The sequence below is a fragment of the Polyodon spathula genome, chromosome 7 (assembly GCF_017654505.1).
Source record: "Polyodon spathula isolate WHYD16114869_AA chromosome 7, ASM1765450v1, whole genome shotgun sequence".
In the NCBI taxonomy this organism is placed as follows: Eukaryota; Metazoa; Chordata; class Actinopteri; order Acipenseriformes; family Polyodontidae; genus Polyodon; species Polyodon spathula.
The window spans coordinates 53,406,108-53,478,196 of NC_054540.1; the positions used below are offsets into that span (position 1 = coordinate 53,406,108).

Here is a 72,089-nt window from a genome sequence, read left to right on the forward strand (position 1 = left end):
ATGTAACATGTACACCTTGAAGGACTATTTCTCTAGTAACTGATACTGATAATAAATAATATAAACCACTGCCTGTGCAGAGGCATGGCTAAGGAATGACGTTCAATAAGGGGCTACAGAGATCATAGCAATTTTATGGTTAAGGGGAAAAGGACATAACATTAACAACACACTGTTAAAAGAAAGGTGGGTGTAGAAAGTTTGGAAGTCCTGCAAAACAAGAACTTAAAAAGGCCACTCGTTTTACCCTGATATGCATCTTACATGAGCATTCAAATGACACAAGTAAAGCGCCGCTGCAGCTATCCCGTGGTCCTGCCGTGTTCCAGTGCAAGTTTCAGGAATTGCAAAATCTCTCTAGCTCCAATTTAGATTAGCAGCAATAATATGTATCAGATCTGCTAGTGTTTACAAAAATAAATAAAAATAAAATTATTTAAAAGAATGGCGTTTCTGTACTTTTCGAATACTTGTTCTATGCCGTCATCTTTGAAAAGAACGAAGATGTGTGGCGTAAGCAGTGCTATGATTGAGCACATGGAAAATTTGTAGAGTAACGAAAGAAAAAAAAAAAAGGATGACAGTCTTGATAAACACTTCCTCCATTCTTTACCACAGAAGAAAACTTAATGAAGGACATCGCTCCTGTTTCTTAAAGACTGCAAGTCAAATTATATTAAATATACTAGCTTCAAAGAATGTTCATTAACACAGACGGAATGTGGATGTTTACATTGGAAACCGAGTTACATACATAGAGTCACTGGGTAGCTGTGGAACAGACCAGACTGGCGCTGAATTCAGCTAGAATGGCCACTACAATACATGCCTTTCTCAGTGCTGTGAAAACTAAATGCAGGGAAGTTTGCCGACTTTCAGCCGCAGCTGCACTTGGCTCCTCCCTACTAGCCAATCGATCCCTCGAGTGTCGCCTCTGATTGGCTGAGCGTGGTGCGGGTCCTAAGACTCAGCGACAGGCGCTGGGCTGTGCAGCCAGCAGTTTGCACTAGAGAGGCAAGCTGAGAGCAGACGAGGGTCGGCTGTACTGAGTCGCTTTTGCATCCCATCCACAGGCTGGAATTTTATGAACCCATTTTCACAGTAAATCTGAGCTCGACCTCTGCCTCTTGTCATCGTTCCCCAGCATCCTGATTTGATTTACTTATTATTATTATTATTATTATTATATTATTATTATTATTATTATTATTATTATTATTAACTAATACTGGATTTTCTATAAAGTGTATTGAAATGCACATGAAATAAGATTCTCTGGTGTTACTCGTGTAGAGGGGACTAAAACTGCAAGTCTTAGCTCTGGGAAGCAACCTTCTGTCTTAAGGAAAATTGGATAATTCTGGACTGGACTGGACTGGAAGTACGCCTTCAACAGCAGTATCTTACTTGTTCTGCCGGATCTCATGTTGTAATTGCACGACTGGATACAGCATTATTTAAACGTGGATTTTAACAAAGATTTCAGTCAGAAAGCTCTTCGTTTTGTACCCGAACAGCTGCACAACTGCAAATCATTTTACTCTGAAAAGAAAAGATTAAAAAAAAAAAAAAAAAACTGAACCTTTTCCTATTTTTTGTTTAACTGGTTAAAAATGAACATGAACGCCTGATTTCTTGCTAGAAATACATCTGGATGCCATTGTATTTGCAGACAGAATAATGCAACATATTACACAGTAACATATCTTTTTAATGGATTTTTCAGTGTGGAAGTATCTATTTTGTTTTTAATTAAGGCTTTTTTTTTTTTTTAAAATTACTAAATAACGAAACGGCATTTGTAATGATAAAGCTTATTGTTTTTGTTTTGCAGTTATTAGAAAATACACCATATGTGAGTAAATTAATCTTCTTGTTCTTAATGTATATTTTTTGAGTATATCAGACTGAATAACATTACCCAACTGACAGTACAATGAAGTCGATGAAATGAAGATCTGTTTTACAGTAAATCAGATTAAGAAGCGTGTTATTGAAATCCGTATCACCGTGAATTTGTTTTTGTTGCCTACAATTGTCATGTTGGCATTCACTGCCTTTATTAATAATAACTTTTAAACTAAGTGCATTTTGAATATTATGCCCTTTGATAAGGGCGCTCAGATTATCAGAAATGATTAATTTAAATTATTATTTATTACAATAGTGATAACAGCAAGATCACAATCAACAAGTATAGTCTATGGAGATGGATTTACTACACATTCTACCGATTTTTCTACTGTGCTGGACCCAAGCAGGAGCTGTGATCAATCTAAAATATTCTGTGGACGAGGAGCAAAGAGCCGGCACTGTGATTGCTAATATTGCAAAGGATGCTAAAGATGCTGGATTTGTGGTCGATCTCAGGCAGCCTGCCTTTCGGGTCATCTCTAATTCCGCACCGCATTTGTTGGACATCAATCCCGCAGGTCTGCTGGTCACCAAGCAAAAAATTGACCGGGATATATTTTGCAGACAGGCCCCCAAATGCGTGGTCTCATTGGAAGTGATGTCTAACTCTATGGAAATATGTGTGATTAAAGTTGAGATAAAGGACCTAAATGACAATGCACCCAGCTTCCCCACCGACCACATAGACCTTGAGATTTCAGAAACGGCAACCCCGGGCACTAGGATCCCTCTAGAAGGCGCTAACGATCCCGATTCCGGGAGCTTTGGGGTGCAGACATATGAAATCACCCCGAATGATCTGTTTGGACTGGAGATCAAGACCAGAGGAGACGGGTCCAGGTTTGCAGAGCTAGTTGTAGAGAAAAGCTTAGACAGAGAAATGCAGTCCCATTACAGCTACATGATCACCGCATTGGACGGGGGTGACCCCCCTAATTTTGGCACAGTTGAGCTGAATATCAAAGTTATAGACTCTAATGACAATAACCCCGTTTTCGACGAGCCTGTCTTCACTGTAGACGTGTTGGAAAACTCTCCCATTAACACTATAGTGATCGACTTGAATGCAACAGATCCAGACGAAGGAACAAATGGGGAGGTGGTGTACTCATTTAACAGTTATGTGTCTGAGAAAACTAGGGACGTTTTCAAGATTGACCCCAGAAGTGGAGTGATCACGGTCAGTGGGATGTTGGACTTTGAAGACACGCAAGTTTATGAGATTGATGTTCAAGCCAAAGATCTGGGTCCAAACTCCATCCCTGCGCATTGCAAAGTGACTGTCAAGGTTCAGGATGCAAACGATAATGTTCCAGTAATTAATTTACTGTCTGTGAACAGTGAAATGGTGGAAGTAAGTGAGAATGCTCCTCTGGGGTATGTTATAGCCTTGGTTAGGGTCTCTGATAGAGACTCGGGGTCCAATGGACGAGTGCAATGCAGGCTGCTGGGAAACGTTCCTTTCAGGCTGCAGGAATATGAGAGTTTTTCCACTATTTTAGTTGACGGGAGGCTAGACAGAGAGCAGAAGGATACTTACAACTTGACCATCTTAGCCAAAGACAATGGCATCCCTTCTCTACAAAACACTAAATCATTTATCGTGAAAGTCACGGACGAGAACGATAACCACCCCCACTTTTCCAAGCCATATTACCAAGTGATTGTGCAAGAAAACAACACGCCAGGCGCTTACCTGTTGTCGGTTTCAGCCAGGGACCCAGACCTGGGATCAAACGGCAGTGTTTCTTATCAGATCCTGCAATCTCAAGTCAGAGACATGGCAGTTTTTACCTATGTGTCTATAAACCCAACGGGTGACATCTATGCTCTGAGATCTTTCAACCATGAACAGACTCGGTCCTTTGAATTCAAGGTTTTGGCCAAAGATGGGGGTAACCCTTCCCTCACCAGCAACGCCACTGTACGCGTTATAGTATTAGATGTAAATGATAATACACCAGTCATAACCGCGCCACCTTTGATAAATGGAACTGCTGAGGTGTATATCCCGAGAAATGCAGGTGTGGGCTACCTGGTGACCGTAGTAAAAGCCGATGACTATGACGAGGGCGAAAATGGAAGACTATCATATTCTATTTCCGAAGGTGACAGGAGTTTCTTTGAGATCGACCAGGTCAACGGAGAGGTCCGGACTACTAGGACCTTTGGAGAGAACGCGAAGACTGCCTATGAGTTGATTGTGGTTGCCCACGACCACGGCAAGACGTCTCTGAGTGCCTCAGCCTTGATCCTGATCTATCTCTCACCGGCGCTGGATGCACAGGAGTCTATAGGATCAGTAAACCTGTCCCTGATCTTCATCATTGCACTGGGATCCATTGCTGCTATTCTATTTGTCACTATGATTTTTGTGGCAGTCAAGTGCAAAAGGGACAACAAGGAAATCAGGACTTACAACTGCAGGTGAATAAGCACTTTTCGTTGTTTGTCAAAACAGACACGTTTCCTGTATTTACATTGTATATTTATTGTAATCTATGATTATTTTATATAATCGTTTACAGCTACACGTTAGTTGATTTTCATCATATAATAATTGATAATTGTGTGAGTTTAAAGCTGTTCGTGCCTGTGTGTGCGTGTGTGTGGAAATCTCCCCATGTATTGAAATTATCTGTAACCCTTATTACAATGCAGCTAGTGGTACAGTTAAACACATAATACAAAGAATAATTAAGGCATCTTTTCCTCAGCAATTTATCAGATTTTAATTAAACATGGGAATACGTTTATTTATTTATTTATTTTTAAAATTTTTATCGGTTGATCACACAGCATTCCATCGTTCTGTCTGATTGCTGTAGTCCTTCAGCTGCTGTCTGACTCGCTTCAGATTGATACAGCTACGCGCATAGGCTGCAGATTCAGATGCAAAGCTTTTAAGAATTTTCATTGGGTGCATTATGTTTACTGTGACATACATCTGGTTTTGAGCTTGTAAGCACGCAACAATGTGATGTGCATCAAATCAATCATACTGACAAAAGAAATGAGATATTTAATAGTCTTGCGGTTTTCTAAGGAATGTGCTTTACCAACACAAGACGTTCTGGGCTGCGAGCTGTATTTTTCACTTTTCACTTTTTTGTTTTCCTGTGTCATTTTGACGATTCGAAACGTAATTTGGACCGCAATTAACTGTTGGGACGTGGAGTTCATTAACCTGAGACACTAATAATGTTAATGTAAAAACTGTGAACAATTAAAACACTCCATTTGCAATACAAAATGTAAGCAGTGTATTCGAAATGATGGCTAATATAGGCTACAATTATTGAAATGCATATGTATCCGCAATACTTTATTCATATGTGCGAGGCATATATTAATATTCAATATTGTGAGATATATTTAAAACAAACTTGCCACAGGATTGCATTTAATGTATTCAATTGCTGTATCCCCCTGTAATTTCTCATGCAGCAGCTATGCCAAAAGAAAATAAACAATTATATCGCACAAGTCGACCGGAGACCTAGGTATTTCATTTTCGAAATGTCAATTTTTGTATGTAATAAAATATGTTAACGTGACATTGTTCACCAAGTTTCATTCGAGTTTATGAAGCAACATTGGTTTATTCTATAGGGCTATGCAAAACTGTTGGCCCTCTTAAATATTACAAAAGTGAACGCCCATTTACCGGCGGTGAGGGTGTATGTTGAAAATATGGTTTAAACCTGAATAAATTCATGACAGACATTCTGAAACAAAGGCATAATATTATAAATTCGAAGTTAGTTGAAATGGAAGAGGCGTACAGGATATTATTCAACAAAAAGTGTTTTTTTTTTTAATTCCCTGAAGCGCTAGCTTGATCAGACGATCGGAAAGTGCAATTAAGCGCAGTCGTTAGTTTATCAAGGGAATTAAATCAACGATAACCATACGATAGCCACTTTAATCATAAAATTATAACGGGGCTTGTTGATGAATTTCACTGGGTGAAGAACGGTTAAATGCAGCTGCAGTTTCATTGTAATGAAATGAAATGTTTGCGTTGGCGCACACCCATGCACAACAAAACATCAACGCCAGGTTAGAATACTCTTTCAAGAGAGGTCCTGGTGTTCAAATCAAACTAAAGAGAGAGCGAGCGAGGCAGCATGTGTTATCCGCACCAGCATGACCTACTCTCAAAAGACCGTGAGCCAGCCAGTGAAATAAATGCAGCAGAAATTGATATTGGTACCTCCTTGCTTAGCGGCTGACCGTAATGAATATATTTTCTGTGTTGTGAAACAGTTTACAATGTAGCTTCAGCGCACAGCTTTCCTGCAGCCCCTTTACAGCTTAGAGCATGGGATACCACCATACAGCAAGCCAAACGAGTCGACTGCAGCTACTACTGTAGGTAGAAGCAAGGATGATTGTTGATCCTCTTAAGTGTTTACCAGTAAAAGATCTGTGAATTCATTAAATAGCAAGCCAATAACAATAGACAACTAAACAAATGTTGCAGCTTTATAATTGGACGTTTCCCAAGCTAACTCAAACATTCAAAAGCAAACAAAACAGTTACACTCTCATCTTCTATAGGCCTGGATGCCCCTCTCCCTTATAAAAAAATCTATATGGTCTGCGAGAGAGGAAGTCCCTGAATGCATCAATATACAGGCTGCTTTAAATTGAGCTTTGTACAGTAGTTGCAGAGCCCAATGCTATTTATAGTAACAACCTCATCTGCTTTATTTTCATTGATCATCCAGGATTATCCAGATTTTACCCATCTTTGTTATCTTTTTATTGATTGATTTATTTATGATTAGGATTTATATTAGTGGATTATTTTAATTTTAATTTCAAAAAGCCAATTAGATGGCAAAACATGGTATATCAATGAATGTAGCAGCATATGGCTTTTGTAATTTCCACAATTAGCTTTTCAGTTTTTTTAAAGGATTGCTTTGGTTTGCAGCCATACTTTAATACAGTATTGAATTTTCATTTCACTTCCTTGACCGCCCCGAAACCCTCCCCCCTAAAAATGTTGATAGAACAAGCCCCCACACCAGTGAATTAGTTGTCAGTCACCCATTCATTGTATATGTAATTTATAAACTGCAAGCTCAGTAATAGGGTGCTTATGAACATGCCCTTTAATTAAGATTGTTATGAAGAAATGCATTTCAATATAACCCAGTGTACAATGAAGTATGCAATACATGCATGGGTGCACTTGCATGAGCCTGCCAAGCCTTACTAATGCGGTGCAATACGATTTCTAATCACCTGTGTAATCGACTGTGTGCTGTAGGTTTACTTATTCCAGTGCTTCTTTGCTGTGAGCTGCCTTGGGGCATTCCAAGATACTGCAAATATACTATTATTCTCATAGCTGCCAGTTTGTAAACCTGAGGCTTGTGGTGGAGAGGTATATTTAGGCTGGCTGTTTTGGGGAGAACGCCCCTATCTGTTTAGATGTCTTTCCTTTCTTATCAGGGAGTCAGCTTGGTCAGCCTAGAGTAACAGTTAAGAATGGGACAGTACCTTTCATGGTTAGTGTTCCAATTATTCAGGTTGTGTAGTTAAACAATCTAACCATTTGCATTCCTTTCATCCACATCCTTTTTATGTGAGCTACTCAAACCTCTTATACTCACCAAGGTTGTGCAGCAGGACAGATCTCTTAACACCTGAGCAAGCCAGCTGAAACAACAGAACAGACTAGAGTATGTGTAATGGGGTTTTAAAACCAGACACATGCCAGAACTGTAGGTTTGACTGAGACATCTCCTAAGTCTGTTCTTCTCTGTTTTATTGTTGTTTTTACATAAGAAACATGGGGAAAAGCCTGCTGCAGACTGCATATTACTGAACAGCAGAAACGAACAGAGAATTGTACCTCCAGGGGTTAGGGGTGTTTTCTTTATTTTTTTTTAGCTGCATGTGTGGTACGTGCATTTTCTGTTAAAAATGGTAAAATGGTGCTAGGGTCTATTTGAATGTTGTTTTAAAAAATAAAAAAAAAACTTGCTAAAACACGGTGCATGCATATATGGGACTATTTATAGTCTCCCTTATGTAATCAAGCTCTGGTGACATGTTACAAATTTGCAAAGATACTGTAGAAGGTTAAATGCAAATTATATACATGTAAAATTGCTTCTACCACGGCTTAATATATTTGACATTTGCATGTTTATGTGTGTGTGTGTGTAACACACATATTTTTTATGTAAATAAAAATAAACAGATTATTAGCAGCCATTAAAAGCCTGTTGACATTACCAGTACTACATGCACATATACATAAACAAACCCTAAATATACAAGCTCTTATGTGGGAACATTGAAGACATTGAGAAATAATTTTAGTTGTTACATTTGTCGTTGAGGTTCTGTTGGCATTTCTAAATGATCAATATTGAGTATTTTACAGTTATGGTTGAAAGCACTTCTTTAGATAAGGAAATGTCTTTTTTTTAACGTATTGTCTACTTTACATACTAACAGTTTTACCTCAGCCTTGTATTATTTCAAGTATGAAGGGTGGAGCTTGCACGTGCATTGATTCCACTTAGTTGTGTCTTTCTGCGCAGGGTGGCGGAGTACTCGTACGGCAGCCAGAAGAAATCCAACAAGAAGAAGAAGATCAGCAAGAACGACATCCGGCTGGTCCCGCGCGACGTGGAGGAGACGGACAAGATGAACGTGGTGAGTTGCTCCTCGCTGACCTCCTCGCTCAACTACTTCGACTACCACCAGCAGACCCTGCCGCTGGGGTGCCGGCGCACGGAAAGCACCTTCCTCAACGTGGAGAACCAGAATTCTCGCAACGCTGCCCCCAACCACGGCTATCATCAAACCTTCACCGGCCAGGGCCCACAGCAGCAGCCTGACCTCATCATCAACGGCATGCCACTGCCAGAGGTGAGCCGCATTAAATCGTAAGCTGTGCTACTATTGCCTGGGGAGGAAGGCCCCTTCAGGCCTCTCCTTTGCGTTTGCACACTCTGGTGGCTTACCGTGATCCAAACACCCAACAGGTTTTATTTGAAAGGGTCCTGCTAGAATGGAGCAAAGTAAGAGCAGAAAACAATTATTAGAGCAAATTAACCCCTTGGGGGTTGGGATCAGATGTAATGTTATTTTATTGTTAATGCAACTTATTATTTACAAGTAATAATAATAATAATAATAATGTTATGATTTTTGTATTTACAATATAAATAAGTTAAAAAAAAGGAAATCATCATAAAAAAAGAAAACAAAAACAAGAAACTCCAATTTAACATGACCTCCCTCATTAGTTATTATTGACATTTGGTTTTCATGGATGCCAAGTTAACATTTTCTGAACCATGGTAAGTAAGTCACTCTTCACTGAGTTCAGTTTGACTGGGCAGGGTGGAATTTAAGCAAGCCTGATTATTTTGTTTGACTTTGAAACAGTGCTATTGGATGTTTCATTTTCAGAAAATACAACTTTTCACTGCTTATCCAAATCAGACAGTGGTCACTTTAGTTTAAAAGAGTTTGTAAACCGTGCAATCCAGATACAATACAAATACAAATTCAAAATGTACTACATACTGCACAATGTTAGTGTAAAAAAAAATATATTGTATACATTCATGGGTGCTTACCCCTTCCATCTTTCTGAATTTGCAGTTTGGAGAACCAACCCCCCCCCCCCCCAAGTGTTTATTAAGAGCAAACTTGTGCTTTGCAGCATCAGACTGTCCTCGAGCCAAAGGCGTTAATGCCGAGTCTCGCTATGCTGATGTTGCCTGTATGCAGGCCAGCTGATCCTTAGCTTATGGATTGCTGTGCTTGAAGCAGGGCGAGTCAAATCAATCGGCCCTGGCCTCCAGGCTCACTGTTGTGCATTAAAGGGAGACCCTCCGAGTGAAATAAAAAAAAAAAAAACTATCGCTGTCATTATCGGCACATTGCACCACCCACAGCCAGCCTCCTGCAGGCATAAACAACATGGTCTGTCGGTCAATAAGGATCAATAGAATAGAGGAGATTTTCCGTGTGATTTAGCACATGTCCTCGGCTTGCAGAAGAAAGTGTGACAGTATGTGTGTGTGTAGAGGATTGCCAATGGAAGCTTTTTTTGTCAATAAAAAGACCTCTGCAAGGTTGGTAGCTCCCTTTGGAGGCTAGAAAACCCAGTAGTAAGGAAAAAAAACATATATATCTAGATGTGTGGTGTCTGAGCTGCAAATGAAACTAAAAAGAGCTGCAGACTGATCTTATGCAAAGTCCACCAGATATGTTTGATACCACCAGATACCACCAGAGTATGCCATGATACCAGGTGGCTGGAACCATCATATTTTCTCATTTCTGATCACTGATGTGACCCTTCTGTTCTCCACATGAATCTCTTTAACAATATTTTACATATTTTACATTATCTAACAATTTGTTATACTACTACTACACTACTACTACTACTACTACTACTACTACTAATAATAATAATAATAATAATAATAATAATAATACATGATTTACTCTGCCAGAAGCTATTTAGGCTTGACTATATGGTAACTGGTAACCTACAAGTTGTATAAATCATATAGTCATTCTACAGAATAATGTTCTTATAAAATGTTGGCTTTTCTATGGCAGTTGCTGTATGTTTAAGGCAGTAGTTTTCGTGAAAATGTATTTCCCCCTTTGCTGGTGTATTCTTTTTTTTTTTAAACACTCAATCACTCAAACAATCCTTCAAGCAAACCCAATTGACATGGCCTGTTGGGAGAGTTGAAAATGCAATGTCTACTTTTAATGGAAATTGGCACCCTTACTGTGGAAGCCCCACCTTGTGATATGTTCTGGGGTACTGTTCCCCCATGTGTCTCAGATAACCCCCCCTCCGTTAAACCTATATACTGGCCTCCCCTCCTTTTTTAAAATTAAAACAAACTCATTTAAATATTAAGGGATAAGCATAAAGAAAAAATAGTCAGGGGATTTAACGCTGTATTAAGCCCAGTGGAGCTCATAGAGACTTTGTGCTGGTGCGTGCGAGCAAAATGTCACCACAGTTAATTTTTGGGGGCTCCCAGCCCTGTTGTCTAATTCTCCCATATTGGCCACTAGAGATTAGGAACTAAAATCCTAAATTATTTTCGCGGGGAGTCTGAAGCTTTTTGAATTACACCATTCATTTGGCAGTGACAGGTATATGTCGAGGGGCAGCTTTTTAACATTCCAATACTGACTGACTGTGCTGACAGCTTCTGCGTCAGGTATGTAGAATTCCATTAGTTTAAGAAACTACCCTTGGCTCTTTTGCACCAGCCACACAGTCTATCTGCAGGGCTAGTTAGCTGCTGTTTTACAAACATGAAGGCACATGGTGGGGAAACTGCTTTGTGTAGAATCGTTTGAAAACAAAACCATTTGCATAATATATTTAAATGGCCTTTCACAATCACATCTAAACTATTCAGGCTAAGGATTTTGAGAATGAAGTACAGGTTTTCGGATTTTTGTTTTTTAAGAGTTACTGTGAGAGAAAACCTGGCACTTTTTAACAGGCAGCATCATATATTTGGATCAAATCGCTCCTCAAACAGGAAATGAACAGACTTAGTTATTTGCTTTCAACCACAAATAAATATCCAAGGAGTTGGAATGCAGATTCATTTGGAAGGAAAAGCACTAGCCATTGTTATAACTATTCATGGTTGAAATGTTTTGTTGCGTGTTAATGGGGATATTAGCATCAATTTAAGGACATTATTGAATTACTGTATATTTTCTTTACTGTGTTTGTTTTGTTTGGTTTAGTTTGAACCACTTAACAAGAGATAATTGGAACGTGAGCGCACAGGAGTCAAATGTAACTGTAGAGATTCCAAATTACAACACTTGTTCTGAGGTTTTGAGGACTCAGTTGTGGTGGATTCAGTTTGATTTACTGTATGAGGTGCAAGCCACAGGGTTTGTTTGAAACCTGGCTCTGTGGTGCAGTACAATAAACACATCTCTACTATTAGGATAGAACAGGCATTTAATAACTTAAATGCACCTTGCTTGAATTGCCAGATAAAAAATTGTCTGTTGCCAATATGTTGGCACAATTACCTGCTTACCTCACCTTGTTGCAGTAGCACTGTATATCTTACTGCATATTTTACTAACCAATACTAGCTGTTATTATTGCATAATTTTGGGATATCAGAGAAAATCACACACACACACACACACACACACACACACACACACACACACACACACACACACATATATATATATATATATATAATATATATATATATATATATATATATATATATATTATATATCCTTTTGCCCATTTACAAAAATAAAATAGTACTTTTTTTTTTATTTATTTATTTATTTATTTAACTAGACCTATCCTAAAATATAAAATACCTTTAGAAGCCTTACCTTCACATGTGTGTCACCCTTGATTGGTGAGTGTGCTGTTCAGTTGTGCAGTTTGGGATTGGCTGAGCCTGTTGCAGGTGTCTCTCCTGTGTAATGTGTTTGTCTCAGATACAAGCTTGGTAAATCGGCTAATCAAACGTGCACTTTCCCTTATTCAAGGCCTAATTATACTCTTCTGTAGTTTGCCAGATCGTTTTTCTTGACCTCACCACTTAAAACATTTTTTAGAAGTCTTGAATTTCTAAGCAATAAGTTTGATGTAGCCTTTCTGAATGCGATTAGGATCTGAGCTTTCTTTTCTTACAGTTGTGTCTTACAGCAGTTCTAATAAACAGTTTTAAGCTCTGCGTTCAGACGTTTGCTACAGACTATAATTATGTGGGCACTGTGGTGTGGAATATCATCTGTGTTTTATTTGTTGTTTACGAAGCTATTTTCATTAATTAACCATGAAGGATTTTGCACTTGCCTAAATTTCATCAAACTAATTCAATTAATCTGCCTAAATCCCATACAAGATAAAATAAAGGTCACAGTACAGTGTCTGCTTTGAGAGGCTTTATGCAAAGACTTTATTGAATTCAGACGGATTGATTAGATGAACAGATTTGAACAGTTTCAATAAAGTATCTCACTCATCCTCAGGGTTGGGGATGAAATGTTTTCCTGATAGATAACAACTTTGTTTGAGTTGTGTATCTTCATGTTCTTGTTGGTGATGAATCTCAACCCACCTGTAACTGTAGTGCTTTGAAATTAGTGAATTGCTTGAATGCATTCTAGTGCATTAGCAACACATTATTAGGTCTGATCCTAGGTCCTAGCAGGCAGGTATTAGCACTCTTTTTCAATCTGACTAAGAAATAAATGGGTAGAATTGGGCAGCTGTGCAAAGAAAAGATTTTTTCTTTTACCTTTGAGAAGCACTCCAGAAATGTCCTTGAAATTTAAATTTATGTTGCAGAAATATCACAGTCTATGCAAGTTTGCAAAAATGCAAGTTTTTTTTCTTCGTTTTCTTTTTTTTTTTTCTAATGGGAAGCATAAAGAAGTTTTCAAAGCCAACATTGAAACGTTGCATCCCGCAGGCTCCCAACCTTAGCCTGGATCAATGCATGCATTCTGAAGCAAAAGTGTCAAAAACACAGGATGACATAAGCATGTCAGTACTTCCTGCCTGTAACAAGATGTGATGTTAGCTTACTTTGTGCGCTGGGTCAGAACAACTTCATGTGGAACAGGGTTAAGAATAATGACAAGAAGAACAGAGACAGGGCAAGGCATCCTGGTCTCCAGCCTAAAGCAGATTATGAGTTCAGATCCAGGTCCCTGAGAGTCCTCATTTAAAATGTGTCCTTTCATTCGTCTATTTTCTGATTTTTTTTTTAAGCATTTATATTCCTAGCCTCCTACATTCCTTTCAGATTACATGCTGGTGTTATCTGATAAGCTGTTTTATCCCATACATTAATGTAGTCCAAGACTATGAGGAGAGACTTCACATGCATATGCATTGGTTTATATTGTACTTTTAAAGGATCTGTAGAATAGTAAATATGATTGTCATGAATATTATTTCATAAAACATACTTTACTTATGAAGCCACTGCAATCAGCAGAACTCACATAATTACATATAATATAGCAAACTTTCATAACTGCTTCTTTTTTTTAATTCTTTTTTTTTTTTGTTCCGATGTGTTATTAAGAATGATTAAAAAAATAAATAAATAAAATCTTCATCAAAATAGAAGTGTATTCAAATTATGGGTATACACGAGCAATAGGGGTAGCAAAGTGTTCCAAGAATGAAATAGGAAATACAAAGTGACTGAACTACTTTCTTGTTCACCCTTTGGCTAAAAGTTCATGTTCTGTGGTTTGGTTGGTTTACATTGTGAGGGCAAAGTCAGGGATATCATACTTCGGCTGCTGGTGCCTTATCTGCTTGGTTGGATTAAACAGATCACTCCACTCTTTGTCAATCTAGTGTTCTTCCCTTGAGATAAATACATCACAAAGCAAAGGTGGAAACATTGCAGTGCAACTTACATCATGCATTCTTCAAACACAAGAAAACAAACAACATTGACCTTTCTGGTTAAATAGAGCAGTATTTTTGCAATTGTGTTGGTCTCGAGAAATCGCGGATAATGTGGACTGCAGGAGAGCAAATAACGTGTAACATTAAAATCTCTCTTTTTTGTTGTTCCCATCTCTCATTAGTACACATTTCAGTTCCAGCTTTCAAATCGCCTGCAGTTAAATTAACAGGAAGTGAAATGTCAGCCTGGATTCTTTGACCCAAGTTAGAGCAGTTGTCTCGGAGTAACAAGGTTCTTTGGCACACTTTTGGCCCACTGTTGCGTAAAACCGTTCCCTTCATACATATTTAAGAAATTCTAGGGCTTGTGCCAATACAAACAAAAAAGAAAGTTTAGTAACAAGAACTGCCTGTGACATTTTAGTGTAGCATAATGGTACTAAAAATGAATGACCGGTGTAAATATAGCAAAATACTTTAAGGTTTTGTGCAGCACCAATTTAATTTAATTTTGCACAAATGCAAGAGTGGAAAAAGATATTAATTAAAATCAAAGATACTAAGAGATCACAAATGGGCTGAGTCCTTGATTTGTTTCTGGCAGGGCTGGTGCTAGGATTTACGGGGCCCTTGTGCAAGAGTGTGTAATCCCCCCCCCCCCCCCCCCCCCCCCCCAAAAAAAAAAAAAAAAAAAAAAAAAAAAAAATCAACATCAATTTCTTTATGTGCACAGGTTCATGTTTTAATGGTTTCAACTCTTAGCTCATAAAAAATCATATAAAGGTGCCTGACTGGGTACCTGATTTACAATACATTGATTCAGTACGTGTATTTGCTGTTTTACATTTCAAAAATCCAATGTCTCTGATTCATGTCTTTCCTCTGCCTCAACTAATGTTTATTTTTCGTGCGAGGAGGAGGTTGGCAGTAACTCTGCCGTACTATACTTCCATCTGCTGTTGTCGGACCACTTTTAAACCACTTACTGTACATTTATTTATTTATTTATTTATTTTTAGCATTTGGACTATTTCCTGCTTCTTTTTGGGACATTTCTGCATTTTCGCGTTTGAACAACCCGACTTGTGTTTTGATGGCGTATTACCACAACTGTGGAAAAGTTAGCTTACTTCCACCGAGAGCTTTTTTTGTTGTTGTTGTTTTTTTTTTAACCAGGCAGGTTCTATTATGGAAAATTGGGGTGTGATATAGGAGTTCGCACAGAGATTAAAAGTTGACTGATAGGCCTATGGGTTATTTGTGATTGTATACCTTGTTAGTAAACTGTTTGTTATAATCTTTATAAACAGCAGCTGTGAAAGAAATGCAACCCCCCCCCCCCCCCCCCCCCCCCCCGTAAATGGAACAGTCTGTTGCTTTTTAATCGACACTGACCTATTATAAAGTTTCACGCTGAGTCCTGCCTGTGTAGCTCTGATTTGGATAATGAGCGATAATGGGCTTCGAAAAAAAATAAAATAAAAAGATTGGTATGGGCGAAGATGTTATAGAATGATTCAATGGCAAAGTAGTGGAACTACAGTGGTAATGGTTATGTAAGGGTAGCTGCAATGTTATAACTATTGGTAGAATGATAACACGATGGTACCTATGGCATCACAATAGAGTTAACCCATGCACACCAGTAAACTGCAAGCACAAAAGTAATAGTTATTGTATCTAATTAAATGTCAAACAGCTCCAGTCATTACAGCAGTTGTTTGAGGTTTTGTGTAGGAACAGGAGCGAGACTTGCAGGTGTGTGACTGAGATTTGGCTCGTAAAAATTAAAATAAACAACAAAAATAATACTTTTAACCCAAAACTCTGCAAAACAACAATTGCAAGCTTTACCAGTGCCGAATTATTTCTTTATAAATGCAGTTTACAATATACAGCCATCCAAACAGGGCAACATTGGCGTGTCTAGCAATGTGGAATGATGTAAATCTCGGCAGTCTGAAATATGCAAATTTCCAAAAGAGAATGCCTATTTATAGCTGTAACTGCACTCAAAGTAGCTGCACTCAAAGTAGACAGACTTTTCAACAAATTGTCTTTTTTAATGCTGTACTTGAAAATTCACTTTTTGGCCAAGTGTCAACTTGGCTATGTTTGGGGTAGTTTTACCATGTAAGTGAGGCAGTACAGAGGATCCAGGCAGTGGCACGGTTCCTATGAAACAGCAGGACACAGTAATTATGCAGCGTTCAACTTGATAACAGGAGGCAGAGCTTGTAATGAGCTGTAGCATCCTCACATGTCGTATTTAATGGGCTATGATTGGGTACAGACCTCGCAGCACCACTTCCCTCAGTGTCAGACTGACTAATCCAGACCTGAACTGTTGTTAAGAATTTCACCCGTCTCATGGAAAGTACAGAGAAACTTTGCTCATTCAACCCATATGCAGAGTATAAACAAGTTCTTGGAGATTAATATACAAAAAAAGTGTGAGAAGAGCCAAAGAAAGTGACAAGGAACAAAATCTGAAATGTGTGATTTCCTGAGCCATTAATGTATTTTTGCATATTGTGTTTATCCAAGATGTAGGGAGCTTTTTGGAAACATGATTTTATGTCTTTGGTAAAAATATTTCACCAACAAATACAGTAGAAGATTAAAACAGATTTGTCATTTTATCCAGTTCTTGACTCACACTCAATATGCTGTTCACAGAACACCAGAATGTGTTTGTATGGCTGTTCTGTGCATACATTTTTCTTATAGGCACTCTTATTTCCCAGAGAAAGTGCAGGGATTTGATGTCTCTTAAGGGAAATTTAGTCTGGGGTATGGTTGAGTCTATTCCTCTGCTATTGTTTATCACGTGCTGAGGGATCATTAATCTCAGCACAGCAGAATAGACTTTAGCACAGCCACACACAAACACATCATGCTGAGGTGTTAACAGGTAGATTTTCTCTGGTTGAAATTCTAAAATTTCTAAAACTCTAGAACTTTTGGCCCTTCGGGTGGAGTTGTGTTGTCATCTGAGTCACCATGCAATTGCTTACCTGGTACCTGATGTTTACAGCTATGGCCGACTTTATGAAGCAAAATTAGTCCATTCTGTAGGGTAAAAACATTTGGCCATAGCTGTGGCTTAAAAAAAACTATTGCTTTGGGGCAGTTTTTTTTTTTTTTGGTTTGTTTGTAAATCTAAGCTCCAATTTGGCCAAGTCACACAGGAGGCTGATACAACAGCAAGGCTTGTGATTGGGAATTTAGTCTGGAATTAATCTGAATGGAAATCATGCCAGGTGCACGGCAAACAGGACAAAAGGCTTGACGCTTGGTGAGGCCAGCTGGCATGCTTATGAGGCTGAACTGGGTTTGGCTGCCCGTTTACCTGCGCCCTGGTTATCGGGTTAGAGAGAGGATTTCTAATTATAGCCCTTGAGCAGCGATGGGGTTAGGTTGTAGCCCAGCCAAGGTGCAGCTTGCATGAGCAACTGCAAAAAGCTGACTTTTGGTTTAATTTGGAGGGCTAATCCTGGCTAAGTCTCTTAAAGCTGCAGCTTCCCTTCTATGGGATTATGGGTGCATCTTTAAAAGGATCAGGGGTGCTTATCAGTGCCTTCCCTCAACACTTTTTAGTGACTCCAAAAATGAAAGATAAGTTGCGAGCATCAAATGTGATAAATCTTCAAACAAAATGTATTTCTTTTTGATTATCAAGTTAGAGGGCTAAAGTGATTTATTTATTGCCTGGAGTTAAAGCAGCCCACCCCCCCCCCCCCCCACCCCCCAACAAACTGTGGAACCATGAATGCTAACTGGAATCTGGATTTAGAATCCAGCTTTGGTTTTAAGATGGTATGAAGGATTTTAGAGGCGATGGTTCAGGAGTTTGATGACACTGATTCGTGAACTTACATTTCTGCAGTGGAATTTGCTGGTTTCCGTCATTATTTTTGAGCTGATTTTCTTATCAGCCTGTTCTGAGACTATAGGGATTATCTCTGGATTTCTAAATTTGGTTTGTTGTTTGAAATAGTGTGAACCAGGAGACAGTGTTTGGTTTCATTGGTAGGGAGGGGAGAAACCGCTGGTCCCTCTTGTGGGAATAGATTAAAAGCGTTGAGTAAAATCTCTGGCCTGGAGTACCTGGGGGAGTAGACAGACATAGGTATATTGATGCATGTTGATGTTATACAATGCTAATGAACACCATCCTTGTTAATAATCAGTCCTGCACACTGCAGGGATCAAAGCAGTGCATTTTTTTACGGGGGTGTAGTCATATCTATCTGTCTATGTATCTACCTGTTTGTTAACTAGTTCAACGAGGTTCACTGCTGATTCCCCATAGCATTTACATTAAAAGAAAAAAAACTGCTGATTTTACAGGGGGAAAAAAATTACTTCAGGTGGGTGGATCAACATACTATATACTGTTAGACAGATACATAAAACAAAAGTGCAACAGGATATGGATTGTATTACTTGATGAGCCTGGCAATCCCTCTTCAGTTCCCACATACTTGTCAGTAATTCAAATTTAATTGGGTCCACTTTGTAGCTCATTCTATATTTATGATCTTTTCCTTTGTTCTGGAGCCTTGTGCAAAGGAATGGAAAAAAAAAAAAAAAGAAAACAAGAAAAATGGCTGTTAAAGTCTGATGCTTCCAACCCTGCCCCCTACATCAATCGGCATGCAGGCAGCATCCTCACCAAATTGTTTAACGTGACCTTTTCGTACAGTAGGACTAATTATTACCATCACACAAGCTCTGTAAACTAGACTGGTAATTATCTCAGATTTATTGGAAGGGACAGTTATGCTATTCCAGACAGGTTGATCAAAGCTGCCGCCAGTGTTGCTATCTGAATTTGCAGCTTAGGGACAGGTTAATTAGAGTAATTAATGCATTTCTCCTGGCCCCTTTCTGCAGGAAAGTGATGTGCAGGGGTGCTGGTCTGAACCCCTCAAAGCTGAAAGCAATGTCTTTAAGCACAGCTGCAACATCGACAGTCAGTCTTCCATTATTCAGACAGTGGCATCAGTTTGACCCCTCTATGTTCCTGCACTGATTGGGTGATTAAGGGCGAAGTGGCACTTGAAACTCACATTCTGCATGCTTACACCCAGTTATTAGGTATTGAGCTCTGTTGTATAAATAGCTTAAAGTATATGGTATAGAATCTTCACTGATTAGTAATTTATAGTGTATGTTGAAGAAAATCACTGATGCAATTAAAACTATTCAGCTTAAACATTTCTCCACAATTATATTTTCATGCAGGCCAAGGATGAACAATGGAAGTCAAGTCCAAGACTATACTCCCACTGACTGATTCATTCATTGTGCAACAGTCTTATGGCAGGTGTTTATAATTTTTTGTACAACCCCTGTATGCTTTCACTAGTAAGAGAAATGTAGCAAATTCATGCTTATTTATCTTTGCCAGGGGATTTAGAATTAATTACTAGGGAATCCAGTAGACTATTATATTTTAGGGGGAATCTAATTACTTTTTTTTTTTTTTTAAAGTGCTTTTAACTTTTTTTTGTTGTTGTTGTTCAATGAAGATGTCTTGATGCTGGCTTTAAACTGCCGTGTGCTTAATGGACTTGAACTGCTTTGGTGTTCCTTACAAAACTGAAACAGGACAAGGCAATTACAGCATTCAGAAAATGTTTATTTTTATCTACTTATAATAATACTTTCCTGTGTGCATGGTACATTCTGATGGAAGTGAAAAAAAGCAGGTTAACACTGTAGCTTCCAGGCACGTAGGCTCTTGTATTTAGTCTTTTAGTCTGGGGCTGTTAAAACCATGTGACTGTTTATTTCTCTGTCATAACTTACATTGGAAAAAAAAAGGGGTTTAGTCACTGATAAAAGCATGTTATTGTTTAGTTTAGATATTTATGCACATGCATGCAAGCATTGCAAGATTGATACTGTAACAGGTGTGGGATGAATCTGAGATCAACAGACAGGGACCTGTGTAAAGACCCTATAGTGCAAGACTTCGTTCTGGGATTTGGGAGAGATCATGGCAGTTTCTCTTAAAAACTTAAAACACTATTTGATAAACTGTGGGATGTGAAGCTATCTGAAAAAGAATAACATGTTGAATTCAACAGAAAGTGTTTTAGTTCTAAGAGAGAACTCAAGACTTGCATTGTCTGCCTGCTTCAGAATAATCTTTTGCATTTTATATTTGTGTAAATGCAGACAGAAAAGTGGTGAATGATAGTGACTTTAACCTGTTATCCCTTAAGATATGTACTATGTACATAAGAGATGGAAAATATAACAGCAGTTCAGATGTCCTACTACAAAAAGGTAATACAGAGCATGTTTGCAGTAGCTTTGCAAAGCCATTAAAAGGCAACTGTTTGGGGAGCTAGTAGAACAATTATTGGTTTGCAATGTTGCCTAAAGAAGGACAGGGTTTTGTTCTAGGGGAATTAATTATATCTTTAATGTAACCAGGTGACAACAACATTGATTCAATAAGAAAAAACCCTGTTTAGAAGAAACACAGGAAGCAACATTCACTGGGTTTACCAAACTGCTTCACTTGGCTCCAGCCTTGGTCTTGCCCAGGCTTGCCCTATTTCTGCCTTTGTCTGAATGGATAACCTCTGCTTTCTGTTTTCAAACCCAATTGGCAAAAAAAGCCTAATGCAAATTAAATTAATTGAACACATTGCAGCTGATCCCTGTGTGTACTGTTGAGCTGGTGGAATCCTCGCTGAACTCTTGAGGTCAAGCCCAGTGCATCTGGCCCCAGCAGTCCACTTACGTGCTCAAGCTGCCTCTCCTTTGCAACATAGCATTGAGCAGAAGGTAGCTCTGCAGCTCTGAGGATCCCCTACTGGGTTAGGGCTAAAGGGGACTCCTGGCACCACCAGAATGGTTATCTTATTAAACCTGGTCTTGCAGTTTTTGCCAGTGGGAGGGTGGTTTGGGTTCATTTGAATATTAATCCTTGGGCAGTTTTCAGATTGGGGAGTGTTGGTGCAGTAGGTGTTGGTGGAATAATTTGGATCATAATTTGTTGAATGAGTGGCACTGAGACACCTGTACTTATCTCGATCCCAGCACAGCTAGAGACTATTTTGGCCCATGCTTAATCTGAGCTAGTCTGCCCTTTCTAGCAGCATACTGTGTAAACATAATTTATTTGAAGAAATCACCAGGGTGCTGGTATTAATAAGCAATGATGAAGTTCCCCCTTCTCTATCCCTTCTGTAGATCTCTGTTTGCCAGTGAGGCTTTAATGGGTCTTAAAACAACGACTCATCTTATGTATAATGTCAGATTAAGGAATGTCGATAGTAAAACTTTTTCAAATGAGATTATCCCCATTCAGTCTCCAGTCCATGTGGAGTCTGTAATAAGATGTAGCAAATTTCCATTAAAGTAAAATCATTTGAAAAGATATTTCATTAGGCTGTGATAGGCAGATGGGTTTTCTTAAGAACTGCGAAGCTCACACTGTTTCCAGAGCCAACTACAGGCTTACAATACTTCAGTTCCAGGACCTGGTTCTCAAGATGACTGGGGAGGTATAGTTAGAAGCTCATGTACAGTTGGGACTGGTGCCATTGCTTGAATTCATACAGTAAATTAGTGCTTAGAGTCAGGACCTTTCTGATTTGAATCGATACTTGCACTTAAGGTTTATTTTGACAATAGCTTGTCCCCTTTTGGCTTCCCTATACTTAGATTCACACATTTAAACTGCTGTCCTGCAGAATTCTCTTTTTTAAAATTATCACTGCTTCCGCCTAAGATTGAATATAAGCATTTACTAAAAATGTACTTCTTTGATTTAGCCTTTAGTACTTTGTCTCTGCAAATAATAATTTGTTGTATGTGTCAGGTACTAAGTTGTTACTGTCTGTGACAACAAAAACTACTTTGCAAACTACTAACTCATTTAGTTAGATTTTAGAATTCCCATAATAAAATGCTACTGTGAGACTCTCAAACTCATTCCATTTGTGACATCAGATTCTAACCTAACATTAGGGATAGTTCAACTGCTCCACCTGCTTCCACGGACCAACAGACACAGAGAAGAATTGTATCAGTTTCACAAGCTTTTTGCGTCACTTTGATGTTAATCCACATGGAAGGAAAAACTGAAAGGTAACAGACCTGAATGTCATGCTTATTTTTGTGAGAATCAGCCGCTTTAAAAGCAATCTGTCTACGCAGATAAAATTCCACATTTTTGCGTGGAGGATAGATTTCAGGTACATCATGGGAATTGAAATCCACATCTCTCAGGTGAATCTGAAACTGAAAATTTGGGATTTAGGCTGAAGGAGGGAGAATATTCCTCTTGACACCAGATTTAAACTGGAGTCCGTCAGGATTGCATGCGAGTGGATTTAGATTTGATAGGGTTCTGAGGGCTCTTTTAAAGAAGCAGGATAGATCATCCTTCCAGCATGACTATGCCAGGCTAGTTTGTTTACTTCTATTGCTAAAGTAAAGTGCATTCCACTTCCCCTGGCAATGTCAGACTATGTGGGTGAATGTCTAATGAGTGCAAACAGTGGGCACATTTATTAATAGGCGCACATAAATAATTGCAAATTCACAGTTAGTTAGCGTGACCATTTTAATCAAACACAGTTACATAACATTGCAAAGCTTTGACCGTGAATCCACTAGAATAAAAAAAGATGAACCCAACTGAAAAATTAAAAATGAGAATATTTTTTATCTTTGTCTGGAAATGATGGGGGTTGTCTGTTAGGCACTGACTGGATGACTTATTAATGCAATTTCTATTAATGTATGCATAATTTATCAAATCTTTACTGGAGGCTGGCTTACATAGAACATCTATATGACCATGTATAGGTATGCTCTGGTTATGGGGAAGTAGCATGCCAGACAAACTCTCTTTTATTACTGACTGTCTTTCAAAGGTAACCACCCATAAGTGTAACTATTTGATGTCATGTTATTAGATCAACACCACGAGCATGCAAAGAGAGTTTTGACTGTCTCTATTTGTCACAGGGACATCTATGTATTTTAATTGCTCCAGTATTAAGTAGAACAATAAAAAGGGTAGCAATAATAGTTGATGACAAATTTGTACGTTTGGCATGTCAAATAAACGTCTACTTTATTGAATTGCAGCTCTCATAAGGCATTGTTCTTTGTTAAATTGTATTGTATCTACAAGATTGATTCTCAATTGTCTACATTGAGTGTGGTATGAATTGACAGGTGATATAGCATCATAATACAGAGAATATGGCATGACATTACACTTTTATTGCTACAGTGATTGATTACTCATAAATTGAATCTGGGCTATATAGAAAGGTTTACAAGACATTTTATTCATCATGCTTTACCTTACAGGAAGAAAAAGAAAATCCAATATTGTGGTGAATTATTGGAGAGACAAAGGGACTGTATTAGCCAGTTTACTTTTGGGCATTATAGATCAAGTCTGAACATTTAAAGCTGTAGCGCCCAATATGTTTGCAATGCATGTGTATATGTTTGTTATCTGTATAATATCCTGGTGCTGCATTATTTGTCTCACAGAGCAATATAGTTGCACCCAAGTTTCAAGTTCAATAAAAACAGGAAATCAGGGAACAAATAAGATTACTGAAGGGGTAGTAAATGCACCTCATGGGAGGTAGTGCACCTGGTTGTGGAACAGTGCTGTGTAGCTCAAAGACAATGTGGTACAAGGATCTGTGTTTCTTCTCTGGTTGGCATAGCAGGCTAGCAGGGAACGGGTTAACCTCACACAACGGTGAGAGAAAGAGAGAGGGAGGAAGACAGAGAGATAATAAAATGCAGGGACCGCAACTTTTTTGCAGCAAATCTGCAGTGTGGTTCCCCAATAGCAATTACTGTGTGAGACAAGGTATAAACAATCTCACTTATGATTGACACCCCTGCAGTAGTGGATAACGTGCTTGGCTTTGCGAGGCTGCTCCCTGCTAAATTAGATTTTTTATTTTTTTGGAAAAGGCCACTTTAGGCACACATTGTTCCAAATTATGTACGAAAACATACAAACATTAAAGCTGTCACACAGCTTGATGGCACTTACTGGTTTATTTATATGTTTTTCTGAACATCTGTCCTTTTGTTATTTTTAACATGTTTCATCAACAACCAGCTCAATCAAGTATTAATGAATTGTTTGCTATTCTTTCCGACATTATTTTTTGCAGTGATTCTTCACTCCTACACCACTACTCCTACTCCCAAATCCTACACCACTCCTACTCCCCCACTCCTACACTCCTACTCCCCGCTCCTACACCTCCACTCCTACTCCCCCACTCCCTCACCTCCGCTCGTACACCTCTACTCCTACACCACCACTCATACACTTCCACTCATACACCTCCACTCCTACACCACCACTCATACACCTCCATTTCTACACCCCCACTCCTACTCCCCCACTCCTACACCTCTACTCCTACACCTCCATTTCTACACCTCCATTTCTATACCTCCACTCCTACTCCTCCACTCCTACACCACCACTCCTACACCTCCACTCCTACTCCTCCACTCCTACACCACCACTCATACACCTCCATTTCTACACCTCCACTCCTACTCCCCCACTCCTACACCTCTACTCCTACACCTCCATTTCAACACCTCCACTCCTACTCTCCCACTCCTACTCCCCCACTCATACACCACCACACCTACACCTCCACTCCTACTGTCCCACTCCTACACCACCACTCATGCACCTCCACTCCTACACCACCACTCATACACCTCTACTCCTACACCTCCACTCCTACACCTCCATTCTTTTTGTTGAGCAAAAGACTCCTCAAAGAGTTAGAATGCATGTCAAAACCATCCGTTTCCAATTTCTGTGTTTGCTGTTAATCCCTTATTGCACAATGTTGCTTTGAAGCAACAATCCATTGATGCTTAATTCCCTTTGGAAATATGGTAGAAATGTATGATGTATAGAGGCAAGCTAGCTCATCGCCTTAGTTACTTCCACACGGCAAGGTATCTTGCATAAAGTAATTACACCTGTATGTAATGTACTGTATGTTTCCAGGGTAATTACACCTTATGGAAAACTACACCTACCTGATTAATTGAAAAACAAATTAGGCATATCTATATCTATCTATCTATATATATATATATCTATATATATCTATATATATATATATATATATATATATATATATATGTGTGTGTGTGTGTGTGTGTGTGTGTGTGTGTGTGTGTGTGTGTGTGTGTTCTGATGATTGCCTATTAATTTCATGCTATTACAATGCCTTAAACAAGAATACTAATCACCTGCCTATAAATTAATTTATACTAATATGGGTAATGTGAGGTTAATAGCACTTAATTGCTGCTCATTTAAGTAAAACTGAATCTTTACTTGTATAAAACATTGTACTTTTTCTTTTCATTCTTTATTCAGTTAAGTTCCAGGATAGTTACTCCCAGAGGCTACATATCTCATGTAGATACAGGGGCAAGTAGCAGCAAAACAAACAAACAAACAAAAAATACAGAAATGCAAAAGCAAACATATACATGGGTTTATTTTACACCACTTGTTGAAGTATATTCTCAAATCTTGTGCTCGTCATGCTGAGATGGTTATTACTTGTGCAAGAAGTAAACTAGAATCAAAACTATGGAACAAATCACAACACTCTAGGGAAAAAAAAATAACACAGTGAATAACCAGTGCAACCAGACTCACATTTGAGATTTCATTGATAGACAAGGGATACAAATGGATTATTAACACTACCCAAGGGCATGGGATTGTAAAGGAGGTAAGTTTTGCTACAAATGTAGGGCGATCCACAGTCTGATTGAACTTAGTCTCTCAAGAGACAGTATTAGCAAACTGTTTTTCCATCTGAACCAATTAGAACCTGAATCTGGGTTGGGCTTCATTGTAAATGTGTACACTGTCCCTTTAATTAAGTTTAACCTGGTTTCTTTCTGTCACTCACATTCGTTAATTAACCCTGGGTACCTGTGCAGAACTATAATGAGGCCTCACCGGGACCAAATTGGAACACAGGTGGCATTTCAGAAAAATATACACCCTGCAAGTGTGTAAATAATTGGCAAAACCAATTACCTCAGTGTTAATGGTGTCACATTGGATGCTCCACTGTATGGGCAGACACCACAACCTCCATCACCACTGCCAGCAACCGTGAGAGTAAACAGCAGCCCTCTCAATTAAGTGCTACTAATAAAATGTTAATTAAAGCACTTTCAAAAATTACCTTGCCGATAACAATGAGTTAAGGTTTAATTAGTTCAGTAGCAGAGTCCCATGTTTACCTTCACTGCCTCCAGATCGCATCACCGCCACAAATCTCAATCACCATCCTGTTATGGTTACATAAAAGATTATCTTGTTTGTAACGTGATTAAAGACTGCCACACCTAAATAATACACATGCCCTTACTTGTTTACTTAGTTTTAAGCACACCTACCATGTTCAACCACCTGGAGTACTTCTCTAAGATTTTTTAGAGCGCTTTCCCTTTTTTAACTAAATGCTCTGGAGTAACTAAACCACTTCCAGTCTTAAGAAAACGTAGAAAGCATATACATGACAAAAACTGCACAATTGCCTGAGGAAATTATAGCATTTGTTTTAAGTTGTCAAGAAAAGTAGTATTCGGTTAAACGTAGCTGGTTCTTGAGATGTTGGTTCACACACTGTGTTTTAAATTACAATTATGTAATGTTCTGCCAAAAATCCCCACGGTGAACACATTTTGTTGGGAGCTATGTGATTTTAAATTCAGAATGAACACTACTGTTTTAGGTCAGGCTGCACTGAAAGACAGGCCGAGTTTCCATGGTGACTAATACACTTTGGTATCCTGGTATGAAAAGAGATCAGCAATGACTCAGGATTGACTTAAGTCAGTGGAAATTAACCCTGGGTCTGAGGCAATTGGAATGCATGCTTTCTAACAGGTTTCAGAGCAGCCCTGTTGCGTACCTGAAGGTTACAGGGTTTACTTCTGAAAACCAGTTACTTTTCTCTGCTGCGTGCATTGACCTGTTATTGCTGTTTTGATGTTCTGTGTGTTCTCTTGGGTCTGAATTACTATTTCAGAAAGTTGCTGGAAGAAACCGATACCTGTCAGAACTCTTTGCGGATGTAACAGGTTTTAAAATATGTAGCATTAAATAATAAAAAAATTAAATAATTAAGAAAAAAACTTCTTTGCAAGGTATTTTAGGTGTGTATTTATGTGTTTTGTTTCATAACATGTTAAGGCAATGTGTATCTTTTACTGTAATCAATAAAAATTAAATTGTCCTTGCCAATATTTGAATCTAACTGTGCATCTCCCCTATTGTGAGTCTGTTGGAGGTTAGCTACCATGTTGTGTTTTGTTTTGTGTACTTGTTAAAATATTTTGCAGATTAAAAAAAACAAATTGGAAGATGAAACAGCTCACCTTTTTTCTCATATAACACTGGGAGGAAATGTTCTTTGTTTTAGTGCCCACCTAATTACTTTTGTTTCTTTTCTTTTCCCTTTCAGACTGAAAACTATTCCATTGATTCCAGTTATGTGAACAGCAGGGCTCACCTCATTAAAAGGTATATCTTCTTTGACATATTATGCATGCTTCTATTTTAAAAAATATATAAAGTGCTTGTTTGTGCGTTAATATTCACTATGCCCAAAGTAATACAAGCAATATTTATATTGATACTAAGTGACGTGGACCAGAAATATTATTTAATAGCAGGCATGTATCTGTTTATCAATGCACCATTTTCATGTATACAGCGAGTCTGGATGTCTAATATTGATGTCTCCATTTCAAAATCGCTGCCTCAACAAAATGCATCAGGCTGTTTTGAAAATGTAAATACTATTTGACTATTTGATATTAACATAATTTGTTCTTGACTTATTTATTGATTAATTTTTTTACAGATATATTTCTGATACTAAAATGTGGTCCATTTTTGGTCCAACTGAAAAAATGAAGAAAAAAAAAACATTTTGAAATAGAGGTTGTAGTTTGTAGAGACCAGAAACTGTTTTAAAAATGTCCCCATAATATATATTTAACAACGGGGTATGCGTTTAAGTGTAAACATGATATAATTATAACATGCACCAGGAGTCTAGCAACAAGGGACTGTGAAGATGTAGAACACAGAGACTTTGTGGAGGGTCCAGGGTGATTACTGTTATGATTCTTACTTCATCTGCACAAATAGAGCATTCTTTCTTTGTCTGTGTGTGTGTGGGCTTGAGATTTTTAATCCATTAAGCCCACTCTAAAAACGGCCTTGTATTTATGGAAACAAACAGCATTTAAGTGAAGACGCTGTCGTTTGATACAAAGGAATTCCCCTTCGAGGTCTAGACTATACTGGGGGATAGGTGAAATTACACTGATCACATCAGCCTCCTATACAGCTGCTACTGCAGACTCGAAACCTGTTAATGAAATACATTAGGAAAACTGTTGGCTGTTCAATTTACAAGTGGGCTCTCCAAAATGAAAATGGTTTAGTTGACTGGGAAATAGGATGTTCTTTTGATCAGAGATAAAGATAAAATAGCCTATTTGTTACCTGAGGGTAGTCAGCCAGAAAATGTTATACCCAGCTCAGTAACTGGAAGAAATCTAGGTTATTCATAAACTGCAAAAATACAGACCCAGTTACCAGACAATGATAGAAGATAACTGTAGATCCAGGTTATCCTTCAATAGAAACAGCACACCCCCACACCTCCCCAATGCACTATGCTGGTATATGGACTATATACAGGGTTATCCCTAAACCCAATAATGCTTGTATCAGATTGAGCAGGTCCAGTTTCCACCGAAGACAAGACTGAACCAACAACCTGTTGACCATCAAAGTAGAGAAATTAGGTTTCTGAGCCACCAACACCCTACCAGTTCAGCTGCCTACCACACTGCCAGGAATGACAGACTATATTTAGTCAGGCCTGCCAAGATGAGCTTGAGATTGCTTGCTGTCCTGTTATTAATCTGATCCATCAGGACGCCTCGGCTGCAGAGAGCAGACGCGCTTCGGGCAAGAGTTAGAGAGAGACAGGGAGAGACACGTTATCTGATCGGACTTACTTGACAGTAAATCAACGTTGTTTTTTTTTTTTGCTCTACATTCTAGCACTTCAACTTTCAAGGACTTGGAAGGGAACAGTCTCAAGGACAGTGGTCATGAAGAGAGCGACCAAACTGACAGTGAACACGATGTCCAGAGAGGGCTGTATGCTGACACGGCCGTCAATGATGTACTAAATATGAGTGTGCCCTCCACTGGCTCTCAGCTCCCTGACCAAGGTAAGCTTACCTTTTCCAAGCGTGTGTGCCATAGGGAGAACTAACTGGCTTGTTAATTATCTGGAGACTTGACCTGCTGTTCTGATAGCTTTCAACAGGACACGTGAACTGGTTTCTGATGGTCGAAACCCTTTTTTGTCTTTCAGGAGCTCTGCTGTTTGACGGTAGACTCCATAGCGATAACCAGTTACCTGACACCTCACATACTTTGGCTGTTCTTCCGTGAAAGTTCAAGGTTATTGAGCCTGTTGTTTTGGGGCTATCAAAAAAGATTTAGCTTGGAAGACAGGCTGGCAGGCAAACAGACAAAAGAGAGCCATACTGATAAACAGATATGTTTTTTAATGACATTCATAAAGTTTGATGACTCAGATTTTTTAAATTTTTGTTATGAATATCCCAAAACAGATCTGTATGAATGGCAGCAATTAGTCTAATGAAGGTGGAAGGTTAAAATATGCATTTTTTTCTCTCTTAAACTCTTGCATTATTCAGCTACATCCCTTAGTGGAAATTAATGTTGTTTTTTATTGTAAAGACATCAGATACTGTTGGCAAGAGCGTAGGAGGTCATATGGGCATTCGGCACTGTCAGTCACACTGATATGTTAGGGGAGCTTTTGAAGGGAAGTATATGCCACCTGTGAAAAGAGACACAAAAGCTTGTATTTTCAGACCCTTAGGGGTGTGATGTTCTGTGTTCAGATTGTGATTTAGACATGTCAAAGCTATCTTTCTAAATTACAGCTTAAGTAGACAAAAAAAAGAGAGAGAACTCTGTTTTCAAACACACTATTGAAAAGCTCTACAGTAATAGAGTAAAAATAAAAGGTATTATCACAGAAAAATTGACAGGTATTCCGATTGAATCAATTAATGTTCTCAGAACTATCTGCAAAACTTATTTATATACCTTAACACATTCATAGGGGAATTTAGTAAGATGTGAAACTAAACATAATAGCCCTACAATGCATATCTGAAATCATAAAATTGAGACAGAAGACCCCAAGAGTTAAGGACACCTCCTAGCACTGAACCTATTGCATTTCTAAAAACAGATTAGATATACTGACATGGGAACTCTCTCTCATCCTACAAATAACTGATACAGTTGATTTATTGGAGAATGGTGCAGTGAAGGAATTCTTTCGAAGGAAGGTGGATTTCCATTTCACAGCAGAATTCATGAGTTTGTTTGTGTAATTGTAGTGTTTGCATCATGGGGAGAAGCTGAAGGTGCTGGGTAAGTGTTTGCTCTGTAGCTCACAAGCAGGAGTGAAAAAAAAGATGGAAGAGCCATGCAAGAAGAAACTGAGTGGTAGTAGTTTAACAGTTAGAGCAACACAGACCGAAGAGAAAGAGGATTAGGGATTCCAGTAGAGCTGATTGTAAAGGAACATCACGTTATGAAGATTCTCAGGCTGACAAGAGTCACATTGGCCATTTAGGGCGACAGGGACATGGTCAATATGTATTTGCTTTATTTGCTTTCATCTGAAACCCCTATCTGTCTTTGTTTATTGTTTTTGTGTGTGTGTGTGTGTGTGTGTGTGTGTGTGTGTGTGTGTGTGTGTGTGTGTGTGTGTGTTTGTATTGCAATTGGTGTTGTTAAAAGAAAATGGAAGTAAAACATTAATCAATGTTAATTAGTAACAATACATGAAAAACAAGTAATAAAACAAGACAAACATGCAACCTTTAAAGATTTGCAATGGGAATTCTTCTGAGCTGGAGTATCTGTGGGGATTACGGCAGATTTCAAACAGAGTAATTGCCAAAGGAAAAGGGGTGTTTCTTTACAAAGTCTTCCTTTTTTATTTTTTCTTCCAAACAAACACAAGCAGGGGAAGGAAGGGGGTGCTATAAAACCCATTCTATTTTCTCTGGTTCACTTTGCAATGTAAATGTTTATCATTCTCACAGTTGCTGCTGATATTTGCACAGGGAAAGCTCGTATTCCTTTTTTTCAGAAACCCTGTCTTCATACTAATATGTGGGATAAGAAGATGCAGTATTTATAGGGTAGTCCCTTTTAGCCTTTCTGGTACCTACATGATTGGAATGTGGTCTCATTTTTCAAGGGACTTCACAGTTGCTTTGGATAGAATGTTGTTCAGAACTCTTGTATAACTGCTGTGGAGTTTTTCACATTCAAAAAAGCAGACTGAACCCTCATTTTGACAGACCCTGCTTCTTACAGCTCAGCTTCCCACACATCATGCTGGGATGTTGCTTGAAGGTACAGGCTCTGAGTCCTAAGGCAGTGTTTTAATCTATGACCTTGTGACCCACTGACCGCCTGCACCCTATTTAGCACTACTGTAACTCAAAGAGAGATAGTGTTTATATCTCTTTTGTGATGCTTCTGTCTGGAGGCTGCAGAGGGTTGCGGTGCAGCTCTCTTCCCCATTGTAATCAATCTGGTAAGTATTTTAGCAAGCTAAAAGGGGCTACCGCATGCCCAAAGGGGTAGGGTGGGTCGTTGGGTCACTTATTTCAAGTAAAGCGTGTCTAATGCCTTCAAGCTATTTGTTTTATGAACCTCTCGGCAAGCCATGCAAACCCATAGACTGCTGAGCTACATTATCAGTAAACAGCTGTTCTTTAAAAAATATTTATAACAGTAACAGGAAGTTCATTAGTCCACAGTACCATTCCATAACCTTCAAATATACACAAATCTTCTGACACAGATGAAATAATAGATTTTTTTTTACAATTGTAAACAATGTTGTGGTTATTTCCCATAGCGCTGCCATTTCCTAACACAACCTGTGATGCTAATATACTATTAATAATTACTATTATAATTCACTTGGAACTGCAACAGTGCTTTTACTAGTAGCAGATGGTATTAGGGGAGATTTGAAGTGCAAACCTAGTGTATCTAATTTTGAGTTATTGTCTCTTAACAGCTATAGCACTAAACACAATGTAAAACAGACTGAGAGCCTTCATCACTGGTTGGTGGTGCCCATTATCACTCAGCGGAACTTAAAAATGAACAGGTTACACGTCTAACAGAAGCGAATATTTATATTTGTAATGTTTTGGAAGGAGATTCAAATACAGCTCTGAGGGGTGTTGTTGTAGTCAGGGAATATTCAATTTTGCAACTCAGACGTTTTCTTCTTTGCTAAAACAATGAGGCTGGCAAGACAAACTCAAGAGCTGAATTAGAATCAGGAGGTGCTGGCGTCCCTCGTTGGCAATTCATCAAGGCTTTTTATTCTCTGTGCTGCGGGCTTTGTAATAATCATCCTTCCATTTTCGGGAAATCTTTCCCCTCCCTGATCGGCAGACCAGGAGGTTTGTAATAGCTGAGCTGACGTCCCGGAGCTTGCAAACAGCAATAACACTGGCACTTAATATCGAGTCTAAAGGGTTTTTTTCATTGTGTTAATAGTAAAAGAGAAAAAAAAAGAAAGGAGAGCATGTTTTCAACATATGGGCATTGACAAATGACAATTGCATAAAAAAATATTAGTGGTTGGTTAGGTTAGATGGTGAGATATATTTTTGATAGGTAAGATGTGTGCAAGGAAATGCATAAGTTAATACATTGTTGTTATTGTCACTAATAAAGCTACTGCTGAGTTTTGTGGGTTTAATTTTGCTCTGCTGGAGAATCACCCTGTTTTTTCTTCCTTAAAGCACTGAGTTTATAGAATTGATTTCACAGCTTAAAGCTGAGGTCAGAGTGAGAATGGTGGACTTCAGAGTTTTATTTAAAAACCTTTTTAAGACCACATTTATATTACTGATATTTACATCTGCTGTCAGGAATAGAGTTATTGTCTGTTCTGTCCTGTTTTTCCCTGGTTTATTATTTTATATCATTAAAACTGACTGTTTGGGTTAACATAACCCTTTTTCAGAAGAATACATATTTTTATTATTTTAAAAGGCCAGAGCAGTGAAAGAACAGGGTGACAAATTGAATGTGAAAAATTAAAAGTGACTGGGTTGGTGTAAAGATTGAGACCCTAGAAGACCCCCTGAAGTCTTTCATTCTAAAAGCAGGTCAGCCTGTCTTGTTGCCCTCACCTTCTACCTTGAACTCCCCCTGCCCAGCCGATGATCACCTGGGATTTTTAGAGGAAGTCCCTCACCTGGGTCTCTACTCTTTAGCTGCATCTGAGGAAGACAAGCTGAGTTTGCTGAGTTAATAAAAGGAACTTGTTTAAAAGTTAATGAGACAGACGGCCATGCTACCCGTAATCTGAGCTTCCTGGTATGGTCCCAGGTGATGAGTCATTAGCTCATTAGCTATGCATATTGATCGGAGTCAGACATCAGGAGCTGTTCACTTCCTGGGCCAGCAGAAGGCGATGCTGTGCACCGACATGCCCTTCCCTACAACTGATCCCAAACATGGGTGGTCTGACCCCTTGGGGCCATTAGAGGTAGGAAAAAACACTGGACCTCCATATAGACAAACAATGGCAGGTTAAACCTATAGGTCTGGATAGAACAGGCTAGGACTGAGGCATGGTGAGAACAGATTACTTTACTGGCTGGTAGATCAATCTAGCGGTTGGAGTTGAGAACAGGGAGACAGTCTGGACTAGTGGTCTGTTAAAGATACTGTGCTGCTTAGTTTTTAAAGGGATGGACTGAGGGCTGATTGGCTAGATCCGTTAACTGTGAGACTAGGTAACTGTAGCTTGAGTTTAAAGATTGAAATTCGGTCTTTTGTTATTATTATTATTATTTCCCTTTCCTAACCTTCCTTTTGGATTTTTGCAAACGAGAGCTTTAAACCAATGTGCTTCCAAGAATTTCAGGTCTGAACCTCACTTTAGTTCTGACACAGTGCTGACCTGTGGCTATCTAGTTCTTTGCCATGATTCTCTTTAGCCCAGCAGAGTCCTGCCTGGCGAGTTCTTGTTACTCAGAGCTCAGCACAACTGACACCAGAGAGTCTAGTCCTCCTGGGGCCGAGGTTGCCTGCTGCAGACCCTGGCATCCGTCCCATTGGAATCTTCCCCAGCATTCCATTAACTCCAGCAGATCACTCATTTTGGAGCAAATTATCACTTAAAGCCTTACAGGGGGTGGGGGGAGATTATGAGCAATCTGTTTTTCTTTTTCTGTCTAAACAAAAAAGATGGAGTCTGTAGTTTAAATAATATGTTTTCTTTCCTGGAAAATAATGGTCTAGTGGCAAGATGAAAGCCTTGTTGTTTGCACAGGGAAAACAGTATCTATTGTTTGATAACCAACTATCTCCTGACAGAATAAAAAGGAAGCTGCTGAGTTTCTGTCCAGAATACATAATCTATCTTTCTCAACAGTTCGACTGGAGAAAAAAAACAAACAGAATAAGCTTTTTTCACACCCTTCATTTTCTGCAGATCACTTGGGTTCATAATTACAATTTCTCCAGGTAAAAATGAAAATGCTGAAGTGGGTGTTTCTTATCAGATTCTACAGACCTGTTTTCTAAGAGTCTGTATTTGTATTATGCAGCCAAAGAAAAGAGGGACCCAACTGTTTGTTTTCTTTTTCATTCTGGCAGTCCAATAGAGCTTTTCAGTTTATCTCTGTCACTTTTAATTCCATTATATTAAAATGTTAATGAAATTCAATATAATGAAGCTGCTTTCTATTAATAGATCTCTCTGCTGTGGTATAATTACAGGAGTTTAGTAGCAGAGAAAAAAAAAAAAGTTATTACCCTGGACCTTTGGTCTGTATCCTATAGTAGTTAATTTGATAGAGAGGGGATTTTATTAAATGTAAGTATTTACTTATAAACGGATATTAGATAAACATTAAGGTCTGTGAGCGGTTGTTCTTTTTTCCAGCTCAACCAGCTTCTTCCTTTTCTTGCCCTTTACACACACATACACACCGATCACATAGGATTCTGGTATAATATAAATTGCCATGAGCTCCCTGCGATAGGATTAAAACTCAGAGCATTAGAGCAAGATGTATGCCGGATTATGCATTTTCAGCGGGAGATTGTATAAGTAAATGGGAGATCTTAATGGATTGTTTTTAAACGCCAACAGATAAAGCCAGAAGGTTTTGGGGGACATGCTATCATTTTTTGTTTGGTTATATTTACAACCAACCCCCTTAACACCACACAGTGTCCAGATGAATCATGTATAATTTAAATCATTCACCCTTAAGGCAGTAATTTACCTTTATAATTCAACAGACTGCTTGGCCTAACACCCCCACACACACCTCTTCCTAAAAGAATAAAAAAGAATCAAGTAGCTATAAAATTGTATAGCTCACAAGAATGCTCTGAAATGAGTTTTTTAATGACAGCGCTGACAGATCACAGTACTTAGGAGGGGTACCAGCCATATAACTACCAAAGACAAGCAGAGGCGGTAGCTTCAGATTCCAGCTGAAACACAGCGGCTGTTCTCCTCAAAGGGTGAAACTCCGCTATTACTGACCTGAATCCTCCAGCCTTTTTTCCCTTTGCCCTCTTGAATATTCCCTGCCCTGATCCAAGGAGGTAGCCCTTGAAAAGAACCTTGTGACTTTGTTTTCCTCTCGCAGGCTTTTATTCCTCCAGCAGTAAAAAACATTTTATGTTTCATGGCACTTTTATCTGGGGGATGCTACTAATTTATGCAAGTTGCACTAGACAGCATCACTTTAAAAAACTCAACTATATAATTGTTTCAGAAACTGGCAAAATAGTTGAAGCTGAGAACTGAGATCTGTGATGTCCGCACAGCTGCTATACTGAGATCAAACAGAGTCCTAGAATTGACTTTGGGCATTTCAATCTTTCTATCTCGAGGGGGATACATCTGAAAAACACCTCTTTATGTGTGGGTAGCTGGCTTCATTGTACAATCTTATATTGTCCTACTTCCATAGGCTCTTTTAAGTCATGAAAGAAAAAAAACAAAGAAGAAACTCATTCTTCTGCTCTGACAGTACAAGGATAAAATAGAATATAAAACTATATAGTCCACTCAGATCCAAATGCCCAAGCCTGAATGACACTTGGCATTAGATTAATTATGTAACAGTTATTTTCAAGCAGGCAACATCTTGTTGGGAAATCAAGTTTTAGAGATTTCTGTATTGCAGCTGAGTGCACAGCCCTGTGCCGAGTTCCCAGCTGTTGTAAGCAAGGCTGAATTGATTTGTTGAGCAGCGCTTGGGTGAGATGTCCACATGGGTTTATATCTGTCATGGGCAGAATGGGACTAATGGAATTTAATTCCTTGGGATACCACTGTCTTATCTGTAAGCAGGTACGGCTTCAGCTTGAACCCTTTAAAACAGTGTGTACAGTATTTATGACTAGAATTTTCAGCTCACAGTCCTCAGCTCAAACTACTGAGCTACACTGCCCCTCAACCCATAGCTCTGACCACTAGAGCACATCACCTCACTATCTTCTGCTTTTGAGCAGACCGCTCTGCAGGGTCATTGCCTCTGAATTAGGGGTGAACGTTGGCGCCTTTAAAACAAATGAGTCTGTGGTTGCATTTTTTTCCGTTTTATTTGCATTAATCAATGGGGTCCTTTGTCACGCAATGTAGCAAAATTGATTGCCGTATCTCTCGATTAGGACACCCAAGACAGTAATAATATTAACTGCTTTCTGTCACGTCATGGCCAAGGTGTTTATTAAGTCACCCTTTCGACCCTTCATAATAACATGACAAAAACCCTTCTTTTAGACATGCACGTTTAATACTGTCCTCATTTATGACATCCATATTTAGTTACATTAAGATTACCCTCAGTATCATTTGGTAGGTGGCTTTTAATCTTGGGGCCAGCCTGTAGGTTTAAATATTAGGCAGCTTGAACTCTCTACCTCTCCTTAATCCTGCTAAATCCTGCAAGGCACATGCAGTCAGCGAGATCGAAATTGAAGGAGAAAGCAGAGAAGAGAAAGCTTAGCCTCTGTTTGTTATCAAGAGTTCCTGTACTTCTCCTGAGACTACCCTTGACTCCTGAGATTGCCCCTTGAGTCATCCAGAAGATTGCAATGACTATTGATATGAAAAATAAATCACCTTTTATTATTTACATGTGTTTTCATGTGTGTGTATGTAAGTATGTGTGTGTGTGTGTGTGTGTGTGTGTGTGTTTGCTACATTTAGACTTAAAAAAGCAAACCTATTAAGGGAATGAAGCAGTATGTTTTAGACAAAGGCAGGGATTAGTAGTACCTTTAATGATTTGAACAACAATGTGGTTCATAGAGATTAATTTACTTTTTTAGAAAGCTATCAACCAATGACCCCCCCCCCCCCCCCCCCCACCAATCCAAGTAGTTTCCTACTAAGAAATGATTTGCAGTCTCTGCTTCATCACTATTGCACTTCACGCACTACAGGACCTGGCTGTAAATTGGCCAGATAGCTCAATCAAGTTTAAACACGAGGCACACCGTTTGTTAAAATGTGTATTCCTAAAATGCTTTCACCTGTACACTCCCCCCCCCCCCCCAATGGCATTTGGATTACTGCTAATAAATACAAGATGGGCACTAAATTAAGGAATTTCTGAGGCTCCCTTAGGACACATTACGTAAAACCTCTGTGTTCTTTCAGATTTAATAAGAAGCATCAGGGATTTCAAATAACATTATTTTGCAAATAAATCATATGGCCTTGCCTTTCATTACATGGCACACAAGCCTTGTGTGACCCACAAAACATTGGTTTGTATGTCATTGTAAATTAGGCAGCCTTTCAGTATGGTCACTGTCTTTAAGTGCAGCATCAGTCACCGTTATTCCTGCCATCTTCTCCCCCAGGGACCCTTTCCTTCCTGCGTGGCTTTCTTTGTGTTGCTTGCAAGGCGTTGATGTATTGCAATCCTTCTACTTGTTGAGAGGTCCAGTCCGACAAAGGCTTGCTCTCATTATATCAAGTCGTGGAGCTAATTGCTTATTTATTCATTAAGTCGTTTGGTTATGCAGTGTGTTTCACCAGGGAAAGCTTAATTAAGATATGACATCTTATGGTGGATACGATAAAACAGAAACCCAGAATCCCATTTATTTAATGTACATTAAATCTTATTCATTCTTTATTATCTGCTTTTCAATTATATCTGTTTAATGTGATCATATATATTTACAGGATTATTTTTGGTCACACATAAAGTTATGTGCGATTTTACATTGGACTCTGAAGATATAACTAGCCCTGTCTGTATTGTTTGCAAAACAATCGCAGTGCAATTTCATTGCAGAAACTAACTGTCAGATGCACTCATTACCACTGCAGAATTAGTTCCTGATAAATTGACTGGTACTAATGCTATGAAATGTAAGTAGTCAAGAAAACACTTGAATTACCATCTGTAAGACATCCTTCACAGAACCGCTGAATTGCTGTAATTTCATTAATACTTAATATCTTGTAAAAGGCAGGCTTACTAGCTGGCTGACTGGCTGGTGAACCACAAAAATACACTCTGAATATGAACTGAAGGAGAGATGGAAATAACTGGAAAGTGAGACTCTGTAACTACCTTGTACTATAGATTGATTGGTTACCCAGTTACGCTTCCACTATTTGTAAAAACAAGATCATAATACTCCATCTCGCAGTCCCCAAGGAGTCTTCTCCTGGGTGATTTATAGGAGGAAAACTAGGATGACAGCAGCCATTTGGGATTGTCCCAGGTGAGTTTTAACAGGAGCTGTACAACAGGACACTTTCCTAATGTCACAGCACTCCAATTTAACAACAGGGAGAGGGCACATAGCCTGATCCTTGTACTGGGTAGGAATCTACTGGTCTTGTCTTATTAAATCCCTTTATTGTTTCTGGTAGTGCTTATAAGATGAATGGGGGGATTGCTGTTCTGTCCCTATGTCTAGGAGGGGTACATTGGCTAGGTCACAGAGTTAAATACAGCTTGCACCTGCATCCAGAGGGAGGTTTGTTTTGCCTCATACCCGTGTTGAATTTCAACCTATGACCCACTAAATCAAGAGCAGCCTTTGTGTATTTGGTTTGAGATGAATCTTACACTGGGGGAGGAAGTAAGGGCAATTCTTCATGCCCATTTAGCCCATGGATAAGTTTACATACACAAGTGTCCATTTGTACCATAGGAGTTTGGTGCATGACAATGGGCTGGAACCAAAATAATTAATTTATCGTAAATGCCCTGCCAGAAAAAGCACATTTTGATTACTATTAACTTAGGTTGGATTAGTGACCTGGTATGAAGTTCTTTAACCAGGGTGTTTCATATAGGATGCCATTGGTGATAGACAACTCCACTCATTCTTCCAATGCATTCCTTTTTAATCGCTCCACACAATAGTGAGTGATATGGGAATGCAAAAAAAAAAGTGGCCCCAAAAGTGAAATCCCTTGGCTTGTGCTCCAGTGCCATCAATCCGCCTGCTTTTCAAGTGCAGTAAAATTCCTCATAAAAATTAACAGCCTATCTTCTCGTCGTACATCCATCTCAAAATTCAGGACATTTTAAATCAAATGCCCGGAGTAAACATTGTGTGACATTATTACCAGATGAGCTGTACCATATTTGCGGATAAATACAGATCCCTCGCCGCCTTTGCTGTCAATCCATCACCAGTCAGGAGCTTTAAATTCAATAAACCGTAGATTTATAGTGGATTTTTGTTAACCTTCCAGTCCCTGACTCTTCTTTTTTCCATAAATATATGGCTGTATTGCTGTAGTTTTGAAGTACTTGCTTCATACAAAAATAAGACCATCAGCATTTTAAGTATTTTGGCTCATCACAGGAGCACAAATACTTTGTCCTGTTGGATAGCAGGCTGGTGGTCTAGGGATCCTATTAACTCCTGCTTTTTGCTCAGTGTAAGCAGTTTTGGGCGCTGTTTAAAAGTGCAGAGCTGGTCAGATGCAAACAGTTACCCTTCATTAGCGACAAACAAGCAGACAACATACAAGCTGTCTGAGGTGTCTCTGTACTCTTCTCTATGTGACAATATAAGAGAAGATAGCTTGGCTATTTTTGTTGTGGCTGCCAGGCCAAGAGTGTGTGGGAGGGGAGGTATCATGTTTCGCTATTATACGGAATAACACAAGATGCCATCTGTATGCAATGAGAATAGCTGGACCCAGGATGACTTTCAGAAATGAGAGACTAAAGTGCTGCTTGTTTTATTGCACTCATTCGACTTTAACCATTGCCCTGCTATGTGATTACTTTATGTTGTTCCAGCTCCTTCTGTTTCAATGTTTTCAAACAGCAGTGTATTTTTTAATTTTGTTATTTCATTTTTTTGTGTTATTGCTCATTTCTCAGCACCCTCCTATTTGTGAATAACAAGTGTTGAACCAACAATAGAAATAGAACACAACAGTACCACAAAGCTTCTTCTCCTACAATAGAGACTTGAGACAGTCCTTAATATCTATTCTCATTCCTCAGTTCAGTATTGACTGTCTATAACGTTTCCGAATAACTACCTCTCTAAGCATTAGGGTTTGAAACTGTAGTCAAGTTTTCTTCTTGTAAGATTACAGTGCCATTTGTATTTGTCACTTTCATTCTTTGGAGTGAAAAGACTCCAAACCTGACAAACCCAACTGCTGGTCAAGTTATTGGAGATGTTTTCTTCAAATAAGCAGTTATCTCTGTCACGTTTAAGGATTTCAACTCCTAGGGCCCGATCGTCGATCTTCGCACAATCCCCTCGCTTAATTTGTGCCTTGAAAAAAATACGGCACAAAGCAGTTGCGAGACATTGGGATATAGCAGTTTTTTGAGCAATTCGCAAATCTTGCTTGTGCCTCGCAAAACCGTCTTCACATTCACTACCAATATAGCAATTGCAGCGAGAATGCAGAATGATGGACAGTCACCATTAGTAATTTGACAAGCTGCTATCATTGGTGTTGCCACAGTATGTACCGATATGACAGCAGACGTGCACACATACATACAAACCATTCAAATACACAATTGGCTCCAAAGCTATGGGGTTGAGTTTTCAAATTAATGAACTGAAAACACCACTGCTTTATTGATTGCGGACAGTATTGTATCACAAGGAAATACTATATAGGTTTCTTTAAAGGCCAGCTGATCCAACATAGTTGTATGTTTTTGAAGTAAAATTAAAAAAAGGCTTTGGATACTGTCTGTTTTTTTTTTTTTTTTCTAAATTATTTTTTTTAATATATGTTGTGCCGTGACAAAGTCTAGTTACTCTCTGATTTGTAAATGTAACGAGTTCATTCACCTGCAAAGTAAACATCAATCAAGCATTTTTATATACACAATACATAGAAATGCATTATGTTATTCATTGTACTCACCCATTTGAACATCATGATTAAGCCCAGTTTGTAAGGTTTTTCATTATGACATTTTTTTTTTTTGTAAGAATAATAATTAATTCTAAATGCACCCCTAAAATGTTAATTAACCCCTCACTGGTAATGCACAGCATACCTAACCACAGCCAAATAAAGCAATGGGCCACAAGATGGGTGTATGACTTATCTCTACAATTAATTTACAGATATGTGGCAACACACAGCAAAGATAACAGGCAGGACCCCCCCTCCCCTCTTCATCCTTCTCTCAATCTTCATTTCCATACTTTGATTGTACACGTTGGATGCCGATATGTCTGTAGAGCAGTGAAGAACACATATAACTGTATATGTAAACACACTATCCTGTCCATTATATCAATACAGTGATAAAACACGTAACTGATCTGCCCATCTGGATAAGGGGGGGGGGGGGGGGGGGGGGGGGGGGGGGTTGTTGAGGTTCTGTACTATTGCAAGTTTGTGCTATTGTACTCAACTCCAGAGTGGACCATTACTCCGACACTATTTGAGTCAAGGGTGTGCAGTTATTGGAACTAGAGGTGTGCAGTTATTGGAACTAGCTCATTGCAATTATTGCACAGATATTGATGTATTCAGATGAATTAGGGCTTTCGCCCAATTCAAATTTGATTGCGCTACGTGAATATTGAATGTCCACCTAGAGTACATTTGCATCACACACTTCTAATTGCCGATGCATTACCATATGCTAATAGGACCGTATTAAAGGAACAGAAGGAAGTCAGTGTGCTGGACAGAGGTGAGAGCATGTTTCCACACTCCTCTGTTGGGCATGGGAATATGCTATAAATGTCACTATGATATGAACACGTTATATATGTTATGGAAACAAAAAAAGAGGCTTATTGCTTGTATTTTTTTGCCGCAAATTGACTATGGTTAAAGCACTGGTATATTCTGGTATATAAAGCTATTCAATGTAAATTATATGAATATACTTATTTAAATGAATACCTTATAGCTTCCCATAGTAACCATAGCCTCAGATCTCATTCTTTTTTGCATTTTAAAATCCGAAGTTCTACTGTAAAGTTCTATTTACAGTATAATCGTAAATCTCGAAAAACTACTCTCTTCTAAATCTTTTGTGGTCATTTTTGTATTACTTTAGTATAAATACATGTTAATTTGGATTCATATGTTGTTTTTTTCTGACTTTATGTGAACGAAAAGACACACATTTGCCCGTTTTCCCATTGGAAATAGTGATATTTTGAAATATCACTGTCCTGGTCACAAAAGCAAAGTTTGTGGGGAATAATAACCATTTTCTATACTTTTGATGCATAAGCAATTAGGAAATAACACTTACTACCCAGGAACAAAAAAAAAAAAAAAAAAAATTGTTACACTGTGTTATTATTGAAAATGTCAAAAAAGCACTTTATCTACATAACATCTGTATCTCAATTTAAATGTCTCGTAAGATCTTAAATGTTACATTATAACTGATAAACATGAAATTCTATGCATTTCCTGTTTCTCTGCTATGTGTAATGCTTGGCAACCTTTAGCCAACAGATTCTCAAAAGGCAGTTGCAGCTGGTGGAGCCTGTTTTCTATCTTGCTTGCCCAATTCATATTGCTAAGTGTTTAATTGCTTAGTTTATTAGATGCATACTGTATAGAGATATGTTCAGATATGAATTATTTTTTTTAAATGCCTTGCTTTTATGTGACTCACTGAAATCCAGGGTGATAGCTAGTTTAATCATAATATACTCTCTGAGTGTTGTTTTTCACTTCAAAACAACGTGATAGTTTGTTAAATTGCCCTTCAGCGGACTCCCAGCTGCTATTAAATGGTCCAGATTTTCGTTATAATTAAGTTATTTATTATTAAGAAGACCTTTATGCATAATTATGTGTGAAAGTGTGCTTTTGCATCGGTTAAGCGCTTCCACTGAGTTCGAGATAGGATCCTTTAAAAGCTAGTGTTATTATTGGAGAGCTGGGGAATGCATGTGTGTAGGTAAGAACTTTACTCTTACAGGAATACCTGATTAGGTCTGTATTAATATTTCTACTGACAGGTGCACAAGTGTGTGTGTGTGTGTGTGTGTTTGAGACAGGCCATTGTTGCTGTGGCAACGCAATTGACAATTGATGATGAAAAGGCCTTTCAAAATGTGGGCCTGTGTGTGTGAGTCTGGTAATTACAGAGTAGATTGAGCCACTTATTGTGCTGGAATAGGGTTTTTTTTTTTTTTGTATAGACCACACGCTAACTTTTTTTGCAGGTGACAAGTTGTAAAGCCATGTAAGGCTCATAAATGGTTTGAGTATGGATGTGTCCATTGTGATGGCTACTATGTATGTTTGAGTGTGTGTGGCCTGCACTGGTCCCTAGAAGGTTAAACTCTGATTGATATTTAAGGTGAAATATTTACCCCAAAGACTAGTGAAAGAAATCCACAGCACAGCCTTTCATAAAACATTAATGATGATCCCTGGATGAAAGAGCCCTCGTCTAAGCAGTTCTGCTGTTTCCTGGAGTTTTCCTTCCTTTACGTTGCCAGACCACCTCCTTTAATGATATGTGACACCTGAGTGTAAGAATGGCCTTGTTTCCTGAACCAGAAGTCTGTTTATCAGCCTGCTCAAATTGCACTGACAGTTTTTGCCCCCTTTAACGCCATGGAGCATAGACTGGCATTCAATCTTTAAAGACTGATCCAGGCTCAAGAGCCGAAACGCACCTTAGAAAGAGAAATCAGCATAATTGTTGACTTTAACTGGGATATATGTCTTGTCGGAAGCACAAGATAGAGGCGCATACTTGGTTCAATGACACTTTCCCACATGCCCTTGCTGTCTGTCTTTGCCTCTCAGATCACTGAGAGGAACTTCGCAAGCTGTGGAGCTTGACCCCAAGGCATCATGGTGAATGTTATTCTTAAGTTTGTTTCCTACTGGACTTTGTCACAAAGCAGACATTAGCAATTGTGCACCGAGACAGAGTGTGCTAGTTGAGCAGCTGATTCATATGTTATCTGTTGCATTCTGGGAGCTGAATGTATCACTGCTTGTAAAGATAATAATATTTTCATATTTTTAATTAGGGGGACTGTTACATTTTTATAGATTTGTAGATGCTACAGATTTTTTAACTCTTTCAGCACATATGCACGTATTTGCACTACTGGAGACTTAATCCTTTGTTTGTGTGTGTCTGTATGTGTGCGCCTGTTCTGTCGGTATGTATGTACAGTGTGTGTGTGTGTGTGTGTGTGTGTGTGTGTGTGTGTGTGTGTGTGTGTGTGTGTGTAGGTAAGTATTAACAACTTAGATGTCCCTGTGAAGGGAAGGTTATCTGTCCAGATGGCCTGATAGGAAATATTTATAGAATGAACCAAAGAGTTTGAAGCAGCAGAACTGGCACTATGTTAACGTGAGTAAATTATTAAAAACAGTTTTGTTAAATAATGGGAAAGAAAAAGTAGACAGCTCTTGAAACTTGAATGTAGATTGTTGCTTCATACTGTATAATCAAGTGAAATCTGTCACGTCTTCGTGATACAACAAAAGACTGACTGTATACAGTGCATTTTGTTCCTGTTATACACCTTAATTATACATTTATAACCACAGCAACCTCCACAACACAAACATTATGATAACTTTTCTTTTACTTCAAAATATAAATTGTCGTAGTTTATTTATTGAAGTACATTTTTGATAAAAGCAATACAACCTTAAATTTGACAGTTCAGATCCACTCTATGTGTCTTTTAAAAAAAAAAATATATATGTATGTATGTTGTTTGTTAAAACATAAGAACACAGCCATCAAGTAGTGTGGATATACATAGCTGTGCAATCCTCCTGATAATAAATATGTTCCGGGGGACTGTAACTCAAATGTATCAAAAAATAAATAAAAAAATTACATTGATAAAGAAAAAAAAAAACCCTTAATGGTAGGTTGTGTTCTGTTCCATTTATTACTGACATGTGACTGACAGGAGATTATTACTTCTAGAGTGTTATAGTAAGGCTTATTGTCATTGCCTGTCTTCACTTTTCTGATTGGGTCTTGTGAATGTTTTTAGGAGACCCAACAGGATCTATTTTATCCCAAACATTTACTACAGCTGTTAGGGTGAACACAGTCAGGTTTCCAAACCTAGCTCTAGTTATTCAATTACAACATGGCATGCTGCAGTACAAAGCAAACTTTCCCCTCCCCCCCGCTTTCCACCTTCAATATAAGGTATTGTCTTTTTATCTGAGTTTCTCAATGTAAAACATTTTAAAACATCAGCACAGAGGGGGCATATAATTACATTTTTGCTAAAGATGTTTCCTTTTTTCCTTCCTACACAGATCCAAATGAGACCTTTCACTGCCGGGAGGAATGCCGGATTCTCGGGCACTCAGACCGCTGCTGGATGCCACGAGTCGGAGTACCAGCCCGAGCCAAATCTCCGGAGCATGGCCGCAACATCATTGCTCTATCCATAGAGGCCACCACTGTGGACGTCCAGCCCTATGAGGACTGTGGCACCAAAAGGACTTTTGCCACCTTCGGCAAGGATGGCTCTGAGCTTGGTCAGGATTTGGAGAGGAGCGAGATGAAAGTGAAAAGGACAGTTGATGTACCCATCTGCAGCCCCAAGGCCAACGGGGCGATCCGTGAGGCCGGGAACGGGCGAGAGGACGTGAGCCCCCTCACATCGCCCGTGCACTTAAAGAGCCCCCTCTGCTCCAAGCCCCCAGCCTCTTACAACACCCTGCACCGCCGCGACGCTGAGAGGATTGCCAACCACAGCCTGCTGCGACAGCCCGAGGGGAAGGACAGTGAGCCATCGGTCAGGGAAATCAACCAACTCCTTCACGACAGCAGAGACAAAGACTCACCAGGCGGGAAACGGCTCAAAGATATTGTTCTCTAAGAAGTGGAGGAAATAAAAGGTTCAAATTAAACATAATTTACAGCACACATTTAAGGGTATCTGCTTATTTTCTGAAAGGACGAGTCGTTTACTCGATAGGAGATAAGCTTGGCTGGAAATCAAGGGTGTCTTGGACTGAAGTCCATGGATTTGTGTTCTAGCTGTTTTTTTGTTCACTGTCCTAGCAGAGGGAACTGTAAGGGTGCTGATTACTGTGTAACTTGCCAAATCCTTCCCCTTTGATTCACCGGAGAGAGAGAGCAAATCACCTAGTTTTTACTCCTGTAAAAATGGACACAAATAGATTTACGCCTTTTTTCTTTTTTCTTTTACTACCATAACGTGCTGTGTGGAAATAAATATTTGTGTGTGCGTGTGTTTTTTTGTTTTTTTTTAAGGTGTCACCAGTGGCTACAGTGCTTTTATATTATCAAAAAAAAAAAAAAAAAAAAAACTATCCTCAGTGTGTTCTCATTGTACCCGAAGTTTCCCTTTGTATGATAACAGAACTTCTCCCTTGGTGTTTCCCTCAAGATGATACTCCCTCCTTCCTCACAGTGAAGAAGCTGTGGTGGATGATCTTTGTTTTTCACACTGATGGAGCTGAACTCTTAACAGTCAGTTGTGGACATTTGTAGCCTTGAAGGAAAAGAAATGACTCAATTATTAGAGTCTCCTGTCTCTATTAGGGGCTTGGGGTGGGAAAGGGAGATGTATTGGGTTACAGTTTGTTAATACTTGGGACCTAACTTCATTTAAACTGCCTAACATCTGGGCTATGGGACTTGTTATAGAAATGATCATCACTCACACATCTTGCTGTATGTAAAGCTCTGTATAGATTTTTTTTTTCTTAATAACCAGTTGTTTTGTGACAATCCCTTTAATGTTTCCAAGTTTAAAGAATAAACAGCAGGGGTGTTCAGCTGAAGCAAAATTAGTGTTTTGTTACACAAACACACAGAGAAAAAAAAAAAAGTAAAAAGTATATGCCAAAATATATTTTATAACTAATTTAAAAAATCTATTATGAGAAATGTAATGCTGTATAGTTATTTTATTAGTAAGTTATACTTGAATTAACAGGCTTTTTATTTTGTTTGTTGTTGTTTTTTTTTCATTTGCAAAAAAAAAAAAAAACATGGACTCTTGTTTGAAATGTTATCCCTGGCAACTGTTGATTTGCAGGCTACCTTGTTGTAAAAAAAGTTTCTTATTGGTTGATTTCTTGTGCCATCAAGTTTGTGGGTAAATACGGTACAAAGTTCAATGCCTGGTACGCCAATTAAATTAGCTTGGATAAAAATGGAAGACAAACCAAAAATGGAAAAATGATGGGAGAGTAATTAATCTTAATATTTAAGTAAAAAAATTAAAAAATTAAAAAAAGTTGAAAACTAGCTTTGTGAGCTGGGAAGACAGTCTATACATTTCTGCTACTCTGTATGTAAGCCAAGGTTTATATCTGTGTCGAGAATGCATAGTCTTTTTGATCTAGTATGGTGAGTTTGTTGTCTTGCAGGGAGAGATAGAGGAACCAAGTTGGGAGGCTGTGGGAAACCAAGTTGGAAATGAAATATCCCACAACTAGTACTGTAGATGCAGCTGAACTGGGAGTGGGCTGTATACCAGCAGCTGCTCTCTTCCCATCTCTGATGTGGTTAACCAGACAAAGGTATTGTTTCTGTGGACTATGAAAAACAAAAATGCTGAAACAAAGAGAGAAAAAAATATACAAGAATATTGAGGCTATATGTACTGGATTATTTGAATTAAAAAAAAAAAATGGTACCAGTCAGTGGATTTTCAGTTGCTTTGCAATATAAAACACATTGAAATAAAGCGCAGCAACATTAGAATTGAAATGAAACAGGGCTCAAACCTGAATGTTTGCAGGTCTCACAAACAGCTTGTGGCAACAGGAACATCAGAATAAAATAATCACTGAATGTATACAGCCGCTTATTATTAAACTATTAAATGTTCTCCATATTGTATCCTTGTGTTTTCCTTTTTTTAAAGTGTGGGTTGCTCATTTTGGATGTCACCTGCACCAGGTTTTGCTTTAGGGTGGTTGTGTATGTCTGATTGGAGTTAGTGCATATGTAAATGTGCAACTTTTTTTTTTTTTTTTTTTTTTTTGGATTAATTTTAGTTAAAATTTTCAACAATACACCATTCAACACAATTCACAAATTCATGGAAAAATAAAACAAAAAAAACAAAATAAGAAAGCAAAACAAACAACAAAATAAAAAAAAAAATCCCTGCATTGATGGGCACAGGTTTTAAGTTGCTCGGAAGCAGTTCTGCTGGTTTTCAGAGGAGCATGCTGTGATTTGTATATGCTCTGTATGTTTCTGCATATCCCCATAACTAGTTATTACTCCTCACAAGTTCTTTTCCACCTCAGTAGACAGGGAGCATTGTATAGCATTACATCTGATGTTAAATAAAGGAATGCCATCTTCAATTGCGTGACTCATTATAAGTCAGTGGGGTCCAGTTTAATGATCTAAACAGTGGAGGATCTGAATACCTTGAACTTTATACTAATCCAGCTGGGTTTCCCCTCTGAGGGATATATTGACCTGCTTGTTAACATGACTAGGTTTGTGAAAATAAGTATAACAATCTACCAGTGTTTTATATAATTCAAATATACCCCAATATTTTCAGTGTAGGGTGTCTCTTATTGTACAGTATAAGACCTTGTATTAAAAATGTTATTGTACAGTATAGCCGTACTTGTTCAGTTTCCACAGCTAGGAATCATAAGAGACACCCTAAATACGTTGTGTGAACCTATGGTGGTGTATCTGGAGTTACGGTACATATATTCAAATATAATTTTATGAATGGGTTATGTACTGTATGCTAGGTAACGTAGATTGACTTTATTAATTAAAACCATTTATACTGAAGATACACCGTAACTTCACATGTTGTAGTATAGCTAGACTGTAGATACCCTAACAATATAGAGAAAGCACAGATGCAGCTGAAGTTCAGTTATAATATGTAATGACACTTTAAATAGTGTTAGAGAAAACCACATGGAAATCCACTCATGTCAGCTCTGCCGTAGGCAGGTTTGCAATGCATTCTGGGTGAAACAGGAACATGAATGCTGTTAGTCGTTTATCATGAAGTGACTGCTACTATAATGTAAGGACTTTCTGATACTCCCGGCTGCATTTATAAATGACTATCTGAAAATGATTGAGAGGCAATCTCTTATGTAAACACTTCAATGTATGCCACACATTGCTACTGTCAAGCACAATGTGAGAGGAGCTAGTACAGCAGTCAGGTTACCCTGACTATTCATGCCAGCAGTTTGATGCAGCTCAATTTGTTAGTATTGATTTTTTGTTAAAAAGTCTATTTTGTTTATTTAAAAAGCTTGGTATAACATAATAAAATAATAAATGAGTAGTTGTTTCATTCTTCTTTATTTGTCATGCATTTTAAATGCAGGGCAAGGGTTGGTGTTTTTTTTTTTTTTTTTTTTTTTTTTTTTTCTAGGTTGCACCTGAATGGCAAATAATTTGAAGTTCATTGGTCTAGAAGAGCAGCAACTCCTTGATAATAATTCAGGGAGGATTTTTTTATTTTTTTTTCTCTAACATCACTTCAGAAAAGACACAGCAGTCAAGCTTTTGATTTCAGAAAATTGCAAAGTAACTCATCCCTTCAGAATATATACATGCAACTGAAAAAATCAGCATTCACATTACGGGGATCCCAGAGGGTGCGTACCAATAACTACAATAAAAACAGAAACTGATAAAAGAGAAAGCTGAGCTTTTCATATTAATTTACTACAACAGTGCCTGGCCTCAGGTAGTGAAAAGATGAATAATGAGTTCAATTATTTGCACACTCGCCTACAATGTATATACTGTATATACAGTACCTGCATACATACACTGCTGTCAAAGAAGCCAGCAGCGGTTGAGAGCAATTTCATGAATATCAAAATATATTTGTAGTTTTCAGTATATGGCCATGAGGTTTGGTTATCAAGTGGGTTAACTGAAATGACTCAGATTGACTGACAAAGCCCTAGGAGAAGCCAATTGTGAGATTGATGCAAGGCTATTATAATTCCACATGTCATTGCAACTGATTGTAGCTACAATAGCTATGGGTTTGGAAACCTTGTGAAAATTTATTTCAAATAACTGATTGTCAGGTTCCACTTACTGGCATACAATGGCATGAAACAATGCTTTAGATTATGCTGGACTTTTCACACCACTGCTTTTCTCATTAAACGCAGAAAGCTTGTCAATTGAAAAAGAAAAGTTAATGAAAAGGTACCGTAAATAGAAAAATAATAAATCAAACCTGGAACTTGCATTAGTAGATAGACACACAAATTCGGCTGGCCGTGTGTCTGTGAATGGTCTGGGTTTTATATACACACCTATACAGACATATGCATTCGTTTTGGTTCTGAATTTGTTTTCATTTTTCCAGCTAAATGCAAAACACATTATCTTGTGTTTATGAAAATGAACTGAAGGCGTTACCTTGAGTCAGTTCACACAGATCTGCATACATTTTATATTCAGAACAGGAGAAACCAAGAGTCAAAGAGAGACTGGAGGAACAGTGGGTGAACACAATGATAGTAACTCAGTATGCATTGCTCAGGTTTGATTCCTGGTTCTAGTGTATCAATATCAATCCAGTGGCATTACAATAGTTCTGTACAAAACGAAAAGCTACAATTGTAGGTACCATTGGTAGAATGATACCACAAAGGTAACATTTTAGTTTCTTATGTACCAGATACACATAATAGCTTCATTATGAGGACTGACAAGAAGAGGGTTGAGGATTGAGTCGAGGAGGGTTGAGGATTGACTCGAGGAGGAGTGAGGTCTGATGTCTGACGATTGACTCGAGGAGGGGTGAGGACTGACTTGAGGGTTGAGGATTGACTGGTGGAGGGTTGAGGATGGACTCGAGGAGGAGTGAGGTTTGATGTCTGACGATTGACTCAAGGAGAGGTGAGGATTGACTCGAGGAGGGGTGAGGATTGATTTAAAGAGGGGTGAGGTCTGCTGTCTGACGATTGACTTGAGGAGGGGTGAGGATTGACTTGAGGAGGGGTGAGGATTGACTTGAGGAGGGGTGAGGATTGATCTGAGGAGGGGTGAGGATTGACTTGAGGAGGGGTGAGGATTGACTCGAGGAGGGTTGAGGTTTGACTCGAGGAGGGTTGAGGTTGGACTCGAGGAGGGGTGAGGTTGGACTCGAGGAGGGGTGAGGTCTAATGTCTGATGATTAACTTGAGGAGGGGTGAGGATTGACTCAAGGAGGGGTGAGGTCTGATGTCTGATGATTGACTCGAGGAGGGTTGAGGATTGACTCGAGGAGGGGTGAGAGCTGATGTCTGATGATTGACTCGAGGAGGGTTGAGGATTGACTCGAGGAGGGGTGATTGACTCAAGGTGGGGTGACAATTGACTCGAGCAGGGGTGAGGTCTGAGGATGTCCTAAAATGGACACCGTATGATATGATGCAATTGAGTGTAGGATGTCAATTTCTCTTTCAGAAGTAAATAAGTAAAACACAAATGATGTCAAGTTGTTTTGGACTTTTGATGCATAAAATGCAACATAAAACATAATAATGTAATAAAAGTAAAGATCATTTCTTTAACACAGTAGCAATCAATACTATTCGCAGCAGGTACCAAAAAGCTGGGGTCAAAATGAGTTCTACCACATATTTAGAATGCTGATGATAGAAAGGACTGAAAATGTATAGTCCAGATTGTGCAATCACATATTTATCTCAAATCTGAACCACTAACAGAAGGAAATGAGGGTTATGGTTTATTTATTTTCAAATGTGCACTAGTGGTAAGCTATTTGCACACAATAAATAAATACTGTGGGTTCTGGTATGTGCATGTGTGGGAATATATGTACAGTACATATCATAACTAAATAAATAAAACTAATAATAATTTCAATTCCACCTATTTATTTGGTTTGTTTGAATTCATTTGTATGGACTGCATACATTTACATTCACTGATTTATTTAAACTGTAAGTAGCTTCAAATTGCATTTGAGTATTTTTTATTTCATTATGATTATAATATTTTTGTATCATCGCTCTATATTTTTATGATGTTTGCTTTGGAATTATTCAGTGTGTTTTTTGATGTGTGTGAAGGAAACTTAATTTGCTTGATAACAATCCCTTGGTTTCTACTGTGTGTAGCTTAAACCTATGTTTGGTTTATATGTGTTTATATATTTTGTATGTCAGGTAAACAGCTTAGCTGTCCTACAAGTTAGTCAGGGACCTGCTTATGTTTAGTTAGTGCTCGTAAGAGCTAGGTTTTTGTTTGTTTATTTTTGTTTTATATAATAAAAATGTGCATAAAGTGCTGAAAATCAAATTTAAGTCTCTGGGTCACGTTTTTATAGGGGCACAAGCCCGAAATAAGGCTAGTCCTGTTACAATATATATTCTCCTTGGTGAGAATGGAATAGTTTTCTCTGTTCTGGAATCACATATCTGTTTGTGGTTAACTTGGGTATCCATCCACTGCAGTGTTGCGATGGATGATTTCTACTAGTTTGCCCTCCAAAATCTTTCAGGGTCCTAATTGCTTAGAACCTCCCATTTGGAACTGGAAAACAATAGCCGCCACCGGCCTCGCTCTACTCGGAATAGGACCAATGATACCAGCTCAAGAAATTGAAGCGTGGCCTTCTGTGCCTCTGTTATTATCTGCACACACAAGGCAATGAATCTTTCTTGCTCAACTGACAGACGCACGTTATTGAAGGTTGATTGGTTGACCTAAACTCAGTATCCAGCTATCATTTCTTTCACATTCTCCAAGTACTGGGAGGGTTGCTTCTTGTTGCAGACCCATACAGAGTTTCTGAACAATAAGCCAAGAGAACTTTGTGCGTTTGCGCTGAACGTGCCCAACACCTCAGCACTGAAGTAATAAAAAATAAAAAATGCTATTCTTAATAACTAATTTAGTTGAGATTATTTTAAGAAAATGTTTGGAGATGTGGTAATGTGTTTTGTTGTTGCCTTACTTTTGGATATCCACATTACTTTTTTTTTTCTTTTTCTATTGTAAGTGACCTTTTCACAAATCTTAGGCTGAAGTCTAGAAGAATGGTCAGCAGCACTTGTTCTTGAATTTCTGCAATTCAAAGAGATGGATTCTGGTCTGCTCTGTGATACAAAAATGTGCAAAGAATAGGTAAAATTACAGGAGCATGTCACTTCAAATTTCAGTTTCTATAGCTGCTAGAGCAGAATATGTACAGCATATGTGGGTCAGTGCATGTGAGTAGAGTTGGTGCTATTGGACATGTTCTTAGTCTTACAATGAATACATTACATGTCCATTATGTGCTGGTGTGGTAAACCTAATTTCCAATATTCATGCGTCTAATTTTCCTGTTTAGTTTTGAGACATGAAATGAATCCTTCTACAAACAGACTAATAGATGACAGGTGGTGGAATATAACTATATAATTTCAAGGGGAACTGATGGAGAACAAAATGACAGTGGAGCTCTTTTGTTTGGTATTACCATCAGATCCCAAAGATAGATTCACAGCTGTAAATGGGAACTACCTCATAATTGTTACATATATCTTTTTATTTTTATAAAAGCACCACTTATTTGTTGCTGCTGCTTAAAATATGCAAAAGTGCATTGTTTGCAGGCCACCAAACATGGGGAATGCCATAGGACCAGGGTTATAATGGGGCCACCTATTTACTACCTGAAGTCATATGTTGGTATTTGTGCCAGGTATAGTACACTTTTCATGTATCCAGGCTGCAACTCACATTCATCAAAGGTGCATTGCCTAATATGAACTACTGTCACTCACTGTCAGACAGTACAACAGTGCAAAAAAGAGTACACATGAAACAGCAGCCAGCGAATGAAGGTTCAAAACATTGTTCTAATTAATTTGCTGTTGTTGTCCTCTGTTGAAGCAGCTTAGCTTTTAACCAGCTAAGGCAAGTCGTTTGTTTCTTGTATAATAGCAAATTACTTCTAAATAAAAATAAAGTGTTTGTACAGCTGCTGATTAATAGGATGAAAAAAATAACATCAAAAACAGCCTAATTACTAATGGGAACATGTTAGCCTGACACAAGGAAACAAAAGTAATTGCTGCAGCTGCAGCACAGCATCATAAATATATATATATATATATATATATATATATATATAATTATATATATATATAATATATATATACTATATATATATATGATTTGATCATCAGTGCTTGATCAAATAAATACATATGGCTTCTTAAAACAAACAAATATCTACTGACTTACAGTCTGCTCTTCAGTAAAATAAAAAAAAAAGATCATTCCTAAGCCTGTATCCCTGTATATTTGCTTGAGGATTGTATGTTAAGGCATATATTGCTACATTTAATTAAGATGTACAATGCAGTTTGAAAAGCTGAGGATTTTCCATCCAGTAACTCCTCTCGCAAACACATTATTTATAACACTGAGGATAGGTAGATCTGCTCTCTAATCAAAACCCAATCCAACACTATACTTGGCACACATTCAGACAATCACAACATCCAATCAGTTCAAATCATGACAAAAGGCATGCCAGGTACAAACTACACAGCTATTTCTAATCTCTGTCATGAATTACATGTTGGAGACAGAATATGTTAATTTGCATTGAAAACCTTGACTAGGAGTGGTGTTTTGTGAAAGTGGCCTATTATCCACATTGTTTCTCCCACCAGTGTATAGATTAATGTTACCTTTGGAAAATTAATTTGACATTTCTTGGAAAATAAGTTTAAATGGAAACTGATAGCTGGCTCATCCACTCTTTGGGAAGAGCAATTCCTGGAAAGCTCCAAATCCATGGAATGCAACCAAGACGACCTTAAAAATCCTTCAGTGCTTGTCCATGTCTCTTGTCTCTAGCACTATGCTCACAATTTGGCATTTAAACTGTCTCTTTAGGGAAAAATGCATTTGAATGGATAACCATTTTTGCAAGTGTTCCATTGATGGCAAATGCTGTTCAATTGCTGTATGTGCTGATTTCCCAGTAGAACAATTCCCATGGTGAGTCGCCCACCGTAGACATATAACAAAAACAAGATCTACCAAAGATTCTGTAGAATGGTCATGTTGAACACAACCATTGTGAATGACATTTCCTTCTGTTCTGTTTTTTCCATGGCTGTTATAGTTTTAAAACTTTTTAGCATAGTTAACATTGTTGCATTGTAACTGTCACAATATTAGAGTACAGTGTAACAGGAAATTAAATTACAATCGAACTGAACTTTGAATAAATGTATGCTTTTTTTACTGCAATTAAACAGCTGTTTTGTATACTGTACTGTTGTAATGTAGAAGTGTGTAAATTAACATGTGATTAATATCCAAGACAAGCACTTTTAAAAGACTTTCTGCATCCTAACCCCACTTTGGTGCTTTTTTAGTAACAGATTTTAGTAAAGTTTTTCAGATGTTGATTACATTTTTGAACAATCATCTTGAATTTGAACAATCATCTTGAATGAGATTTGAGGCTGAGCACTTTCCGATTTCTTGCTGTTGTAAATTGGATTTTTCTTCAGTCCATTTTGGGAATGATTGCTGAAGACAACGCTTCTAAGCAGATATGCTAATGAAATCACATTAAGTCAACACGGCTATCCTTCTTCAGATGTAACTTGTTATTTACATGAAATTCTGAGTTTATGACGCTGAGAGATTTTTTTACTTGGGATTCTACAAGCACAGAGGTGTGGAAAATGGGCTGCAGTTCAATTCCTTGCAGGGTGAAGAGCATCAGCTTCACTGGAAGAAATGGATGCAGGGTACCATCAGTTTTTATTGTCAGTCTGGTTTGTGTACTAATTCAGAATGGGGGATCTTTAAAAAATGCCCCAACCAATCAATTACCAACCGCTGAGTACATCTCTGCTGATAAAGCGCTGAAACTAAAGAAAGACCAAGACATTTGTACATGTCTACTTAAATGATATATCTTAACTGACAAGAACTTAACAATATTTAAAGAGTATAAAACTGAAGTTTAATGTAAAAGCAAAGCAGATTTTCTCAAACCCCCCTTACCAAGATAAGTATGCCCTAAACATCTAACTTTCATTACTAAAACAAACCGAAAATTAAAAAAATGATACATCCCTGCATATTATCTACATATTGTATTGTGTGCGCCAATGCAAGTGAGATGACGATTGTTTGTGTGATCTGAATGGTTTAAATACTGGTTTGGCAAAATTCTTAGCCTTGTGATAACATATCTGGAATGTAAAATGTTGAATAAGCTATTAACCAGTCACCTGTGAAACAGGTGGGTAGTCTATATCATGTGGAGGGGAGAAAGAAAGAGTAGTGCTGTACTTTTTGTGTTTTGTGTTTATTTAAAACTGTTGCTTCCTGAGACAGAATCCACTAAAACAAGCAGCTGCACAAGTAATAGGCAGTCAAATTATAGTACACTACAAAAAGGGGAACGTGTAAGTATGATTACACAGAAAGCTTGGGAGTGCAAAGTCCGTTTCAGTCGCAGTGACTGACGATTCTAACTATTTGCATATTATCTTTTCAGGGAAACCAATATATTTAGTAAGCATGCAATATGAGTGGGGTTAAACAGGCAACGAATGTCCCGCCATCCAGCCCCCTAGACAAGCACGTAGTAGGCTTGGGTATATACACCTTCTCCACAGAAAGGCAGAAGCCCCTGCTGTGCCCTGTCCCCTCTTGCTTTGATCTGGGCAGCAACACCCTGATTCTAAATTTGTCAGATTCTGATTGCTCCTTCAGGTCTTTTTGTTGTCTGAACATTTTAAATTATAGCACCATTTGCCCTTGGCATTAACAGCTTACGAGATTAAAAGATGATGTTTTCATCCTGACCCACTTTTTGTGCTCTAAACATCTGTCCAATCGAGAAAGGCAATTTATTTTAAAAGGATTACTTATGTATTTAAAAAGTAATGGCTGTGTAATTCACATCTCAGGGGCTTTCCAGAAGTTAAAATAAATAAATAACAATAACAGTTCATCATTTTCAGGATTAATTAAATTGATAGTGAACTAAAATGATCTGCATTGATTTGTTTTAAACTTGTAACATCTGTCAATTTACTTTTCTTTAAATGTTATGGATAATAGATATTGTTTTTCTTTCTGTTTTGCCTTTTATGGAATATGGTCAACTGAAGGAAGTTGAAGATGAATGTTTCCATGAACCTTTTTGTTTTCCATTTAGTGACACAAAGTATATACAGTAATGCTGTCAATCAATATAAGATATATCAAAATCATTCTAAGACTCCACATTGAAACGCTGACATTAATTTAACATTACATTTCTTTTTAGTAAGTAGAATGTATGTCAGTGTTATTTTCATTATTATAGAGTAAACAGTTCATCTACACAAAAACATATGTCAGTTATCACACGTGATTTTGTCCAACCTTTGTTGTATAACAAAAGGGGACACTTTCCTATAGTTAATAAAAGACAACATACAGGATGTACATGCAACATTGGTTTTCCACTTGAGAATACGTTCCCAGAACACAAACGCTACAAAAGGTTAATAGAAAATGCTGATAAAATATCCCTCTGAGGCAGACTATGACACAGGGAAAGGTACTGCTTTTCCATTTCCAGAATGAACGTGATGTGACTGGAGCCAGGAAAGGCGAGCCTGTCCCCTCGGGAAACAGAAATCTGAATTCAACAAGAATACCGCTAATGAATCTCAATAATGCTGCAAATTCACTCTGTGAACAGAACCCTCTCTCTCCCCGTCCCTCCACACTGTACTTTGGTACTTTTCTCAAACTTTGCCTTTTGTGAACATCATGTAGTTGCAGTCCTGAAGGGCAGTTTAAAATAATAGAGATATGACAAGGACACAAAGATATTTTTAGACATTGTTACCTGTTACATGACAGTTTACCTAAACAACAGGCCATCAAATGATTTTACTAGGTTGATCCCAGGCTGATGATTAACATACTTTCACAAACCAAAGAAACCTCAAGACATGCACTTGATGATTTTCATACATAGTTATTCATATTTACCATAAATGATTAAGCCAGAGAGTCACGGTGTGGAGCATCACATATCTTTTACATGCATGTTCTAGTAACCTAATAAACCATAGCAACAGGTACGTGAAAAACTGCATACAACCGGCATATAAACCAAGCAGATCCTCGAAATGTTTACTTCAGCCTTAACTCCGGTTTATTTTACAAAACTAAAACCAAACTACTATGTTATATAATCCAAGGTCTCTAGAACACTCTTTGTTTGTTTTGTTACTTGTAAAATAACACAAAAATGAATTTGTTAAAAACAAAACTAAACAAAAAATAGTAGTTAATTTACTATCGGATGATAGAAAAGGTTACTATGACTATAACAGTTTTACAACTAAATAAACAATTGTATTAAAACAAAGACACCTAAGTTAAACTCAGTCCACCCTCACTGCATTAAGTTAAACTCAAAGTCATGGAGACCCCCATGCTACTTCTCCTTGAAAAGACGGAGGTCCGGTGTTTTTCTTCTTTTTCAATTTCAATGAACCTCTTAACCACTTGGTTGAGTAGTGATTAGGAACATGACAGCCTAATTGTATCTGCCAGGTCCTGACATGCTCACATGCAGGACCCAGGATTACTAATTGCAGCTTTGTCCACAAAGCAAGAAAAGCCACAATCAACTCTCCAATGATTTCAGTCATCAAAAACAAACAAAAAAAAACAAAAAAAAACAAAAAAACAAGAGCTCCAAATTTAACTCAAGTGATGCCCATATTTATCAGCCTGGCTGTGTGGAGAATCAGTTCCCTGTCTTTAATCTACCACCAAAGAATAAAGCAAGGGGGTGGGTCGCAGTTGCCTTGGTTGTCATGACAACCATTTCGCGCCCCCCCCCCCACACCTTTTTAATATACTGTAGCACATGTGCTAGTTGTGCCGTGAACAACGTCATTTTACAAGCTTGTCACAGGGTGTCATTCTTTCATGCGGGAGAACTCTTCATATTTCATAATCTTGATATTCCATAAAAATAACAATACTGTAGACAGAAAAAATTGGAATTAACACTGGAAGCAGGTGATGCATTTGCATCCCAAATTACCCTTAATGAAAGCCGTGATCATTCCATGTTTAGAAGAGTGAATGAGGAACAGGTGTATTTAGTAGCATTGTTTTTTTTCATTACAGTTTTTTTTTTATTTTTTTATTTTATTACATCTGATAAATATTATACCCTTATTAGGAAGAGAACCAAACAATTTTTTTTTTACATGTTAACAAAAATCATATACATCTATATAAAATGTTACCAAGGTGAATTTGTACGGTACCAGCAATTTTGCATTATATTGCTTACAGGGGTATAACACAGTGCTTGAATCTGCTTTACCATTCTTTCACTATGATTTACTGCACATGCTATCAAAATGGTGCATTTTTATAAGGGCAGTCATATGTTGTAAAAGCTTTCCCTTTCAGCAAGTTTAAATACAAGCTTTTATTCTTCTTAAATAGCCTACTGTATATTGTTTTTCTTTTTAAAGATGGCCACGATGACTGCTGTGTCTCAAAAACATTCGTACTGCAGTGTAAAATTAATAGGATAAAACTCCAGGTTGTTTCTGAAATTTCATATTTTCACATTGTTCTTGCATGCAGTGCCCCATTTGATGGAAACTACGTATTACAAATGAAACGCTGCTGAATAATTAATTGCCAGAAATTATTAAAAATTGTATTTATACCAAAAAAAAAAAATAATAATAATAATTCTAACAAATCTTTAATTTCCATAGCTGTACAGAAGTTTAAACTTTTGTACTATTGCATTTTCAATACATTTCAAAAGACTGTTTCATATTTCATTGGTAACAATTTACATTGTGTCTCTAATTACTGTTTATTTACATATAAGTTACTTAGTAAATACATGTGTCAGTGCACATAATTAGAATGTTATTATGAATAGTTGCAATGTACTTAATGTGTAAATCTTATTGCACGATATAACCCTAACCCTAACCTTATCCCTAACCCTAACTCTATAACTCTAAACCTAACCTTAATGTTGACCCTAACCCCCTAATGCTGTGGTGCGCAAAGTGGGGGGACGGAGGGGAGGCCCAGATTGTCAGTAAGGGGTGCGTGCGCAAGATTATTTTGACATTTCAGTATTCAGAGGAATAAAACCATTTTTCTGCTCCTAAAATAAATAAAATGACCCGCTTATTCCATTCGCGCTGCTCACAGTCAGCCAATCACAGCTCACCTCTATGAACACGCAAAGGATGAAGGAGGGAGCTCTGTGTGTCTGTGCTACTATTTTTTTCCTCTCCATAGCTTCACTGGCATAGCAACAGTAACTAGGGCTTGAAGAGGAGGGCGTGGTTAATGACGGTTTGAGAACGGTCAACGAGTAGTAGATTCAAAAACATGGATAAGTGGTTGCTATGTACAAATAAAAAACAATCCCAGTCATGTTTGTTTACAGTCGAACAGAAAGAATAAGCTGTCAAATGAGGATGATAACAAATAACTTAATATTAAAGCACTGCTTGTGTGAGGAACAAGCACCTCTCTCGCTGTCTATTTCTACTGCTTCGGTTGGCAAGTTTAACTCCAAAACAAAAACTAAAGTACGCAATTACCAAGAGGATTATTTAAAATTTGGTTTCACGTATACTGTTGTAAGTAATGAGGAACGACCACAGTGCATCATTTGTTTAGACATTTTAGCAAACGACAGCATGACGCCTACGAAGCTAACGAGCCACTTGTAAACAAAACACTCAGAGCATGCGAGTAAACCGGTCGAGTTCTTCAATCGACAAGCGAAGAAATTGAAAGGCCAGGACGGCTTGCTTGAAAAGCAAGTAACAATATCTTCAAGGCCCACGAAATCTTCGTTAGAAGCTTCATACTTGATTGGCAAAAACATGAAGCCACAGAGTATAAGTGAAACATTAGTTTTATCTGTTGCAATAAAAAAAATGTGCTGCATCGTGCATGGACACAAGTACGGTGAAGCCCTCAAGTCTATCCCTTTATCACGGGACACTGCTGGGAGGCATATATGTTTAATCTCTGCTTACATTAAAACGCAGTTGATAACACGCGTCCAGAACAATCCGAAATTTGCTATACAACTGGATGAAAGGACAGCTTGTATTTGTACGACACTGTTACGAAGTGTATGATGAGTTTTTGTTTTGCCAAACACTGGAGGGGAGAGCTACAGGAAGCTATTTTCTCTCTTGTTGATGAGTTTTTCACCACAAACTTTCTTGGACTAATTGCATTGTACCATGGGGCAGCTGCACGTGTCGGACACAAGAAGGGGTTCAGAGCCAAAGTGCGTGCTGTGTAACATTAACACACACACGAAAGCACTCGTTGAAAAAAAAAATGCAGCCTGAAGCAAACAAAGTGCTACAAGATGCCGTTAATGTTGTGACCTTCGTAAAAGCAAGAGCACTGAACAGCAGGCTCTTTACCATACAATGTGATGAAATGGGATCAGAATATGACAAGCTCCTGTTCCACACAGAGAGGTGCGCTGGTTGTCTCGCAGGAAAATACATGAAGCGCTTTGTGCAACTGAAATACGAACTTTCCTTTTTTTTTGTTGGACCCCAGACTCGCAGCACACTTTCTCAATGAAAAATGGCTTCTCGTATTGTGCTACCTGGCTGACATCTTTGACAAACTCAACGATCTCAAGTTGCCACTTCAAGGACGGAATAGCAATATTTTGCTGCTGAGTGACAAAGTTCTGCATTTCGCAAAAAAAAAAAACAAACAAAAAAAAACAACAACAACAACTACTGTGGAAAGACCAGTTTGAGAACGGAAACTGTAAAATGTTTCCGTGTCTGAGTGAATTCCTTGAGGAAAATTAGTTAAATCATGGGCTTATTCATGACATTGTCTCTACCTCGAAAAGCTTCAATGTAAAAAAAAAAAAAAAAACAAAACAAAAAAAAAAAAAAAAAACGTCAAACAACCACATTAAATCAAATGCCAGACCTGTATCATGTTCATTTTAATATTTCATTAGAACTTGGCAAAAGCAATCACATGCAATGTTAAATAAAATTATAACAAGCAATTTCTACACCTGACAACCATATAATTAAAAAAAAGGATAAGATGGCTAGATGTCTTTCTTCTTATTTTTAAAATGAAATAGACCTGGTGTGCTAAACATAAAAAACAAAAAAAACAAAAAAAAAACATGCATGTGATTGCATCCAGAATCCAAATATCCCAGCTACTCTTCCATATATTTAAACAACTGGGCCAACGCTGCCTATTCACAGCTTTACCTTACGAGTCTGTGGAGGGATTTGTAAGGCATATTAAATTGTCATTTCTTAATCGAAAGAAACCTTGTTCAAGGCTATGAATATGTACCAGATTCACAGTCTAATGAAATGTATTGCAGGCTTTGAAGAGTATTACCAGCAGAGGATAGCAAAACAAGCCCTGAACACTATAGGAAGCAGCTGTGCTGCTGACATTTCCCTCATTGTTTTTTTTTTTTTTTTTTTTTTTTTTTTTTTTCTGGTTTTGTTTTTCTCGTGCCAGTACTTTTGCCAAGGCTTGCATGTTTTATTTATTAATGACAACACTACAATAACTTCTTCTTTTATTTCTCTAACATCAAGTGAGCAGCACCCAGTATGTTTAAAAATTCAACTGATATTAAGGATCCCCTATTGTTCTTTGGTATAAGTGGAATATCTAATGGCCTTCAGTGAAGAGATGAGTTATCAGACAAAACCCAACAGTAAATGCCTATATCATTTCCATAAAAAACACAATTACTGTTACCCTAAGTTTACATATTTATGCAGTGTACCATATTTAAATTGTGTAAAAACAGTTATCCAATTTTAGCACAATGCTTTACTGAAGAATGCCATTTCACATTAAAGACTATCCCTTACCAAATGATCTTCCATGGCACTGCAATAGCAAATCAATGGTTCCATACTGCACTAATAGCACTAGTAGCACATTTTGACATGCCACTACCAATGGTATACATTATTAAACAATGAGAATTCATCTCAGTTCAACAGCATCACAAAGCTATATGGTACCACAGTTATATTTTTCCAACTTTTCTATAACTTTTTCAAAAAAAGCTGGCTTAAATTATCATGCCCATTTGCATGCACTCTGCCTTTAATGCATTTTAACTTGCACTTATCAGGTCCCTATTTTACTGTATTTTATCCTGCACTGAACCCAATCTGTAGTATTTTGTATTTCATTTGCACTCCTATCTAACCCTGATGTAACTATCAACGCTGTTATCTGCTCTTGAACTGCCCGATATCAAATCGTACTGTGTTTTGTATTTGCTTTTATTAGGACTGAAGTCATTGTATTTTGTATCTTGCTCTTAATTGTAATGTAATTCTTGATATGTATTTTTTGTATACAACTGTAAGTCACCCAGGGCAAGGATGTCTGCTAAGAAATAAACAATAATAAATAATAGTGAGTTCTGCTATTGAAATAAAAGACGAATTATGGGGAAAACTCAAGCAAGTAATGAGGCAAGTTGTGAATTTACACCGGCTCACATACAGCACACACGCCAGTCTGTCATCACAACCGCAATACTTTCTGGTAGTCCTGCATGTTTAATTTGTGTGTGTTTGAGATATCACTGATACCTATAGGGTAGTAAAAGAGACACAGTAGCTGAAGAGGGTTTAAGAATATCCTACACCTTAATTTTGCATGTCTTATGCTAACTTTTTTCTTGGGATACATGTACTTTGGTAAATTCTCCTTGAGATATTGCCTGCAACATAGACTACCACCATGCAGTAATCCTTTTAAAATCAGCCAGCATGAGCACATGTCGGAAAGAAACAGCAAAGAGCAAGACTTTTTAGGACAGTAAAATGACCTGATTGTGAAGGAATGCTTTATCGATCTCATCTTCTCCATCGGCCCCCGCATTAGTCCACTCTGATTAAGCTCGGTCACCATGGTAACCAGGTGGCGGCGTCGTCAAACCGAGGGCCTGCTCAGTTGTTCCACAGTTTATTGAAATGCACTGGGTTCCGATACAGCTACTTGTCATTAAGGTTAATATGCACACCCTGTCTCTTATGGTATCAGGCTGTTTTCTTGTGAGCTGTAAAATCAACCATTAAATGTCAGTTAAGAGACATGTGGAATAATTTATTAACACTGGCCTTATATTTATGCAGAATTGAACCTTAGAAATATACTTATCTTCAACCGTTGTTTAAATGTTTATTCTAAAAGATGCTATTTAATATTCTGACCACTCTAGGTGACCCGTCTCACACACAATGATGAAATGCTATCACAGCCCTTCTCAGAAATTCAATTAATATTCCACTGGCAGGTAACCAATCATGGTGCTTCTGAGGAAACCTATTCCTGGGAGTGCAGGGGTTGTTTTTGCTGTCATTTCTTGACATGTGTAAATAGAATTCACAATAACTGGAAAAAAACCAAATAGACAAAAAAAAAAAAAAACAACCTCAAACATATTTGTAAATAGCATTCTATTCAATGTGGCTCAGATAATATGGCAGGCATAACAGTTTACCATGTAGTCAGAGCAAGAACTTGAATAAAAATCACAGCCTGTCAGAAAGGTCTTGTTTTACTTGGTTTCAGAAAAAAAAAGTAGGACTTATCATATGCTTGCACTTAGGATTATAATTCATTCACAGAACTTAAAACTTGATGAAATTTGTGTTATGAATTCAACATAATGTCTGCCACCGGTAAAGTTAATTTGGTAAGAAACTAAATCAAGTAAACAAACGTGTTTCTGCAGTTTGCACATACTTTAACATATTGAATAGGGTAACTTTATTGTGATAGTGAAGGTTCAGGTATTTTTTTAGCACAGTACATAAAAAAAATAAACAAATACGTGATCTGTATTTATTTATCCTGAGTGGTGTAGAGGTGGAGTTGTGATGTTTGCTAACAGGTAACAAGAGGGGGTCGCTTGCAATAGCTGTGCACTGTTCTAGGCTCCAGATGTCCCAATGCACCTTTGTCTATAAGCTGCCTTATCCTTTCACTTCAAACCCTCCACTGACAGTAGGTTTCGACTTCAATAGCTCATTGATTTTTTTTCCACTCTATAAAAATTTTATAAGATATTCAATTCCTTTAAACATCCAGACAGAACATACGCCCTGTTCCTTAAATAATTCTAAGCTCAGGTTTGTTTTCTCACCTATGTGGAACTGTAGAAAACAAAAAGAGTTGCTTTATTACTGTTTCATGAGAAGACTGTATCTCTGGACACTGTTCTTGTTTTGGTATTCCTTTTGTTATTCTTTTTGTTAGAAACATTGGTTCAGATTTAATTAGAAAGAAACCAGGCTGTCAACTATAGGTACTGAGCTAGCACTGAACACAATGCTTGACATTTGTGAAAACTTAGTGGAATGAAAGAAATAAACTGTTTTAAGGAATGTTTTTTAAAGAATGTTTTTTATTTAAAACATTCTCTGAAGTGAGAATAAACTAATACCCTCTCACTGTTTCATGAACTGTAGAATGTATTTTGTTAAATAAAATAGGACTTAAAAAAATAGTCCTCAGTAATTCCTTAAACAGTTCTTCTGAGTTCAACAACAGAAAGCTTGCTGTTGAAACATCTGATAGTTTTCTAGTATTTAGTTTGAATGTGTAACATGCTGGTGGATGCCATCTAACTTGTCTATAGTGGCTGAAAGTACCTTGCACTGCTGTGGTCTCAGTATTGTACACAGTGCATGCTATTAGAAGAAAACACCATACCAGGAAAACATGCTGTTTGGTAAGTGTTCCAATTCTGGGGAAATATTCTGCTCTTAATTGCTCTGCCCCCTCCCCAAATGGGTTTATTGGACTGTATTTTGTTAGTGAGGGTGGTGTGCAATGCATTGAATAATAATGGGAGTTGAGCACATTTCTGTTTTAATTAATAACATTGTGTTCCTAAAAAATACACTGAAGTGGATTAATGATTTAGACCAGCTCTCTACATCTTCTGAAAGTTTCCTGTGGCAAATGCTGTGAATTTACAAACTTAACCATGCTTTTAATATTCTGTTCAGCCCTCATGCTCATTCAGCCAGATCATCTTTTAGGGCAGGATCATTAGAACAAGGAGAAGGGTTTAGCACTTACGAACAACAGCTGTAGTAAACAGCAGGGTGTGATGAGACTATAGTTACTGCAGGCACGCCACACTACAATGGAAAAGCACTTTGACATCTTGATTATAAAAACATTTTGTGGGTAACTTAAGGTATCTGGTGAATGTTATTCCACCAAACCTGTGAATACTGTAATGCTGTACATAAAAAAAACAAAACAATCAAACGAAAAAACATAAGAACATTATCTTCACCCAGTTCTTAGTGCTGATTGAAAACTAAAGGATCCTAATGATTCAGCATCATTATATATCCTCACCAATCTGTCGCCAAAGTCCATCTCCACCTAATAGCCATTTTAAAGAATTAGTTAGGGTTACTTTTGGCAAAATCTTTTAGGATTTTAAGACTTCAATCAAGTCCCCCTGATTCTTCTTTGTTCTAGGTTAAATAGATTAATTTCTCTCAACATAATGACCTACAGTAACTCATATGTGGGGTGTTTTTTACACAGTGAGGTTTTAGCAGCGACAACGTCATTCAAGAAAAAAGACAGATGTCACCCAGGGGCAAATTGTGCTCCAGTAAAAAGCAGTTCTTGAAGGGCAGAAAGACCTGGTATTTTCCCCAATATTTCTTTTCTAAACATTCTTGTTCCCAATGGTGTGCATTCTTGGAGAATGGCTGTATGTGTTTGTGGTGCAACACTTGACAGGCAGGAGCACTGTCATAGCTTGATTATTTTTTGTCAAGCTAATAAAATTAAAAAAAAAAAAAACTGGGCTAATAGTTGGAGACACCTGTTCTTAATAACTAAAATACAACAAAATTTGAAACCCTGGTGTTTAATTGTGAAGCTGTTAACTTAAGAAATCAAAGACACTGTAAGAAATGTGAATTCAACTGCAGGGCACAGGCCCTTAACATTTCGACATTTTAAACCAACTTAGCTAATCTTCATTTTCCTTTATCATTATATACTTCATGTGGAAACCCATTTTATTTGACCTTCATATTCCTCCAGGGATTCAACCTCAGAGTACACTTAAATATTTTTAATTAATAATTCATAATAATGAAGTAATAACTGATAAGGATCTTCCAGTAACTATGTGATTGAGAATGACACCCCTTTATTGGGCTTTCTCCCTAAACACCCTCATTAAAAGTTTGGGTTGTTTAATTATTGCTTAATGAGTCTTAATTATCAGGTACTCCTCATTAATATTAAAAGGCTATTCTAAAATTACTCTCATCAAGTCTTAAATTGTTTGGAGGCTTAATAAGAAAACCTGCAGCACAATCTTTTTAAAATAATGAAGAATATATTTGCTTAATTCAATGCAGGATGACCTGAACTGGTTGATTTATCGTCAATTTTTTTGCATATTTAAATCAATTTCCCTGATTTAGGTACCAGTACCTTCCTGTTCATTTACTTCATATCATTACTTAATTTTGCATAACAACTGTTCACTTTATGTGAATTTGTATTTCAATCTTCCTCATTTCAGCTACTTTAGTATGGATTTAAAAAAAAAAAAAAAAATCTCTTTATGTAGATATCAATAATATTCAATAAATTATCTGGATATATACAGGTTTTGCATGACATGCCAGTTGTTTCAAGAAATAAATTCAACCCGATGTTTTATTTAGCTTTACTGGAAGTTTCCCAGATTCTCATTCTTGTTCATACATTCATAGCATAATCCTTTTTCCAAAGAGATGAATGTGTGAAAAGAAAAAGAAAACTTGACTGTGCTGAGCTGAGAATGTCAATTAACATACTTATTCATCTCAAAATCCGTACGCCATGTTGATTGACACTTTCAACTCAATTTAGCTAATTTGCTGAATCTAGCCTGATTAAAGTTGACATTTTGCTCCGAAGTCTTGCCCTTACTGCACAGTATGTCAGTCCTTCAATGCAGATCTCCTCAGGGGATACAATTATTCTTATTTATTCTTCAGGCTTTTTTGCAGTTTAAAAGGATAATGCAGTAGAACTGTAAGGTACTATGAAAATCCCTTCTGATATCTGATGCATTTTAGGGAGCAGTTATAATGAGAAAAAATTGAGCTGAAATGCTCCTTGTTCCAGCCAGACCGTTGACAAGGACAATCCTGTAAACATGAATAATAAATAAAACAGATATAAAATCCCCATCTCTTTTTCAAAACAGCTTTCATCCACATGATACTTTTTAATTTTACAAAACAAGCAACAGACTCTGGGCCGCTGGAGTTCTTAACGTTTAACATCAATCGAGTCGCAACCAAATCCAAGAAGGGATACTGATTGTCTCCTTCCCTAGGGCCCTGTATTAATGAGGCTGTACAGCGCTGCACACGATTTAGAATCACTCCTGGACTGATGCCTTCAGCCTGTGACAAGCCCCGGGAATTATCCTCACAACAGCCACGTATTTATATCAATTCAAAACACTAGCCGTAATATTTATTTATAGCATTGCAAAGCCTCGTTTATAGTGAAGCCTTATTATTTCTGCCTTGACTGCAGCAATTTATTTCTATTTCTTCTTCATTCAGCTCTCTCCCTTTTGCATTTGCACGGTGTTTAACCCTCAGTTGAATCACAAATAAATATAAGGCAATGCCACTGGGTAACTGCTGACCACATATCTTTGATAAATAAGGTTCTCTGGGGGGCTATGTGGTGTTGCTGCTCACTGGATTTGTTTGTCCCACTTGGAAGCCTTGAATAAGAATTGGTTTTATGAGTTTGGTTGATTCAACTTAGCTCTCAAAGGACAGTACTTTAGGTTAGATCCTGAAACCACCATCAAATTCATACAGTAAAATGGTTCCTGGAAAAGGTTCAGAAAAAAAAAAAAATTGTAATCACTATGGCTCCCACTTTTTCTTATTAACTTACTATGATAAGTCCCAGTTTATACAATGTCTTTTCATCCAGTCGTGCACAGATAACCATTTATTTATTATGCAACAACAACCCACATCTAATCCAAACCATTATTGTGTAACTGTAGACCTTTAGTTATACTACAGCCTCAGATGGAACATGCATCACAATTGACTTAGACACAACACATGTACCATGGTTTAGTTCAAACACAGCACATCTCAGTTTTGTTATTAAAGTTTTCTACATCTTGTGGAGCGGCCCCTTCAACCTGAGTTTGCAGGATACTTTTGTTCTAAAAAGCGCACAGATAAAACATTAAGGATGCATGAGAAATTGCACATGACCAATTTGAAACACTTTTACCTCGTTTCCACGATTACTTTTTCCACAGTAAAGCAAGGAAAGCTCATTGCTTTTGCTATATTGGAAACTGAGAAAGAAATAAGCCACGTTAAACTGCATTTGACTTAAGGTTGCCAACTGCCCATACAAAAAGTCACATTTTAACACTAAAACGTAAATAAACAAAAAATGTCTGTGATTTTTAATTGAAATAAATGGTTTTTTTTTTTTTTTTATTGCTTGAGGCTTTCCCAATCAGCTTTAATGACCCAGACCTTATGTGATGGCAGCGAAAAATAACAAAAGAAGAATGCCAATTAACAATACTTTGCTGAAATTAGTATACACCTTCTTCAACCAAGTAAGTAGCCAAAGCATAGCGAACTCTGGAGACATCATCCAGCTTGCAATACTTTTTTGTCATTAGAAACATGCTGGATAGCCTAGATGGAATTTATGCAGTAACAAGTGACTGACCTGACTGATCAGACGGGATCTGTCAGCTGATGAAAACTAGTGGAGATTCACGTTTTCCTACACTTGCCAAGGTTGCCATGAGTATGTTAGCTTTGCCACACAGTACTGCAGAGTTAGAACAAGTTTTTTTTTCAGATGAACCTTGTAAAAACAAACATTTTGAATGGAATTCTGACTATCAAAACTGCTGTTGAAAACAGCACCAGCTTCAGACCAACAAAGCAACTGATCCAGTCAGAAGTAAATAAGTATGATCATGAGAAGTAAATAAGAACTAAAGAAATGTAAGTACACAAAACTAGCCTATTTTATAATGTATTTTATTGTTTCTATTTTATTTTTAATTGTGTCAGTAAAAAAAAAACAGTATCAGTAAAAAATGTTTTTAAAAAAGGCCATTAAATTGTAAGGTTGTCAACCCTGATTTGATTACACCACAATAAATAGGTATGTTTGTTTTTTTAATATATATTTTTGTCGACTATAGGGGACCTACAGCTAGTGGACAACAGTTTGAGCAACCTCTTATATAGTATTTTTTAAAAATGGATAACAATCAACAGATGCTCTTGTCCGTATTCAAACCGTTGTATTTTTATTCATTAAATCAGGAAATGTGATTTTCAAGCTCCACTATGGGATTTGACGTAGGCTTCAGGTTTTTTCAAATTTATTTTGAAATGTATTTAGCACACCTCCTTCAATTAAACTGTTTCTGTCAGATTCGGTCGGTTGTTTTGTTTCGAGCAGTGCATGGTACTTTCGTCATAATTAATAACTAGGATTCGGCAGGATCAAAAACATATATAATAGCTTAAAAAGAAAAATCATACCTTTTGAAAGTTGTTGGAGCATGAGTATAGCTAATATATACATACATATATATGTCAATACCTAAAAGGTATTGACAATGTCAACCCAAGGGACTTTTTCGACCTGAAAAAAGAAACAAGGACCAGGGGTCACAAATGAAGATTAGACAAAGGGGCATTCAGAACAGAAAATAGGAGGCACTATTTTACACAGCAAATTGTGAGGGTCTGGAATCAACTCCCCAGTAATGTTGTTGAAGCTGACACCCAGGGATCCTTCAAGAAGCTGCTTGATGAGATTCTGGGATCAATAAGCTACTAACAACCAAACGAGCAAGATGGGCCGAATGGCCTCCTCTCGTTTGTAAACTTTCTTATGTTCTTATGAATTG

General features: G+C 37.8%; 1 protein-coding gene across 5 annotated transcripts; it reads left to right on the top strand.

Annotated features, from left to right (window-relative positions):
- The first annotated feature begins 1,005 nt into the window (after window positions 1-1,005).
- Window positions 1,006-47,282, top strand: pcdh19 (protocadherin 19). 5 transcript variants are annotated; one of them, XM_041255864.1, is made up of 5 exons: window positions 1,006-4,341; window positions 8,463-8,811; window positions 27,901-27,959; window positions 29,520-29,692; window positions 46,342-47,282. In XM_041255864.1, the coding sequence occupies exons 1-5, from the start codon at window positions 2,204-2,206 to the stop codon at window positions 46,908-46,910; spliced, it is 3,288 nt and encodes a 1,095-aa protein (XP_041111798.1). In that variant the 5' UTR covers window positions 1,006-2,203; the 3' UTR covers window positions 46,911-47,282. The 5 variants fall into 5 exon arrangements, with proteins under 5 accessions (XP_041111798.1, XP_041111800.1, XP_041111799.1 ...); XM_041255866.1 differs by having other exon boundaries at window positions 8,463-8,595; XM_041255865.1 differs by having other exon boundaries at window positions 8,481-8,811.
- Window positions 47,283-72,089: the final 24,807 nt, after the last annotated feature.

Excerpts from the sequence above, each read along its gene's own strand:
- pcdh19 (XM_041255864.1), top strand. The coding sequence starts at position 2,204 with ATGGAGATGGATTTACTACACATTCTACCGATTTTTCTACTGTGCTGG. Across the intron at positions 8,812-27,900 it reads ACGGCATGCCACTGCCAGAG|ACTGAAAACTATTCCATTGA; the intron begins GTGAGCCGCATT and ends TTTCCCTTTCAG. Across the intron at positions 27,960-29,519 it reads AGGGCTCACCTCATTAAAAG|CACTTCAACTTTCAAGGACT; the intron begins GTATATCTTCTT and ends TCTACATTCTAG.